At 39.4% G+C, this 72,089-nt stretch overlaps 1 long non-coding RNA gene across 2 annotated transcripts; it reads right to left on the bottom strand.

Annotated features, from left to right (window-relative positions):
- Nucleotides 1-21,979: 21,979 nt before the first annotated feature.
- LOC128097541 (uncharacterized) lies at nucleotides 21,980-54,951 on the bottom strand. 2 transcript variants are annotated; one of them, XR_008213893.1, is made up of 5 exons: nucleotides 54,578-54,947; nucleotides 27,142-27,226; nucleotides 25,437-25,541; nucleotides 23,713-23,933; nucleotides 21,980-22,701 (listed from the first exon to the last, which is right to left on the bottom strand). It is a non-coding gene; the product is annotated as an uncharacterized LOC128097541 (long non-coding RNA). The 2 variants fall into 2 exon arrangements; XR_008213892.1 differs by having other exon boundaries at nucleotides 23,713-25,541; nucleotides 54,578-54,951.
- Between the last annotated feature and the right edge of the window lie 17,138 nt (nucleotides 54,952-72,089).

The following is a 72,089-nucleotide window of genomic DNA, read 5'->3' as shown; positions in this document are numbered from 1 at the left end:
CCCTCTCATTGTATCTCTTTCATTGCATTCCACTTCCCTCCCTATTCCAGCTCAACCATCTCATTCCCTTATGCTCCCATCCCCTATTCTCTACTCTTCATTGCCCACCACTCATCCCCAGTTTACTCACAAAGATCTCATCTATTTCCCCTTCCTAGGGTTGTCCATGAATCACTCTTTGGGTCTTCCCTGTTAGTTAGCTTCTCTAGAGTTGTGGGTTGTTGACTTGATTACCCTTTGCTTTATATCTAGTATCCACTTATGAGTGGGTACATACCATGTTTAGTTTCAACTCAAAATTCTACCAGATTTTCAGAGAAGAGTTAATACCAATACTCTTCAAATTGTTCCACACAAAGAAACAGAAGGAACATTACCAAACTCCTTTTATGAGGTTACAATTACTCTGATTCCCAAGCCACACAGAGATGCAACAAAGAGAATTACAGACCAATTTCCCTCATGAACATTGATACAAATATACTCAATAAAATATTGGCAAACCAACTCCAAGAACATATTAAAAACATTATCCACCATGATCAAGTAGGCTTTATCCCAGAGATGCAAAGATGCTTCAGTGTATGAAAGTCTGTCAATGCAATACACCATATAAACAAACTGAAAGAAAAAAACACATGATCATTTCATTAGATGCTGAAAAGGCCTTTGACAAAATCCAGCACCCCTTCATGATAAAAGTCTTGGAGAGATCAGGAATACAGGGAACATACCTAAACATAATAAAGGCAATTTACAGCAAGCCAACAGCCAACATCAAATTAAATGGAGAGAAACTCAAAGTGATTCCACTAAAATCAGGAACAAGACAAGGCTGTCCACTCTCCCCATACTTATTCAACATAGTACTTGAAGTTCTAGCTAGAGCAATAAGACAGCAAAAGGAGATCAAGGGGATACAAATTGGAAAGGAAGAAATCAACCTTTCACTATTTGCAGATGATATGATAGTATATGTAAGTGACCCCAAAAATTCTACCAGGGAACTCCTACAGCTGATAAACATATTCAAGATTAACTTAAAAAAATCAGTAGCCCTCCTGTATACAAATGATAAATGGGCTGAGGAAGAAATCAGGAAAACATCACCCTTTACAATAGCCACACATAATATAAAATACATTGGGGTAACTCTAACTAAGCAAGTGAAAGACCTGTGTGATGAGAACTTTAAATCTCTGAAGAAAGAAATTGAAGAAGATGTTAGAAAATGGAAAGATCTCCCACGCTCATGGATAGGTAGGATTAACATAGTAAAAATGGCAATCTCACCAAAAGTAATCTACAGATTCAGTGCAATTCCCATCAAAATCCCAACACAATTTTTCACAGACCTGGAAAGAATAATACTCAACTTCATTTGGAAAAACAAAAAAACTCAGGATAGCTAAAAGAATCCTGTACAATAACACAACCTCTGGAGGCATCACGATCCCTGACATCAAGCTCTACTATAGAGCTATAGCAATAAAAACAGCTTGATATTGGCATAAAAACCAACATGTGGACCAATGGAATCGAATTGAAGACCCTGACATTAACACATATACCTATGAACACCTGGTTTTTGACAAAGAAGCCAAAACTGTACAATGGAAAAAATAAAGCATCTTCAACAAATGGTGCTGGCATAACTGGATGTCAACATGTAGAAGACTGCAAATAGATCTATATTTATCACCATGCACAAAACTCAAATCCAAGTGAATCAAAGACCTCAATATAAAACCAGTTACACAGAACCTGATAGAAGAGAAAGGTGGAAATAATCCTGAATACATTGGCACAGGAGACAACTTCCTAAATATAACATCAGTAGCACAGACACTGAGAATAACAATAAATGGGACCACTTGAAACTGAGAAGCTTCTGTAAGGCAAAGGACACAAGAAGTAAGACACATGACAGCTTACAGAATGGGAAAAGATTTTCACCAACCTACATCTGACAGAGGGCTGATCTCCAAAATACATAAAGAACTGAAGAAACTAGACATCAAAATAACAAACAATCCCATTAAAAAATGGGCTATAGAGCTAAACAGAGAATTCTCAAAGGAAGAATTTCAAATGGCTAAAAGACATTTAAAGATTTGCTCAGCATCCTTAATTATCAGGGATATGAAAATCAAAACGACTCTGAGATACCATCTTATACTTGTCAGAGTGGCTAAGATCAAAAGCACAGCAGACAGTTTATGTTGGAGAGGATGTTGGAACAAATGCAACACTCCTCCACTGTTGGTGGGAGCGCAAACTTGTACATCCAGTTTGGAAATCAGTATGGCAGTTTCTCAGAAAACTGGCAATCAATCCACTTCAAAACGCAGCTATACCACTCTTGGGCATATACCCAAGGAATACTCAATCATACCATAAGGACATATGCTCAACTATGGTCATAGCAGCCTGATTCATAATAGCCAGAACCTGGAAACAACCTAGATGCCCCTCAACTGAAGAATGGATTAAGAAAATGTACATAAACACAATGGAGTACTATTCCACAGAATAAAACAATGACACCATGAAATTTGCAGGAAAAAGGATGAAACTAGAAAATATCATCCTGTGTGAGGTAACCCAGACTCAGATGATTTTTATTAACATATCCAAAGTACACAAGGTATTAAATGGCAGAATTAAAAATTCAACTGACTATATCAAACAGTTTCTCCACTATTTTCTTTTGGGATCAAAATTTGAATGCTACTGTTCTCTATTTTTATTTATTTTCTGTGTACTATGTTCAGAACTCAAAACTAGAATTCAATCATGAAGTTTATACCAGAGAATAAGGCGGCTAGGCTGAAACAGGAGCTGGGAAATATGAAGACAGTATTTGAAGTTAGCAATTTTTTCTGGTAACTATAGACTAAGACTCCCCAATTCAGATCTCTTTTCTAATGGAATAAACTACTTTCCAGGAAGCTTCCATTTATGCTAAGGCACCATCCAAACAGCCAGGCTAATAGGACCAGCTGTTTTTGTCTTTATAGCAATTTCTCAACATTCTTCACTTGGGGATTTCTTCTGTCACATGATTTTTAATTGGGCATTCTTTCAAACATTCATTAAATAGCTGAGACTTCTCACTAGAAACCATCTCAATTAAATCATTAAGCTGATCAAGTCTAAGGACACTGAGTTTCGCAATGCAACTTGATATGGAACTTTAGTTGTACTGTCTGAACCAAGAGAGTTTGTCCTTTTGATAGAGTTTCCTCCTCATCATTCTTGTGTCTTCTTTTAGCTTTGTAAAACTAAAGGATTCAAAGCATTTAAGTTTATTAACTATAATGCAAGCAATTTATTTTACAGATGCACTGAAAATTAAGTGATTAGAGAGTTGGACTTATTTATTTCCAGCATCAACTGTTTTAGTTATTACTAAAGAAGGAGGTTACCTTCTTTCACTTAACAGTTCTAGCAAATGTAAAGAGTTAGTCTATGTTTGAATTGTGGTTGTATCGTATCTTCACAAAGTAATTTAGAACAGATTTCATATTCCAAATTTCAATTTGCTTACCTAGGCACTGAGGGTCATTCTCCACTACACCATAGGGCTACTATGAAGACAAAAGAAATTGTTCTCGGGAGACTCAGCAAAGATTTTAATTTACTTTATTAAATGGACACATGCAAGAATGAGAAACATAGCAAGCCTGGCATGAAGTTGGTTTAGTGGCCTGGAATTCTGGAGACCTCCTACAGCAGGAGATCTCATAATATGGTCTCAGACAGAATGGAAAACAGGGCAAGGAGGATCACTTCTCTAAAAGACACAGAATCAAAAGACTGTTTCTAGAATTTGTAATGGACAAAGGCCAAATATTGCTCATTTCTAATGAAGTAGGGACCTAGTGCCCTGAGAAGATCCTTCATGATGGAAAGTGAGATGTAACTCTGTTTCTAAACTTATGTACATGGTATCTTGAAAGTCCCTGAAAAGCCTAGCAGCTCAGGTTCCAATACATAAAATGGAAAGTAGCATCTTGGTAGAGTTCACTTTGACAAAATGAAGAAATGGATATCCAGAGAGAATGGATAATTTGTCCTAGGGTCAAAACAGCTTGTAATAATGAAGTCTGTTTGTCAAATATTCGATATGTACCTGTGACTATTTTAATTTAATTGCATAAATGGCCTTCTAATACAGCTCTTAGTAACATCATCAATTCACATACATTGAACAACTTGTACAATTGGAAGGGGCAGAATGTAAGTTGACCTGATTTCCAGGGCTGCCAGCTTTCTACCACACAATACCCTGCTGCAATGTTCTGGGCTTTTTTGCTGGGGGTTGTTAGAGTAGTAATGAGAGAATCATTTGGACAAGGTCAGCAACTCCCATACCATCTAGAAATTGAAGGTTTCAGAGGCAGAACATGTGATTTTCCTTGATTTCTATAGAAATGAAGATGGTCCCTCCTGTGACAGAGCTAAGTGATGAGTCTGAGTGTAAATGTGCTTTTTTGGCACAAATTGTCCTGTTCTAATAGTGCTGATTATAATTATAAAATAATGTGTTTCTGAAAAGCTGCAAGCAATTCTGGGAATGACAATAAGGATTTGCAAACAATGTGATATTTATGTAAGAAGTGTTTTGTTGAAAATTAAACCTGTGTTTAGGAGAAAGGATCATGTTGTTTGCGCCTAAGAAACTATCACACTGTGTAATTAAATCAAATCCAGTCAGTTGCCAATTTGAGTTTCTGTCTTACATGAAAAACATTATGTCACCTACAACAAACAAGATTTGACTGGCCAGAAGCAACCCAGCTCTTTAGCAAAACCTTATTCCTCTATCTTCTCAGGACCCAGAAAGGATATGGAATTGCATGGTCAGTTTTACCTCACCCTGAGAATTGGCTTTGTCTGTAGTGTAAAGCCTTTCTTCAAAGTCTTCCCAGATTGTCAGTAAGGAATACATTTTCTGTTCAAGGGATTTCATGAGAGACACTTTACAAAAATAAGGAAGGAATTCACCCTTGGAGAACTTACCTTGAGCTCCTTCCTTAGGAGTGAAAAAAGAAGTCCTTCTTCAAAGATTTGAAAAATCCTTGATGCTCTAAGACCTCAAAGGTAGAAGAAGATATGCAGTTTAATTTTTATGTATGTCTCTCTTAAAATAACAAAAATAACATCTATGATAACATCTTCTCTCATCCTTTATTTGTGTTTTATTTTTGCTAAGGACATCAGGAAGTTTAAGGCAGATCTTGCAATGGAATTCATAAAAATAAGAATATGCCAAGATGGTCAAGTTTACCAGGCTTAAAAATCACTTGATGATTTTTGGCTTTATTTAGTATTTAGTATGGCTGCTTATATGTATCTGCTTTTATCATCTTTCTCGCTAGAACTTTTCATTGAGACTCAGAGTTTAGGAATCTGTATTTTTAAAATATTCTACATGCAATTTTTAAGTATCTGGGAATGACTTTTAATGGGAAGTAAGATAATGTACCATGCTTAATATGGTCATGGGTTCTGTCCTTGAGATTTACTTCTAAGGTTCATGAAAGCCAAAGAAAGGTCAACAAAATGGAATATGTGATTATCTTTGTTAAGAAAAAGGAGGTGTCTTACCTGATTATTTCATTCTTTTACACTGTACAGTTGATTCTTCTCAATCCTAACAGATAAGACTCATGGGGGAGAATGTGTTCTGCATGATCTCATCTTCCTACACCCATTTAGAAGTTATATATAATCTGACAGTCATTTATTTCTCTTTGATTTACATAGTATGTTGCCTTTTTCATCCTCCTTGTTAGTTGAGACGCAGCATAGGCTTACATTTGAAAAATACCATTGCGTGTCATGAATTCGGAGGCATCTATTGATAGCTTTAATTTACTGGTTTATCAACCCCAATCATATCACATCAAACTTACCAGTCATTTGCAAACTGAGCATTCAACTTTTTACTCACTTATGAAGATTCAACAAATGGCTTTCTCTGGGAAATACCAGGCTTTCCTGTACAGACTGGCTGTATAATTGTCAGTCTTCACAGCAATCTCTTTCATTCTTATTGGGGTTAGGGATAAGGCAGTGAGCACTAATGGCTGAAATTCAGTCATTTGGGCTTTAAACTGGCTACCCTGAGTTTTCTGGAGGAGTCTGTGGCTCCCCAGTCGGAAATGCCTGCTAGAGAAACTTACTGCTTGAAAAGAGCACTTTTGAAATGCGTTGCAGGGATAAATCTCTGGTTAGTGCTGTGCTCATCACACTATAGGGTCCTGTTGAGTCTTCACCCTTTGTCATCTTCTGCAGTATTGGCTGTGGCCTGAGAGCCAGCACTGCTGAGTATAGGGATTACCCTATTCTGCATTTCACTGAATTAGGAGCTAGCAATTGTAGAGTTTAGGATGGATATTAACTACTGGGAGACTCCATCTGGCTTAAGTATCACACTTGAGTCAGAATCACTAGTGTGCAGGGTGTGGTTTGCTTGTAAATAAGATGGGTGAATTATCCTTAATGGTTATATGCTTGTTATTTCTAGTTATGATGATTTATGACTAGTAAACAATGACCTCTATAAAATACACGTGTGTTTATAATATGAGCTCATTAGAGGGAAGAAAAAAGTGCATCAGAGAGATATAGATGCTTAATGAATTTGAAGGTATCACTAGTGAAATTGCCAAAGGGAAAGAAGCAACATACTGTAAGATGATGGGCTGAAGTTCGGCTCATCCCCCTGATATTCTAGAGTGCTCACCTCTGCAAGACAATCCCCTTATCTGTAAAAATTCAAAAATGATTAAATGTTCATTTATACAATATTATTCTTCAATTAGAGGAGTAACTCTGTCATGGTACCCCTAACCTGTGTTCTAACATTTGGGAACAAAATGATAGTATACAAGGAATAGAAGAGTCTTTGAGAGGCTGAAGAGATGGCTCTGTGTTTAAGATCACTGGATGTTCTTCCATCGGACCTGCATTCAGTTTTTAGCACTCACATGGCAGCTTACAACTGTCTATAACTCCAGATGCAGGGGATCCAACACCCTCACATAAACATACATTCAGGCAAAATATCAATGCACATACAATTTTAAATGAATAAATAATTAAAGAAAAGAAAAGTCCTTCATTAAGTAGTGATATATTCAAGTACAAATAGTTTCCACTCTTTTCTCAGTTCCTGGAAAAGCTTTAGCTAAGATCAGTTGAGTGGTAGAAAACACACCATGGAAGCAGGAGTTACGGTTGCCTGGTGAACTAGTGCAAGCAATGGTAACTTGCTAACAAAGGCATGTTCCTGGACCTCATCACCATGTGTTCTGTTTCTTTGTCTACAAGGTAAGAGTACTTATATAGCATGTGTATGGCAGCTTTGAGAGTCAAGTAAAACTGAGGATTCAAGAAAATTCATCACAGTGCAATTGAACTGCCACAAAAGAAATGTATCTCTTTTGCCAAATTGTATAATCCTGAGAACATCTTCCATCATGCATATGCACTTAAAAAAACTTGTAAATTCATCATCTGCACCATTTTTTCAAGATTATCTTAAAGTTTAACAATTTTTATTCTCGGCCACTTTGAATAATCTTAAGGAGAGAAATACAGTTTGCCTAAATCTGAGCACGTCTTGGACTAATGCTTGCAATTATCCTTGTTTCCCACATTTGACATTTAAAGTGATATATCGCAGGCTCCTACTTTGCTAGCTATGGAGGCACCATCCGACCCCTGTGCCTCTCACCATCTGTGAATTCTTGTCAGCTCAGAGTAAACTCTGCATAAATTTCACCATTGGAGACTGATGATAGCAGAGGGCTCTGTTCCTTCTTTCTTCCTGCTTTATTTTTTAAAATGCCATCTATGATTGCCCAAGCTCTCAAAAGTGCACATAAAGCCTATCTCCCAGGCCTTACAGGAACTTCCCTTCCAAAGTCCTTCCTGAGCTATGGCATGTGCCCTCAGTCATTCTTCCTCTTGACCTGCTCAATGTTCCTGTTTCTGCCCTCCCCTCTGCCCTGGCAGCTCCTTCTTCCAACAACCAGAAGTTCAGTTATGTTCTCGGACCACATGCCATCATCATTTTTTCTTACATTTCCTTTCCCTTTTTATGTTTATTTAGTGTGTGTGTGTGTGTGTGTGTGTGTGTGTGTGTGTGTGTGTGTGTACACATGTGCTCATGTGCAGATCACAACCCACTTGGATAGACCAGATGATTTCTTACACCTTTATGAGAGTTAGTTTTCTCCTTCTTCCATATAGAGTGCAGGAATTGAATTCAGGTTTGTCAAACCTGGTAGTAATTACATTTACCTTTTGAGCCATGTAGCTGGCCCTCTTTACAATTTTTGAACACTAAGTTGGTTCTTTCTTGGTAATCGTTAATTGTCTCTGTCTCCCTAACTTTTCTTTCTCTTTTCCTCTCCCATTACCCTTAACCCCAAGCACAATAATTACAACTTCCCTATTTGCTGGTGTTTGTTCCCTCTGTGAGATTCTCCTTCTCTTTCTGTTTGTGAACTCCAGTAACCTTTGCTTCAAAGAATAACTAATATGCATTTTATTTCAGTGTGATGGAAAGCATATTTCCAGGTCTGGGAATCAAATAAGTCTGTGCTGATTTCATGTCTCACAGCTTCTGCCGAACAGGGATAATATCTGCCTTTCAGATTTGATAGCAGAGAAATTCACTGATATAAAGTTCTAACTTTCATTTTCCTCCTTGAAAGTGTTCATTGCTTTGCTTTTCCTACCATCTAACATTTATGAAGAAGCTGCTTTGCTGCTAGAACAACATAAGATATTTGTAGAGTTAGAGGTACACGTCAAAATTATGCTTCCAAAGTTTTATAGATTTTGGATCCTTTACACACACACATACACACACACATGTGTTGTGCTAACATGAAAGTTGTAGGGGAAATAATAAAAATCATAGAGGACATTGTGTTAGAGCTGAGCATACTATAATAATAGCTATGTAGATAGACCATGACAGAATAAGAAGGGGATTCCTCAACCTAAAGAATAGCATAAGTGAAAAGAGTAAACCTGAGAAAAAACAAGTTCAAATAGCATGGAACTAATAGAGAGTACAGTATAAATAGTCATGTAGCTGCCAAAAGTTCTTCGATGTCATCTGTCATTGACAAATCATTTATTAGTACCCTGTTTTCATTTGCTAACCCATCAGTTAAGTATAATATATTGAACACTTACTCAAATGCACAGTACCAGAAATAAGTAGTCAGTTACAAACACTAACACTTTTTTTATGTGCTAATGTTATGAAGTGTGGAAAACATAACATTGAAAAAAAAGTAGATTTAGCATTATGTCCACTCCTTTTGTGGCCCAAGATTGAGGAAGAGTGAGTTCTTATGTTGGTGTCAAAGAAACTGCTTGTGTGACACTGGGGAAATTCTAAATCAGACTTGAAGTAACATGAGTTATTTGTTTTGTTTTAAAGACTTTCTGGGAACTGAGTAACTCCACCCTTTCCAGAAATAGGCAAACATTCTGGCTTATTACAACATCAGAGTTGGAGAGTAACTGTTGTAAAGAGTGTTTCATTGCCTGTGATCTGACAGGCAGTTGTGTAACAGGGTGACACAATGTCTTCTTCCTCCATTTTTATGCCTCAGATTCAAAGAGTCATGACACAGCAGTTGTGCTTTCCTAGAGTAGATAGTGCGGTTAAACACAATACACCACTTGGAAATCATCTCCTAACATTCCAGAAAACAGACTTTTTTTTTTCATTTTTAAAGTAGTGCTCTAGATGGGAAAAGGTACAGAAAGATGAGACAATTATCCCCTGCCCCAGGGAGATGTGAGTTGTTCTTCAGGGACAGCGTAAAAACTCTAGAAAAGTAAATGTTCCCTAGCAACAGGTCCACTGGCAAAAGAGATTTGAGCTGGCCTCTCAGGTCTCTCTCAGCCAGCATTTTGTTCTTTCTCCTATCATGAGGATAGTGAGAGGCATGGTCTGGAATGAAGTCAGACTTCTCTATTCCTATGCCATGGTGCTGACTTTGGTAAAGGAGACACTGGGACAGTAATAATGTTGGTAGTAGCATCAGTGAAATGGTATCAACACCACAACTGCCAATGATAATAATAATAATAATAATAATAATAATAATAGTAATAATAATAATAAGGAAATGGGGAAATGGGGGAGATGAGTGTAAAGAGTAAATCATCTGGAAGAGTTCTGCTTTATCTGTTTTTATGTCATTCATGTGTTTAATGTCATGTTCAAGTCATGCCCAGTATTCATGATCATCACTAGTAAGCTATTTCAGAACATTAAACAGGGGTTTCTTCTCCAACCACAAAATATCAGAACTAATAACAAATATTATTAATTCTATTTATACTAAGTTTTCCGGTCTCCAAGCAGTTACCATGTGTCAAAGCACAGTGTTAAGTGTTTGATACATATTATTCTTTTTAACCCAATAGTCAAACCATGGACATGGGTGTTGTTAGTGTCCTCATTTGGTAAAGGAGAAAATCAAGGCTTAGGAAGGTGGGAGTCATTTGTCCAAATGACTTTGCTGGTAAATAATAGCCAGTAAGATGCAATATGGAAACCTATATGTGCCTTGTTTAGAGTTTATGCTGTCACACTTTAGCTAGCCTGGCTGTTTCACCCTTACCAAGATGCTTGATATTTCCTGGGAGGTGAGAAATGCTACATAAATGCACACAGAGGTTTCTTACACTGAGCTGCATGGGGAATGATTTTGATTGGATTCTGCATCATCTTTGTAGTATGTTGAGCTATGAAAATATGGTGTGCTTTCATAAAATGCAAGGACATACAAAATAAAATCATTATCATGTCCACATAAAACTTAAAATTCTAAAAGTATTGGAGCAAAACTTAGGGGAAATACTTTAAGATATTGGTATAGGGAGGCAAGTTTTTAATATAAGCATAGGATCCTATAAGCATAGGAAATAAAATCTTTTTTTTTTTGGTTTTTCGAGACAGGGTTTCTCTGTGTAGCTTTGTGCCTTTCCTGGATCTCGCTCTGTAGATCAGGCTAGACTTGAACTCACAAAGATCCGCCTGCCTCTGCCTCCCGAGTGCTGGGATTAAAGGCATGTGCCACCACCGCCCGGTGGAAATAAAATCTTAAAAATTATTTAAAAGGGTAACATCCAACTCAAAAGCTTTAGGACAGCAAACAATGAACAAATGAAGAGACACTGTAGGAACTGGAGAAAATATGTGCTAGTAATTCATGTTTCAAAGGGTTGATATGTAATAATATATTCATGGCAATAAAAAGAAATAATAATAAATCCAGGTCACACAATTAAAAATAGGCAAAAAGACTTTTGAGCTAAACTTTTCAAAATAAACACAGATGTTCAATAAAAAGACGAACATGTGTTTTATAACAGTAGGCAACAGAGAATGAAAACTAGGTTGAGATTGCATTTCATTCTTGTGAGCATGGCTATTGTCAAAAAATAAAACTAAAGTAAAATAACAATACATAAAACAAAAACAAATATTCTATACAACCCAACCAAATCAAGCAACAAACAAATGAGGTGAGGATGTGAAGAGAAACATTTCAATCCTGTTGAGGAGAATGTCAGTTATATTTGAAATAACTGTGAGGGTTCCTCAAAAAAAAAAAAAAACAAAACTAAAATCAAACAATCAAGTGACATATTAAATCATTATTAGTAACCTATCTAAAAGAACGCAAGTCAGCATACCATAGAGACACCTGCATATCCATGTTTATTGTGACACTAACACAATAACGCAGATATAGAGCCATCTATATGACCATCAATGGATGAATGTGTGATGTGATATATTGTGCAGCCCAATAAAACTTATCTGGGCATCAGAGGACAGAGCCAGCCACTAGATTAGACACAGAGGCCAGATAATGATGGCACCTACCCTTAATCCTAACATTTGGAAGACAGAGATCCAAGATCCATCTGGATCTCTATGAATTCAAGACCACACTGGGAACAGAGCCAGGCAGGGTGGCACACACCTTGAGATCCCAACACTTGAGATCTCATGCTTTTCCTTGGAAGCACACACACCTTTAAAACCAGGAAGTAAGATGGCAGGGTAGAAATAGGTATATAAGGCTCAAGGAAACAGGAACTCACTCTTTTTTTTTTAGACTGAGGATTTCCTAGAGGGGAGAACTAGTGGCTGGCTTGTTCTGTTTCTCTGATCTTTCAACTTTCATCTCAATATCTAGCTCCAATTTTGTTTTGTATTTTATTAATAAGGCCTTTTAAGATTTGTGTTACATGAATGGATAAAGAAAACATGGTATATAAGCACAATGGAGCACTATTCAGTTATAAATAAGAATAAAATCTTGTCAAATGCAGTGGAATGCATAGACTGGAGGAAACCATGTTAAGAAAAATAAGCCAGGCACAGAAAGACAGTGTTTTTGCTTTTTCTCTTATAGATAGAAAGTGAAAATTCAATTAAAAATTTTATGTGAAAGTAGAAAAATTACTAAGAATAAAAAATATTTGGGGGTATGGAGTTTGTAAGAAGACACAGCCAGTTCATACGGTGCATTGCACACATAGAGAAACCACAGTAAATCACATTAATCTTTATAACAAAGAAACTAATTAATTTTTGCTTAGTTTGTTTATCTCTAATTTTATCCATTGTTCCACAAATAATGAAGATGCATCTTTGTGACTGGAAGAAAATTCCTTTGTGTAGATGTTTCACATTATTTTTCTCCATTGTTCTGATATTGGGCATTGTAGAGGCATTTCATGTAATTTTCTCACATGTAGTAACTCTTACATTTTATAGAGCTACAAAAAAAAAAACCACAACCCCATGTTTTTCTATATAACATAAAAGCAATAACAGTCTAAAAGAACAAAATAAATCAAGGGGTAGGAGAAAAATAAGGGACTTTTAGGGGCTATGGGTTAGGTATGCTCAACATAATATAGATATACATATCTATACTTAAATATAGACACATTATAATGCACATATGCATGCACACTTGTATCATGAAAATGTCCTTATATAGTACAGTAACAGGGACTGTAAAAAAACATTACAATTACATTCTCCAATGGAAGGTAAAGGATTCACACAGTAAATGAGAAATTTGTTTAAATTTAAATGAAAAGCAATAGATTTTTTTTATCTCTACTGCTGATAGTGCTGTAGAGGAGAGAATGAATAGAGGAAGACAGGGTTTGAGAGGCCAGTCAATAAAACATTGATACTGTAACTTCAACAGCTCTTTTGGTTGTCACAGAAATTTCTGGTCTTATGACAGAAGAAACTTAGAGTAAGAGAAACTAAAATCTTAGCTCTGTCTTATAAAGGATAGAGAAAGACCTTCAGGGCCAAAAATGCTATCAGTTCTCTTCTGGGGAGAAGGTAGCAACTAAGATGTCTCCTGTGGCCTGACCCAACAACTTGGGCTCTACTCATTTATCTCAGTAGCTGGAGCCCTGGATATTTATAGAAAGAGCTGTGATGACAACAGACAGAAGGTAAATTAATTTGAGCAAAGGCCCCCAGTGGCTGAGACACGAGGCCTTCCTGACTGGGTTGTCTAATGTATGCAACTTTTTCTTTTTTTTTTTTTGATTCTCTAACAAAGGCTCAGTCTTGTCACGTCTCTGGTAGCATTTAACTGAACACCAGGGGAAAAAGAAACACAATCTAGGCCAACCATCATGTGGAGGGAAAAGCCCTTTCCTGAAAAAAAGAAATGCAATAAAACAAAAACTTGTCTCAGTTCACTGGAAGGTTCAAAGAGGACAGTGGGATTATTAGTAATTCTCATATTTTCTACTTTCTGTGAACTGAAACGTCCTCCTTTCTTGGATCCCCTGAAGTCCCTGTAGAATATGTCAGCCAGTAGGCAGTTGGGCAGGCTCGCGGAGATTGCACAGCATGTGTAAATATGTTCTTTCTCTCTCATCTTTTCTATCTGTGTACTTCCCTGGTTTCTTCTGCAAGGGGCAGGTATGGAATCATTTTGTCTGTGTGTTCACCTGAAATTTAACCCCATATCTCAAAGTTTCTGAGATATACAGACAAGTTTGCGTGAGTCCTAATCCTGATTGTAATTACCTCTTGCAGAGTTAGCTTGAGAAAGTCAAATAGCCTTTCTTAACCTTAGTGGATTGTAGATGAATTTCTAAACAGTCTTATTAAATAAGAAACACAGAGCCAAACACAGGGATGAAAACCATAGGGATCAGAGAAATAGTGAGAGCCACCAGCTAACCTTAGCTTCCCCAAAGAGATAGAGAGCTGCTTCCTGTCTAACCCATGCCTTTATTGCCTTGCTGTTCTGCCTTCTCATTAGCTCTTAGCCCAGCCACCTCACTTTCTCGTCATTGCCTGTCTATACAGACCTTCAGGTCTCTATAGTTGGTACCAGGATTAAAAGTACCATGCTTGGCTGTGTCCTTGAACACACAGAAATTCTACCTGCCATGTGATGGAATTAAGGGCATGTGCTACCACTGCCTGACTTTTGTTTCTGGCTGGGTATGTCCTCTGATCTCCAGGCAAACTTTTATTTATTAACATACAAACAAAATATCGTCACATTTCAGCACAAATAAAATATCACCACAGTGGATTCACACATTGTCCTTAGAGTATGAAATGTTCCATAGTGGTTCATGTCTTTAAACGGTTAGTCCTTGCATGCTCTTGTTCCTTGGAACAAGCCTTTATCTGGGGCTTAGCTCAAGGAAATGAGTCACTGGACCAAGTCTTGAGGTTGCTTAGGTCAGTACCACTTCCTGTTCTCTCTGTTTTATGACTGTAGATACCTTGTGACCAGTTGCCTCACATTCTTGCTATAATGCCTTCCTCATCATTGTGGATTACATCTGTTCTTAAATTGTAAATCAAATAAATTCTTCTAGGATCTATTGTTCACTTGATCCCCATCATACCTCTGTTGATCTTTTCACCACTGCAGTTTTTTTTTTCTCTCCTGTTGAGGGTTCAGGAAAGACAGAACAGAGATTATCGAAGCTTACAAGGATGAGGCTTTGAAAAGACTTTAGGGAGAAATTGCCCCTTTTGACAATGATAGTTTGGGCCCTGTATCATCAAAGCTAGATTTAAAACATGAGATGATAACCATTAGTTGTTAGTCTAGAAGACTAGACAAGCCTCAGTTACCTGGAGTCCATGATGAAATGGTGTCTCCTTTTCTACTAGCATGCTATTTCTTTAGCTCTAGGTCCCACCCCTTTTTCCACTGTTGGTATTCAAAGTTTATTCTTCTTTCAAAACAACAACAATAACAACAAAAATCTAAGACACCACATTCTCTTTTTGATTTTTTTTCCAAATAAAAGTCATGGATGCTTCCTCTAACATTTGATAACCTCTTTTCTGACTTTCTTGAGCTATTTGTCACATTTTGCTTTTATTTAAGTAATTTATAATCACTTCTTATCTTTTCCTTTAATGAATCTACTCAAATGCAGATTCCTGGCCATACTTATGCTCTCCCTGACTAGCCTATTTCCTGGCAAATAGCAGATACTCAATTAATGTTTGACAAACCAGTGGATGATTGATCATTTTGGCTGAATAATTTAGGATAATACCTTCCACTTTCCAGGCCTTGGTATCCTTTGAGACTCTGAGACTTTGAAACTTCTTTTTTGTTTGTTTATTTATTTGTTTGTGTTTGGTGAAATGATCATTTGTATCTCATCTCTGCCACCAATTTGCTTAACTTTGCAAATGACTTATGCACTAAATCTCCATTTTATAATATACAAATCATATCATCATTCTTATAAAGAGGCTTGGAGGTTTAATGTTAATGTCTATAAAGTGTTCCATGGTCCACACTGAACATAAGGAAGTACCTAAATTCTGTTGTTAGTTTGGAAAGGAAATGATAATAATAGAAACAGTCTTTCTTCCTTTAAGTTTCTTTGTGTCAGCTATTTGGTCTCAGCAATAAGAAAAGTAACAAATACAACCTGTAAACTGTGGCTAAACTTGCTTACCTTCTCAGAACAGGGTAGAGTTAGATTATAGAAGTAGAACACTGACATGTAAGAGAACTTTAAGAAGGCTAGGTCTCCATAGCCAAGCACTTGGCCAAGCTCCTGGAGTTCTGTTGAGGAGAGGGAGGAGGGGCTATAAAAGCAAGGGGGGACAAGATCATGATGGGAAAAACCACAGAGACAGCTGACCCGAGCTAGTGGGAGCCCATGGACTCTGGGTTGACAGCTGGGGAGCCAGCATGGGACCAACTACACTAAGCCCCTTGAATGAGGGTGACAGATGTGTGGTTTGATCTATTTGTGAGTCCCCTGGCCACAGGACCAGGACTCATCCCTAGTACATGAACTGGCTTTTTTAGAGCCCATTCCCTATAGTGCCATGCCTTACTCAGTCTTGATGCGGTGAGGGGAGAGGCCTGGGCCTGCCCCAACTTGGTGTGCCAGCCTGTGTTGACTACCTAAGGGAGGCCTTACCCCTATGAGGAGTGGGTGGGTGAGATGGGGGGAGGTGAGGGGGAAAGTTGGAGAAGGGGAGGGAGAGGGAACAGTAGGCAGTATGTAAAATCCAAAAAAAAAAAAAAAACCCAAAAAAACCTTTAAACAAGTAAACCTTTAAAAAAAGAAGAAGACTAGGTCTCTTCCCAGTGACTGAACTATGATCACAGGCTCTGTCACCCTACCATTTCCAGTGGCTTCTGGCTCCTTTAACCCATCAGCTATGCCATCACATGAGGGACAGATCAACTAATTTCTCCTTTCCTAGAGTCAGAGGATTGATGATTTCATCCCTTCCTAGAGCAAAGGGTGTTATTATTTCCTTCCAACTCAATTTCTGTCTTTTCAAATCATTCCCATATTTTAAACTTTTAGGGACTAGCCAAAACTTCACCACTTCTCAGACCAAAGCAGTTGGGATATTGTGCTCCAGTTGGATTTGTGGTCTACTGAGCTCTACTGCAGGTATTCTAAGCATTTTCAAGATGCCAAGTCATGTGCTGACTTATATATGAAGTAGACACTTCATGATGCTGACTTAGAGAAAACAGGGATAGATGAACATTACAGTCGAATGTCCAGGAGTGGTTTCAACATAAAGTTATCATGAGAACTATACCTGACCAAAGTTGGAAAGAATCTCCCTAGAAGGCAATAATCCCAAACTGTGCTCAGCCTTAATTGTCAGTGAGGCCCCCAAATGTTTTAAAGGTTGTTCCTACACGATGATATAAGGACTCATGTGGGGCTGGCCTGAACTTAGGTGCAAAATATTGCAAGATTTGGTTTATAAATTCAAGCCAGAGAGTTAGTTCAGTGGCCACCAATCCCAGCTGATCATCAAAATCTAGTAGAGAAGGTTTGAAAAATCCTCTTTGAAAAGGAAGATATTTGTAGTTCCCAGTTCTTCAGAAGGACTTCAAGATACCTTCTAATTTAAGGACAGGAAACATGTTTTCATTTACAGCTACCAGGTGATTTTAAGACTAGGCAGATTGAAGAAGCACAAAGCCCATCTACCTTATACCACAGGGGAAACATATATATCTCCACAATGTATTTTCAGGCCTCTTCTATCCTAACAGGAGCTCTAATACCCCATATATACCATGCTCTATTAATTTAGCATTTGAAAGTTTTGTTTCAATTAATACCCTGGGATAATTAGATAGAGGCATTGTTTTCTCTAATACTTTCTATCTCTATTCTTGCTTCACATACATAGTATCAATTCCCTAGGTCCAGTTTCTAGCTAGTTGTTCTTCTACAAGCCAACATGTAGAAAATAATCTTTATGTCACCGGAACTGTGCAATTCATTTGACCTGCATTGATTCACTGGGTCCTATGGACTTCCTCTGAGAAGAACTGTTATTACCCTCATTTCATAGACAAAATTGCAGCAGATAAGTTAATTGATTTTCCTAAGTTCCTCGCAAATGGCAAAATCAGGATTGATTGTTCACAAGCTTACTCTAGGAACTGTTCTCTGCAATGTGCTACCATGCTTTAGAGATTTTTTTTTTTTTTTGGTTTTATGAGACAGGTTTTCTCTGTGTAGCTTTGTGACTTTCCTGGATCTCGCTCTCTAGACCAGGCTGGCCTTGAACTCACAGAGATCCACCTACCTCTGCCTCCCAGTGCTGGGATTAAAGGCATGCACCACCACCCGGCATGCTTTAGGGATTTAATATTAGTGTGTCTGAATGTCTTTCTGTCCAATTCCAAGTTCATATATGTAGGTCATACATAGTCACCTTCAACATCTTCATTTTCCATAAAATAGTTAAGACATTTTTCCAAATAAATCCATTTTACTCTTGCAATAAAGTGATCTTATTTCTACAAGTATGGCTTTTTATATATGTTTGGGAGATATCAAAATTCATTTTAAAACACCCCATTTGCCCTTTCTTTTAATGTAACTAAAGTCCTGTGTTTTCCTAAACAGATGTGGGCAAAGTCATTAGTGTTTAGTCACCAGCTCTCTTGACATGAGAAATGGAGAGTAGAAGGCCATAGTGGTATTTATCAATTTTTTGCTAAATACTCATTATGGCTAATTTCAAAATATCCACTGACACTGGTTGGAATGGGGAAAGACATATATGATTTTTTTTGTTAATAAGAAAGTGGAGTATCTCTTCCATTGTCTTTTGAAATTTCTTGTCTTTAAAATATTTATTTTTAGCATGCATATTTAGTTATGTGTTTATGTGTATGTGGGGTTATATCCATGTGAGTGTAGGTATTCATGGAGTTCAGACCATTAGGTCCCCTGGAACCAGAATTATAGATAGGTGTCAGTAGTCCAACATATAGTGAGGGAAGTGATCTTGGGTCTGTTGCATGAGCAGTGCATGCTTTTCACCACTAAGCCAGACCTCCAGCCCCCAAAATCTTTCTTCTTGCTCACATATGTTGCATTACTTTTCTAGATCCAATTTCTAGGTAAATGTAGTCATGAAAACCAAGGTTTATGGAATGATCTCTATGTTCCAGAGACTATAAAAGTAATTATATATTCTTTAACCCTAGCATTTTTGTATTTTAATATTCAAGAGGAAGTGTGGTGTTTCATCTTGACCATCAGTTGACTGGATTGAGAAGCACCTAGAAGATTACTTAAGTTCACCTATGTACACTTCTACAGAAGTTCTTCCAAAAAGAATTAACTAAGAAGGAAGATGATCCTGAATAGGCATAGCATAAACTCACAGATTGGGGACCCAAATGGAATAAAAAGGGGGAAGGAGAAAGCCTGCAACATAGGGCTTCTTTCTCTTTGTGTCCTATCAGCCTTGTGAGCTGTTCTACTCACTGCCCTCTTCCCAGGGGTTTTCCTTAGCTATTTTATGTGATGAATACAAGCTGCTACTGGAATTCCCTAATGCTAATTGCCCTACTCTAGTCACTGGCATATAATACAACAATCCTGATGGCTGCAGGAGACAAAAGTGAAAAGGTGAGTCTGGGCTTAAGCACACTCTAGTCAGACATCATCAAAATTTCCAGCACAAATACCTGCAGGACCTTAATGGACACATTCTCTCATGCATCTGTAACATATGTCAAAGCATACTTGACAATTAGAAGGATGGACAAAGAGACTTTATGTAAAATATAGGGCACTTTACAAATGATCTGCAACATTAGGTATCAGCCCCAAGATCCTTCCTAAATCATTTGTTTTCTCAGTCCACATTCCTTCCTTCTGCTGGGGCTGTTGCGACTTACTCCTTCAGAGGCCACATCTCTTGTTTTCTATTAGTATTATATGCTTCCTGCTGTGGCTTGTGATTCCTCTGTCTGTGAGATTCTGTTTCCATCCTTCAAGGCTTCTTTGCTAAGCCTCTTGGCTTTCCTACTTTATCCTTCTACTTTTTTCTCCTCACGTTGTAACTTCCTCAGTCATGCACTGTTCTTTTTGGGATGTTTTCTCCATCACCAATGGGACTTCCAGTCTCAACTCTATGCTTTTGCCTCTATTAATTTTGTACAATACCGTTCCCTTTTCTCCTCTGTGGATTTCAGACAAAGCAGCCTTTGTCGGTGTATGTTTTATTTGCCTCTATAACAGAGGCTGTCACTGTCCTCTTTATTTCCAGCATACATACATCCCATGTTTCTGCCTACCCTCTCTCTCAACTCCCTAGTGCTTCCTCTGCTTCAACCTAAAACCCACTACTTTTATCTTCCTGTTTCCTCCCTAAAGATTTTCCCATCATTCTTCCATCAGCTCACTATTTTTGTTTCCCTTTCATTTTTTCCTGAAACTTTTCTGGCTAAGTGTATTTTCCCTTTCATGATGCAAAAACTGAGAGGCAGTTTGTATTGATATATCTATTCACACCAGAAGGGTAACATTCTTTTTTGAGGCTGTATACTCAGTTCTTGTCACCGACTTCTGGGAAAACAGAACAAAACAAAACAAAGGAAAACACGTCTGTCTTCACACTGAAGTCTCTTTAATGAGCTTCTGCACAAAATAACAGGGAAAGAGCCCGGAAGTGCTCAAGATTCAGAGCCAAAGGTCAAAAATCAATGATTATTCAACAAAGAAATTCACTTCCAGGTCACAGTTTCTGCATCGAGAAAATGAATGGGCAGCAGAGTGGAGCATCTGAGAATGGAGATTTAGTGATGGTCAGGTCAATGTTTATTTAGTAGTTCGTCTTACTTCCTAGCTCATGGACTTGGAGTTCTTCTTTGGAATAAGAAAAACTAAGTGCCAAAGGAATCATTCAATAGGACTGAGAATGTAAAATGTTTAACACATTGCCAAGCTAATAATAAGTACTCAATATTCCTACTTATTGCTGTGATACTCTTGAGATGACATGGCTTCTCATATGTGTCTTACTTTGTTCATGGTGTTCAGCTCCATCTGTAATTTCTTTTACTCCAGGCGTATTCCTGAAGTGTCTTCTATGACTCCTTTTATCACATATTTTGCAAATCCTTCTCCAATCACCCCATTGTTGCAAACAGAATCAGTTGTTCCCCTGTGTATCTCGGAGGAGTGTATCAGGCTGTGCCTAGGTCTAATGTCGAATTTTGTATATTTAAGTTCATTTATGGGTATGATCTTCGCACCTCAACCTATATGTACTCCTAGGAATGCAAAATCTGTCTTTGTTCTCTGTTTCTAATTACTAGACAAAGTGGTCAACATACAGTAGATGCTATAAATACATTTGTTACTAAATGAAGAAAGAGACAATAATGATTTTTAGTCATCTTGTAACTAATGAATAAATGAAGACAAAGACCGAATTCCTACAATGAAGCTTTGGCCTTGTGGGCAGCAACCTGGTAGGACCATGTCAGACAAACACCTCTAGCTTCCAGCCTGGCTATCTTGGTTTCAACTGCCACATTTCAACAAATAGGATATGAAACTTATTTACAAGTGTAGAGTTGGTTGGAGTGCCAGGCCAGAATGTAGAGCAATGCAGGTTGGGCGACCAATCAGTAGAGTAATCTACTTTATGTGTTTCTCTCCTAGCACAAATTCCTGGAAGATTTGGAATCTTGATTCAGTCTTATCTTTTATTTCCTTAATTTTATTATTATTTTCTCATATTTAGGAGAATGACCCAGGGGGAAAATCAAGTATAATGGGATTTCCTTTAGGTAAATTGTAATTCCCAACTGTGTACAATCCCTCCCCCCTTTTTTTTTATCTAATGCCTTTGCTTTTTTATTTGTTAGTAAATTTGGGGCCAATAAGATGGTCCAGCAGATAAATGCACTTGCTGCCAAACGTAATGACCTGAGTTAAGACCCCAGAACCCACATGTTATAAAGACACAAATGACTTCCCCAAGTTGTTCTCTAACCTCCATGCATGTACACACACACTAAATTAAATGAGGTTAAATATTTTTATTTTCTTTAATTTTTTATTTATTATTTGGAAATCTAATCATGTGCCCCAATCACACTCACCTCCCAGTCTTCCCATGTCCACCCCCTCCCCTGTGATGTCCCCCAACCAAAGAAAAAGAAAAAAAACAAGTCCATTTTGTGTTATCTATACATTCACTGGAGCATGGTCAAATTCCTAGTGACCAGCCCTGCCCCAGGAAAGATGAGTCTTTTTCTGCCTGCATCCATTTGCCAGAAGCCATCAGCTAAGGAGGGCCCTGTGGTGGATGGAGCCCAGCTCTTCAGTGCCCAAGGCTTCAGGCAGCAGCCTCGACCATGGGTGTGGGTGGTATCATGGGTGGCAGACATTAACATGGCTCTTGGTTATATCAGGACCACTGACCCTCACATGGCCTTCACCAGTTACATGGACCAGGATACCTAACATGGTCTCAGGTGGTTAAACAAGCCGCTCACATCAGCATGGCTCCCCAAGGCAGAAAAGCCCAAGGACATCATCAAGGCATCAGGCAGCTAGGTATGTCCAAATGGATCCCAGGTTTCTTCATGGCCTGGGGAAGCAGCGCGGACCACCAACACCAACGTGGCCTCTCATTGCATTGAGGACCATGGTGGTCCTTCGGGAGGTCCAATCTAAAAAGTGAAACTTTCCTCATCTCTGGCCTTCCTTTTTCCACAGAGCTGAGAGATGCTACAGCTGAGCCACAGGTTCAGGAGATGAGTCTGCACCTGCTTAAGCTCCGGGATGTTGTACACCATCCTGCAAAACCTACTGGGAGACAACAGCATGGAGAGGTCAGCCCCCTGTCTCACCTGTCACTACCATCACATCTCCACTTCCACCTCTCTTTCTAGCCCATGCAGCACTGCTTTGCTCTTTCTCACCTCTGGGTCACTTATTTGTTCCTAGTAGTGGTGCCTGCCTGCCCTGGGACTGCAGGGACCCAGGCAGCACTTTGGTGTCTTCATCTCTCTGCACTTGACAATCCCCATTGCTTCCTGATACTTTTGAGGATAATATCAACTTCTATCTAAGATATATCAGGGATTTATCACATGCTGTTCTGTTTCTAGGAAGATAAATTTATATTCCTTTTCAATTTTTTTATTGAAACTAGTTTTTATGCAATGTATTTTGATTATACATTCCCTTCTCCCAAATCCTCCCAGATCCTCCCCGTTTCCCAACCTACCCAAATCCATACCCTTTCTCTGTCATTAGAATACACACAGGCATCTAAAAATTCTAAAAATAAACTAAAATAAAAACAAACAAACCAAAATAGAGCAAAACAAACAAACAAACAAACAAACAGAAGACAGAGTCAAAGAAAATCTCTCTCACCTGCCAGTCCCACAGCCACTCAGACCCGACCAAGTAAACACAGAGACTTATATTGGTTACAAACTGTATGGCCGTGGCAGGCTTTTTGCTAACTGTTCTTACAGTTTAAATTAATCCATTTTTATTAATCTATACCTTGCCACGTGGCTTGTGGCTTACCGGTACTTTACATCTTTTTTGTCCTGATGGCGGCTGGCAGTGTCTCCCACACCCAGCTTCCTGTTCTCTCAATTCTCCTCTCTGTTAGTCCCGCCTGTACTTCCTGCCTGGCCATTGACCAATCAGTGATTTATTCATTGACCAATCAGCAACACATTTGACATACAGACCATCCCACAGAACTTCCCCTTTTCTTTTCTTAAAAAGGAAGGTTTTAACCTTTACATATCTCTAAAGTTAGCTTGGTATATTTGGGAATTTGGGCGTAGCTTCTCTTACCACTTCCTGCTGGAGGGGGGCGCTGTATCTTATGGGGACATAAAGAATATTTTAGGGTTATGGAGTAGTCCATGAGGGTGTATCGTCTGAGCCAGTTGCCTTGAAATGGTTCTGGATGTTGGATCATCTGGGCCATGGTGTCATTGGAGACCTTTCAGGTGGTCTTGGCTGGTCAAACTTGATGTATCTTAATCTGGAACAAATCCATAGCCTCTGGCTTTCTGTGGAAACAAAAGCAGAGTCTCCTTTCCAAAGTAACACATCCTTACATGCAAATTTTGAAGTCAAGGTACCTTTAAAATATACATTTTGGCATAACTCAACAGCTTTTACAATCAAATTTTTTTTGTAGTTACGAATTTCAAAGAGAACATAATCCAGATTCTTTGTGTGGTAGCCATCTTTATGTGGCTTACTTTTTTATATTAGCTTGAGCCTATTGCTTTGAACTGCAGCCTTCTAAGCCTGAAACAGCACTGGTGCTGCTGACTCCGCCCACTTTAGCTTTCCAACATGGCAGTGATAAGTTTTCTGCCAGCTCTGGGAGCCATCAACTTTCAGAAATAGTGGGTCTATGCTTCTATCAAAGCAGCGTGTAGCCCAGAAACCTCTTTTTTTTGTTGTTGTTTTGTACTAGCAAAGGCTAAATCCACCACACAGCTTAATGTGTCACTTGCAGAGGCCTCATTCCCACCATACTGCAGGTCGAGCATGCACGCTAGGAACCCACCAGTAGCTCAAACCGGCAGGCTGCTGCTAACTTGAAAGAGACAACTAGGAACTGTTTTTAGCTCCGTTTTAGAATCTTTTTTCTCAGGTTTTAGGTGGAAACTCTTGCCCCACGTTGGGTGCCATAGATGCGGTAGATTCAGAGACAAGCATGTTTGAACACATAGAAATCCCACAGAAACACAAAACGGGGAACCATGAAGTATATGCAAAGGATCTATAAGGTACAAAACAAAATAAAGCAAACAAACAACAATAACAACAAACAGAAGAAAAACCCTGACAAAGCATTCTAAGATTATGAACCTTCAAAAATGCCATTGAGTTTGTTGTGTTGGCTATCTACTGCTGGGCATGGGGCCTGCCCTTAAGAGTGGTTTGTCCATGCAATGAGGCTAGGTTGGAGAAAACTAATTTTTCATTTGCAAGTGGTTATCAGTTAGATTAGAGATGAGGGCTTGTGTCCACTTCCTCTCTCATCATTGGGGCCCCATCTGGCTCAAACTTGTGCAGGCCCTGTGCATGATGCCACAGTCTCTGTGAATTTATATATGCATCTGCCCTGCTATATTTAGCAGGCTTAGTGTCCTTGGGGTCCTCAATCCTCTCTGGCTCTTAACAAACTTTCTGCCTCCTCTTCCACAGTGTTCTCTGAGCCCTGAAGGGGGCATTTATTGGATACATTTCTTCTAGGACTGAATGTTCCAAGGTTACTCATTGCATATTTTCTAGTTGTGGTTCTCTGTATTTGTTCTCATCTACTGCAGGAGAATGCTTCTCTGATGATGGCTGAACAAAAACTGATTTAGGAGTGTAGCAGAATGTCCTTAGAAGTCATTGTATTGCTACATTCCTCTAGCCGAACAGTAGGATTATTTGTTTTTTCCCTAGGTTCCTGGCCTATCTTCTCTCGGGTTCTCACAGATCCAAGCAGTGTCAGGTACTGGTTTCTCTTCATGGAGTGGGCCTTAAATCCAATTAGATGGGTTACTTACACAAGCTTGTACCATAGTGCTTCTTACAGGCAGGTCACCATTGTAGATCAAAGGATTGTAGCTGGGGTCCTATTTACCTTTCTCCTTTGGTAGCATGCATAGTACCTTTCAGTACAAAGAACATCGGTAGGTTAGGAGTAAACGCTCTCTGTAGACACCAGCTCAACTTGTCTGTGTTCAGTGAGTTGTGTAAATGCTGTCCTCAGTCAGATGGCCTTACCATCAGCTTGTGAAGAACAACCAATAGGTTTGGCAATGGCGTGGGTTGTTTAAGGGTTTCTATGAGGTTCCTTTTACCAAAAACTGGATTAGATAGAACCCATTTCTGGAACTGGAGGTTTCATTTGGTGACTTATCTAGTTGAAATTTGCCTCCTCTGTTATTTGGTGATTCAATTTAGATTTCTTTCATATATGTATATAATTTAGGAAACTTCTACAATATTAAGTTTCTCTGTGACCCATTAAAAAGCTATTAATTTTAACTGTCCTTCCCTTTGCCCTACTCTTCATCCCCATTTTATGTCCCTGTTCCTTCCCCTTACCCTCACATATCCATAACTACCGACTTCCCTTTCCTAGGGAGATTCATCTCCCACTCCACCCCTCCCAGTCCCTTACATTTTACCTAGGCTCTGTGGTTATGTGAATTGTAGCCTGATTATTGAATACTTAACATTTAACATCTACATACAAGCAGATACATACCATATTTGTCTTTTTGTGTTTGTATCATAGGTTTTTTTTGTTTTGTTTTTTTAACTTCACTCAGGATGATTTTTTTCTAACTCTATCCATCTACTTGGAAAGTTCATGATTTCATTTTTAATGAATATTAAAAGTATTCATTAAAAAAATCATTGTGTAAATGTACATCGTTTTGTTTATTCATTTATACTTTGATATACATCTAGTCTGTATCTAATCTCTGACTATTATGAGTAGAACAGCAATAAACATGGATGAGCAAGTGTCCCTGTAGTAGAATGTAGTGTCCATTAGGTATATGCCCAGAAGTGATATAGTTGGATCTTGATGTAGATCTATTTCCAGCTTCCTGATGAACTGTCACACTAATTTCCATACTGACTGTACAAGTTTGCACTCCTACCAGCAATGGATAAGTGTTTCCCTTACTCCACATCCTCATCAGCATGAACTGTCATATTTTTTATTGATCTTAGTTATTTGGATTGGTGTAGGATTGAGACTCAAAGTAATTTTGATTTGCATTTTCCTGATAACTAGGGATGTTGAACATTTCTTTAAGTATTTTTCAGGCATTTAAGTTTCCTCTTTTGAGAACTCTCTGTTTAGATCTGTACCCAATTTTTAATTTGTTTCTTTTCTTCATGTCCAGTTTTTTGTTCTTTATATATTATGTATATGAATCCTCTATCTATAGATGTGCTGGGTAAAAATCTTTCCCCATTCTATAGCTTGTTGCTATAGAATGACTGTGTTCTTTGCCATACAGTAACTTTTCAGTTTCATGAGGTCTTATTTATTAATTGTTGTTCTTAGTGCCTACAATAATGGTGTTCTGTTCACTAAGAGATTTATTAAAATACTCATTTAATAAGCATTTTAATGCAAACTTTCTATAGGTTGCCATGTGGCATACTGAGAATAATACATAGTGATGGCTTGAAGGACAGTCCTGAAAGAGAAGTGAAGGGCTCAGAATTCTGTTTTGTGACTCTTACCTTTTATTAACTCTGTCACAAGTCATGTGGATCCCCAGCCTCCATTCTTGCATATCAGAAATAGGTGTGATAAGAATGCCTTTCTCTGTTATTCACAAAGGTAATACAAAGGTTAAGGAAGATGCTGTGTTAAAGAGCTCCAAAAGCTGTAAAGTTTTGCAGAATTACAAAGTAGCGAATGAGAAATTTTGGCTTATTTTTCATCCAATTTCATTCTCTCCATTTGAGGAAGCTGTTATAACCCAAATGTGAGACTCAATAATGAAATCTTCACAGTGGTCCCTAAGAGGCTCCTCAAATTTCCACCTCTGGGATAGATCCTGCAGTGCATACTTCTACCTGGAGTTGGACAAGAGACCAAAAGATAATGAATTCAAAGCCAGTCCAGGCTAGTCCAGGCTACATAAGAAGTTTGACAATAGTCTGAGTTGCATAGTAGGGCCCTGTATCAAAATCATCAAAATAAAAAATTAAAAATACTGTATTTTTAGTATAAAGAGTAATACAATATGATACAGCATCAATCATAAATTATTCTTTAACATAAAAACATATACATGTTATGGCTCTTTGAAGGTATCGTGGCACTTTGTCTACTACACTGGATGCATAGGTTTTCCTGCTTGTGTATCCTAAAAATGGTGGTGCATTTTACTAAGAGAACATGATACTAGCACCCAAAGGAAGTCTGATTTTCTGTTTGAACTAGAAACTCAAGTTCAGCACAGTTGACATTTTCACTGGTGTTACCCTGTGCTGTGAAGGGCTGTTCTGCTCACTGTAAGGTATTCAAGGGAGTTCCTACATCCTGTTCACTAGAGCCTAGCAACACACCAGCCCCACTTTTAATAGCCAAAATACCTTTGTACATTTCCAAGTACCCCACTGAAAAAGAAAAATCATACCTGATTGAGTCACTGTTCTGGAATAGTCTTTCTAGATAAAAACATATAATTTTTTGAGAGTCATGACAAAGGCTCCACATATGACTCTTGCTGAAGTTGTCATACGGATCTACAGAGCTCTTTCTGGTTTCATATTAACTTCATTTTCTCCTGTTATTCCTATTGCCTATGTATTCCAGTGTCTCTATCCTCCTACTGGGCCTGTGGGACTCTTCCTTCTCTGTGGAACACACTCCCTTGGATTACCCATTTATTTAACTCTAGTATCTGCTTCCCTTTTCTATTTAATCATTTATCTATTTAATAGTCTATCCTCACCAGACTTTAAAAAAATATAACAACCCAGACCCTTAGCATTTTTCTTCCCAATGTTTTTTTGTTTTTTTGTTTTTTTTTTTTGTTGTTGTTGTTGTTTTTTTGTTTTTTTTTAGTTTTTCAAGACAGGGTATTTCTGTGTAGTTTTGGTGCCTGTCCTGGAACTCACTCGGTAGCCCAGGCTGGCCTCGAACTCACAGAGTTCCGCCTGCCACTGCCTCCTGAGTGCTGGGATTAAAGGTGTGTGCCACCACCGCCCGGCCGTTTCATCCTTTTGTTTGATTCTGCATTTTCTCTCCTCCTCTCTCCCTGTCTTTCTCACTTCATTCTCCTTTGTTGTCCTGTAGATTTTCAACATGTAACTTTCCCACAGATTATAATGAATGTTTCTGTACTACACCATGTGATTTATGCTATTTAAGAATTTACTATGTTTATGATTTATAGCTTACTTCTGCTAGAAAATAAACTTCACAAGGACAGGGATCTTTGTCATGCTGGTTTTTCTTGAGTATATTCCCTAACTTTTGCATAGCAGATGCTGTTTCCCCATGTGTTAGGTGGAATTGAGGCAGAATTGAGGTCAGGGCTTGAGCATCTTCTTCCCTCTTCTGCCTCTGAAACTGTGGGCTGTAATACATACACACCATGTGCTTTTTAACCATGTCTGCTATGGGGAGGATTTGATGCTTTGTCCTTATGCACTGCCATTCTGCTTGACCATGTTTGTCTTTGTAACTGCCTCTGCCTCTTTGCCCCTGGGCTGCCTGGAGCAGCATAAGGAAAACTCGAACACTCAAGATCTGAAACAGCTGATTCTGCAATTCCTAGAGTCTTTCTATCTGTGAAGAGGAAGGATTCAAAAGAGGCTTGAAACAGCCTGCCCTTGCTTGCTGTGAACTAAATGAGTGATAGGGGAGGATAAAAGAACTCCTTTCAGATCTTCATGTAGGGCATTATTTACCATCAGAGTTGCTAAATAGAAAGGCCAAGGTGTGGGTTGCCACGCCATCCTCTCTATACTGTCTGGGAAGAGGCAGAGAAGTTATCTTTGCAGTCAGCACTGGTGTGTGGGAACACCGGGAATCCACACCTTGCCTGAGAGACAGCCCTTGCTGACCCAGTTTCAGCACTACAATGCCTGACACAGCACTGCAATCCGCAACTTTAATAACTTGGTGACATACAAAGCAGTCTTGATGCAAAGCAGAGCTGACAGAGCAGCAGAGGACAGGCTCTGCCTCTTGCTGAGCTGTGTGGGGAATCCACTCAAGGTGACTGCAACCTTCCCAGCCCAGTGACAGTCTGAGTTTGCGCTAGTGATGAAAGACGGCTGGCCTGTTTTCCAGGAGGGCATACGTAGGGGTGGCACACAGCTACAGTGAAGGGAACATGCTTGGAAGGACAGGCTGATACAACCTGTTTTTCTGCTTTGATATCATGCCCTTGGTATTCCCACCCTGACCCTTTTCATTCCTTTGCCCTTGACATCATTCAGGCCTGTTTCCGGTTATCCCGACAGCTACATAGTGTATTTCAGGCCTGAAACTCCTCCCGTTCTTTTTTATTCAGAGCCCAAAGAGTCATCTTCCAAGAGTGTATCAATGGTCATGTTACTTTCTACCTTAAGTCCTTTCCCTGCCATCCATTCGTGAAGAGATATTATTTTTGCAAAACACAGTTATCTGACGCGCGTTCTCTAAGCTATGTTCTAGCTTCTCTAACTCACACCTATTTATTCCTGGTCACCTCTAGCTTCTACTATCTCCATCAAATCAAACCATAGTTTCCTCATTGCAATTTGTTAAATAGACACCATGCATTTCATTCCCTGATGTCCTTAGGTCATGAGCATGCCATGATGATCTAAATGCTCTCTGTGCTGGGAGATTCAGTATTCCACACAATAGTCTTTTCTAATTTCGAGCAGCTCTCAATCTCTGTATGATTTTGTGTATGAAACCCAGACCACTCTGTAACTTTCATATGTCACTATTCCTGCACTTGCCTCATTGCAAAGGCTCTGTAGGATGAGTCTCTTCTAAGAAGTGAATTTAATGGAACTTTATTTAACCAATTTTTCCTGTGCCGGAGTGCCAGGTTCTTTGAACTATTTTTCCTAAGATAAGGTTTTTACAATTCCAGCCCCCTTTCTCTTTCTTTTCTCCACCTATCTTATATTTTTCAGTTTCTTAGAATATACAGGGGAGAATTGTACCTTGTATATGTGAAGATAATCTTAATAATTAGAAGCTATAATAATAACATCTACCTTGGTCCATGGAAATGGGTGTTTTGACCTAAGTTATATGATTTGAATGACTTATTCTCATATTTATTCAGTAGCAGTAAGGGTACACAAAGTAAAATACAGTTCGTGTCTGTCTGTAGATATTGGAGAGGGGTGAAGTGTGGTGTAAGCTTCAATCACAACTCAGTGTGATGAGACATAGGATGGACTATTTGACTACCGAGGAGACATCCCTCACCGGACATGAGACATAAAATGCTTGAGAAAATATTATATATGAATTGCTATCTACATAAAGACTTGAGACCTCAGAGGAGTTCCCCAGGCCAAGGGAGCAAGCACAGTAATGGTGGTATACACGGCAAGAAGAAAGGGATAAGATAGCATGCAGTATTCAACTGCCTCAGAGGACCGGGCATTTCCTTACCAGGGAAGTGTTTATTAAGAGCTCAAATCCTGTGTCCAGACAGCAATTCAAATAGAGTTCTAGAATGCAGAGATTAGTGGGGATTCTAATTGTCAGGACAATTTCTCTGGAAGGAAGAGTCCTTAGGTGGATCTGGAAGGAAGAATGCTATGGAGAGCACAGAGGAGGGGAGATGGATATCTATATGCAAATATGTCCACACATGTACGTCTACTTCATATGCATTTAAACCTTAAATTGACTTTCACTTGCCTTCTACTTTGGTTTCCATAGTAACCCTGGCCACTTATTTTTCTTTTAACCTCCTTTTCATTGTTTCAGGATGAGGTGGGCTGCATGAGGGTTAACCAGTCAGGGGAAGACAAGAGATTTTAAAGCAATTATTTGGACTTTTTCTTTTTCTTTTTCTTTTTTTTTTTTTAAGAAAATTGCTAACTTTGCAATTTAATGCAAACTGTCTCTGGTATATTTGCCCTGAAGGATGCTGTAGGGAGAAACAGGAGCCTTTTCGTTCCCTCCTCCCTGACTTCTATTATTACCGTGCACTTACTGCTAATACAGCATCTAAACTTGCAATCTCTGTAACTATGGCAATAAAATGGGTGAGATTCCTTTCCATTATGACTAGAATTGTTAGGACTTTGCAAACAGCACGTGCGTTTGCACAAGGGAAACGAAAGATACACTCTGGGGAAAATAGTTATTTCAATTCCCTGTAGTGCCTTGGATATCCTGGTCTATCAGTCCACAGCCACATGGAGAATTATCACCACACCACCACCTCATGCCAGAAGATATAGATGCAATGCTTGGTGGATGTTATGTACATCTAAAGATGGGAGAGCACAGCTGTGCACTGTGTGTGAGGTCAGAATTCTAGGTCTGTGACGGCAGTTGGTAGGCCAGAGAGCAGGTTCTATTCCAGGAGCCAGCAAACCTTGTCTCTGAAGGACAAAACAATATGTCTTGAGGCTCTGAGGGTTGTAAGGTTTCTTTTGCCACTACTCTCTCAGTTCCTGCCTTAAAAAAAAAAAGCCACTACAGATAAAACAAGAAGGAATACGCAGCCTGTGTTCCAATACAGATTTACTCATGGACATTGACATCTGAATTAGAATGTTTTATGCTTGTCATTGGGAGAAACACTGATATCATTTCACAGTGAAAATACAGGAGACTCAGAATAGTGAAAGCATGACAGACTTATTCTGCAGATGCTGGACATCCACCTGGACAAAAGGCATAAATGATTGGTTTTCCAGTTGCAGGATCAAAATTCACATCTTCTAAGAAACTTCCTGTAGCAATTAATGTGATGATCCAGAACCAAAATAATTTGTTGGTAAGAACTACTATGGTAGTTCCCAAGTCTTTCCAAAACTCTTCTTGGTCCTAGTCTCTGACTTGACATTTATTTTAGACTAAGCAACATATTCATATCCAACTGGCTTGCCTTGGTGCTGACAGTTTAGCCCCATGGACCACAAATTTCCTGTCATTAGCTGCTATTCTCAGCCCTCCTACTTTTCTTTTCCATCTCCCCCAGGTCCATTGGGAAGGAGTCTTGGGAACTCTGGGCTTAGTCAGGAGAGAACACCCTAGGGCTGCAGAGAGTGGATTGCTGTCTTAATCTCCAAGGAGGCAAGATATGTTAATTATTCAGGACAGTTACAGAAAGGATAATGAGAACTATGAATGAAATTTAAAAAGTGGTCAATTTACCTCTTACAGAGCTTATTCTAGATGACTAAATACATCTTCTTCCACATATGGCTGTCATGCTGGAGAGAGAGCAGATTCCTAGAATTTTCCATTCAGAGCCTGAGTTGCTTTATTTTAAATACTTGGGAACAACTTTTCTGAACAAGGTTGTGGGTGACTCTGTGGAGTACAGAGTTTGACCTCACCTGCCCTTGAGTTTTGGATGAGTAGTGTGACCTTGGAGAAAGCAGCAGCCCTTTCTCGGCATTGCTGTTTCTGTTGGCACTATGTGAATGGATGTGTTCTCCACCTTCAGAGATTAGCCATTACTGTCCCTCCCACATTGTTCCTAAGGAGCACACACATCTGTTTTCTGGATCCATTACTTTGCAAGCCTTGAGGAGACTTTTTCTCTTTTTCTCTCTCTCTCCAGTCCCTAGGAAATCACTGCAGGTCTTTCTTTGGAAAGAACATTAGCTGGCCCTGTGCTAAGCAAATGCATTCAGCTTCTCCCTATCTGATTTCTCCCTTTCTCATTTGTCAGCAAAGGAGAAACCTCCTAGCTATTAATCAAACTCCTGGCTGTGGATAGCTTTAATTGCAGAAACCATGGCTAGATGAGGAATGCTCAACTTTTCCAAAGAGAGCTGGCTGCCTAGCACAGAAGAAAAACAATTAATTACCTGCTTTTCCTGTCCACAACAGAAATGCAGATGAACTAACAATGTTCTGGCTGGCACCAAAATTTCCCTTTCCAAGGTAGAAGGGAATGTCCAAGATGACATTTATGAAGTGGATACCCAAATGCGAGTTCATGTATCAGACTCAGGTTGGGCCCACACATCTGTCTCTGTCGAGCATCTTTGTTTTAATATAGATGCTGGCTTGCTCCATCCATTTTTAAGGAAAATGGCTGAGGTGTTCTCTAAAGAGGGTGTAGCATAATAAATATGATCCATTTGAAGGTGAAATATTTAAAGTGGAGGGAAGGGTATAATTTTAAAAGATTGAAATTGAAAAAGATCAGACTTATCCCTGTTTCCCAACTGACAGAATACTTTTGGATAGTATTCACATTTTCATATAAGAAGAAATATCTGGAGGAAGTCTCTGTTCGTTGTACCTTCTTTTGACCTCTTTACCATCTTTTTGTTTTGTCTAGTTCTGATAGGTTATTTTTTGTTGTCATACTGTATCATAGCACCATATCATATCATTATCCCTTAGAAGCCTGTTTGTTTACTGAGAGACGGAATGGGGAGGTATCTGGATGGGAGGGTACATGGGGAGGAACTGGGACAAATAGTGGGGGGAGGACTGGTAATCAGGGTGTATTCGTGAGAATGAAATCCATTTTCAATAAAAGGAAAAAATGAAATGTAAAAAAGAAAGAAGAACGATCTGAGAGGTGGATCTGTGGCATTGTGTAATATGGGAGTCCCTCTATGAAGTGACACATATGTCAAGGCACATTCAAGATATTCTATGTAAATTTATACTGGACAAGTGGATTATTAAAACATCTTCTCATAGTAATTTTCCTTTTATAGTGTCTTTGCTTAACTGAGAGCTTTGCCTTACTTTCAGATTTTCAGCTGATAGTCAATATAGAGACAGTGGTTCAAAGAGGAATAATTTGGGTCCAAGTTTGTAAATTTTCTGTCTGTTCACATTACATCTCTTACTTCAAAGATTTTATAAGAGACAGTTTATTCTATGCCTGATATTAGTGACCGTAGACCAGGAACATCGGTGAGTTGTCCTGAAATATTATGTCTCACTCTGAGAGTAATTTGTGTGGACTTTTTGTAGGCACAGAAAAAAAGATAGTCATGGATCATTTACTAAATGCATTGGTGGAGTCACAAGGGTTAGATTACATAGCACTGATGTCTCTGCTATACTCTCAGCTATAATCTGATGACATTCATAGCTTCTAGGTTGGTAGAAGCTAGTGATCTGCTAATAAGTATTAATATATTCCAAAAGTTCTGATAGTCACAAGGATGCTAGGGGCAGATAACAGGACAGGTGATAAATAACTGTTAAGGTAACTAAAGGCAGTGGAAGATAATTTTGGTGGGCCATTTGCAATATTCCAATTCTCTACAATCACAGAACTTCTAATCAATGACACTGGAGGTGACACTGTGCAGATGTATAGAGACAATGAGCCTGAATGGACTGACCGGAGTCTTTGTTTACTAGATGAATGGATTCTAGCAGGCCATATAAACTTTCTTTGACACGGTTTCTTTATGACACCTTCAGAGGACTGAGTGAGAAACGCCAAATGATCACAGTGAGAATATAAAGAACGAAGATTTTACTCATTACTCAAAAATGTGGTAATAAATGCATTTTCATTTAATTTTACCTGCACAATAATGTTAAAGATGTATTTTTTTTAATTTTCTGTCTATGTGTGTGATTATGTGCACAGGTGTACAAGTGCCCACAGAGGATAGAAACATTGGATCGTTTAGAATTGGAGTTACAGAAAGATATGAACCACCTAATGCAAATGTTGAGAATTGAACTCTGCTTCTCTGATAAAGAGACATACTTGCTTTTAACTGCTGAGCTATCTCCCCAACTTTACTTTCATTGTTGAATGTGGTTCTGATAAGCTCAAGGGTTGCACAATGAGAAAGTGGTAGCACCAGCCTGTCAAACGGTGACATTCGTCACTGTTCATTCCTCTTTGGTAAATACTGGGTTTCATTTGCATGGCATTATGATTTTAGCTTTTCTACAACTACTGACTGCCTTCCAGTCTTCCCTCTCCTTTTTGTCTCTGCCACACGGGTGACTATTCACACTGTCTACTATACTCTGGATTCCTGGAAACCTGGGATCCACCTTCTCCTATTCCTTAGAACATTTTTCAAAAGGCATTGCATGCTCTCTGTATTTGAAAAATGCCATTCCTGTGTTGTGTGGATAAATAGGTAGTGACCTTGTTTTATTTACTAGAGTAATGCTATTTGCATAGTGGTCTGTGGATCTTTGTTGAGGCTCCCATCTTTTACAGTCCTAGATTAAAACCTGACTTGGTCAGCTTCCCTTTTTTCCTTTGTTCATTTCACCTGTCAATCTACTTAAGGTTATACAGGCAATTGGCATGTTTTAAAACACACATGTTGTCTTTAAAGCTAATCTCCAGCAATAGAAGCTGTGCTGGCTTGAGTATGTCTATGTCATCTGGCCTCTTTGGAAGTTGGTTTTCCCATCTGTGAAATCAAATACAATCTATTTGGTAGATTCCTTAGTGAAGTTGGGGGAGGAGCATGTTCAGGAGGGCCTTCTTGGGGTTGGGTAAATGTCACACTTACTTGACAACTTTCAAGACTCCTGAAGAGTTGTGATTTCCTCTGAGAAGCTGCCACAGTTCTTGTCTGTCACTAGCTTCTTATTTCCCTGGTTTGTTTTACCACAGCTCCTGGAAAGCCCAGGATATCCATCTCTCTTGGAATTAGCTCTTGCTGTAGTCAGACTGTCGTTAGAACATACTGAGCAAGGTATGGAGGTAGAGGACCTCTCAGTTCTGAGGTTTTTAGTTTTATTTACTTTACCCTTGAAAGGTTTGGGGTTTTGTTTGCTTGTTTGTTTGTTTTTTCTATTCTTTCTTCTTCTCCCAATCCGCTGGCTCTGGTGTTTTGTGTTTTGTTTTGTTTTTCTTCCCTTTCATGGATCAGGCAAGCACAAGGGCTTCAGATGGACAACTCTGAAGAGTGCTGGGACGTCCTGTGGCCACCCATGGCCACTGGAGTCTGCACTGGGGTGGTGGTTCCTGAGCTTCCCAGGGCCACGTCCCATTGCCAGGCCTGATACTGTACTCCTCTGCGCAGGGACCCTGCTCTACTGGAGCCCACAGGGCAGCCTGTTCGCTCACAGACCCTTCTGAGCTGCCTTTTAAGTTCTTGACAGCTTTCAAAATGGGACTTTGAAGGGGCGGATCTCCTGACTCTCCTGAGCTAGGATGCAACTCAGCTTTGCAGGCAGGATTCTCTAGTGCCCCTCCTCCAGGGCCTGACTGTCTGCCTATGCTCAGGAGACAATAAAAGATGGGAAACAGACTGGCGGATGAGCTGGCTGTTGGCCTTATTTACCACAGGCGCTGGACTCCCAGAGTTTGCCAGGTCATTGGGATGAATGAGCTGTTTGATGTAAAAGCATTGAATGGTTTTCTTTGGGATATATATTCTTTTTTCTTTGTTTCACCTCACCTTCAAAGCCCGTGACGCCATCTTACTTAGGGATCAGATACAGCAGGGGATGAACACTCGGATACAGAGAACATAAACGAAATGATTCAAACCCTCTTGGAGGTTGAGGCACCTGATTTCTGTTAGGAGGGAGGAGTCCCTGCTGTTCTTGGCCTGCTCCCTTCTGCAGGTCTCTTGTCTCCTGACTGAATGAAGGGGCAGTATTCCAAAGCTTCAGAAAAGGAGGTAGCTACAGTCATTGGGGACAAAATGGATTGTACAACCAGGCAGATGTTCTTGAAGATTCTGCAAACCAGTTAACGTGGTGAAGGTGTGGAGAACATGGTAGCCTCTTACCTATCTTCTCACCACACCACTAGAAGGCCAGCCTTGGCATGTGTGTATTTATTTATACTTCCTCTGGTTCCTACACATGCCTTAGTTCACTGAGATATAACTGAAAAGTCGTACAAACTTAAGTTTAGAGATAAAGCCATCACTACTTTGGAGTCCAGGAACCTCTCCATCATATCCCAAAATGTCTTCTTTACATCTACAACTATTATTGCTGTTTTTCATTATTATTATAATTTTTATTTTATTGGTTTTTCTGAGTCAGAGTCTCCTGTAGCCCAGGCTAGCCTTGCACTTGCTATAATCTGAGGATGGTCTTGAACTTCTCATCCTCCTGTCTCCAAGTGCTGGAATCATAGATATGCATGCACTACTTACTAGCTATAGCTCTTATTACTATTGTCATGTTGTAAGAACACAGAATTATATCGCTTTCTTGGTCAGTTTCTACTATGTGATATGCTAACTTCACCTAGGAATTTTGCTATTTTCAACACATGGGGCCTGGAGGGCATTAGGCTAAGTGCACTAAGTCTTTCATGCCTGCTGCCCCAAGGTCAAGTATATAACAGCTTGCAGATCTCCAGTGTTCTTTTCCCCATGGCTCCTTTATGTTGTTCCCCCTGCTTTTTTTCAGCAAAATCATCTATTTTTTAATCTGTATTCCTTAAGCCTAACTGGTTCTTCGGCACCCTGCCCTTCAGGACACAGGAACTTCTGTTTCAGAGGCACAGTTCTACCTGTGGTGCAGCCAAAGTCATTCAGCAACCCATACTGAGGTAGAAAGTAAATGCAAGAGTTCTGCTTGAGTGGATAGATGGTGATGCACTCAGGTTTCTGTGGGAAAGTTATCAGTGCATCACTAGGAGCCTGGGAAAATAGATTGGGGTAAAATTTCTCAGAAAGGGAATATAGTCTTTGTAGCAGTCTTTAAGGGATGTCATGTCTTCTGATTCTTACCAAAAAAAAAATTTGAGACCTTTTGTGGAGTTCAAAGGCAACCCAGAAAGTGACAGATTCAGAACACAACAAAATATAGGTTTTCTTACTTTAAGTGGACATTCTTTTCACTACAGCACAGGGTAAATTGCTACCCTCCTTCTTCTCCTCCTTTTCATCTCTCTTCCTGGTTTGAACATTATCTCTTAATTCCTTTCCTCATACATTTGTGTCTTGAAGCCTTATCAGGCTGTGACAGGCAGTCTTGGGCAGACAGCCCATGCTACACACTGTGAATACCACAGTTTCCATTCTCGCATGAAGGCCGTGTTATAAACCAAAACCATTCCTCCTTTAGCAGGAGAGAACTGTTAATTATGAGACGCTCAAGGGAGGTATGTTCCAAAAGACCCAGTGCCTGTCTTTGTGTCTAGCCCAGCCCAGCAGAGAAAGGTTAAATTGTGTTTGCAAGCCTTACAAGCAAAACTTTAATTGAGGCATAAAAGCATGTGCCTTGATCTTCCTGGGACTCATGGTTCTCTCATCACCTGTATCCTAGTCCTGACAATACAGTTTGGAGCTGAGCCTGTAGCTAGTCCTGTGCCAAATGCACCTCAAAGGATGCAAGGTGGAAATTTTGCTGTGTATAATTTATCTGTCAAACACGTACACTGCAACCCAGCTGTGATCTCTCCACTCCTCTTCCCATCCTGCAATGCACAGACCTGTGTCCTCAGTCTTCAAATATTTCAGTGAAACTCCTCCCCTTCTCTTTAGAAATATCCACACCTGTTGATTCTTTCCAGCCAGTGGTCCACCCTGGTCTCAACTGTTGCTTCACTGATGCAGCTGTATCCCAGTGTTTTTCTGTTGTGCCACCTGAACTCCTCCACTCACTCATTCCCTTAATTTCTCCTTCACACAATTACCCATGCAGTTTTAAATTCAGCCACTTATTTGTTCCATTATTAGTTTGTGATTGAACAAAAGAGACTATCTGAATAATAAGAGAAAAAAATAAGGTTGGAAACCCCTGAAACAATGGTGTAAAATCTGTCCAAACTCTGAGAAGCAGAAGGAAAGGAAACAGGAGTCATGTAACTGTCTAGGGCTATATATAGGCTATGCAGTCTTGAGTAGTGGATGATAAGTTAGGCTGGAGAGTTAAAGAAAGATGTGAATTTCAATCTCAACAATGTTCCTCATCAATGTGGTAAGTTTGGGCGAGATCAATAGTTGCTGAGAGCTCTGTTTTCAAAAAATAAATAAAAGAGAAGTACTTGTTTTAGGTGATACCTCTATTTGTAAAGCGCTTGTGATACACAAAGAAAAAATGGGAATTTGGTTCCCAAAACTCATGTAAAAATTGCCAGGTATAGTGGGAAGCTTCTCATCCTAGCAATGGGAAAGTAGAGACAGATAGATCACTCCTGTTCTCTGGCCAGCCAACTTAGACTGCTCTGCAAGTTCCAATGAGAGACTCTGTCTCAAACAACAAGGTAAATGGCTCCCAAGGGACAGCATTCAAGATTGTCCCATGGTGCATGCACACTACACACACCACCACCACCACCACCACCACCACCACCTCCACTACTACCACCACCACCAAAGGAGAAGTCTGTCTTTCAGATTCATCATGGAAATACAGAAAATGTGTGTCAGTTTGTAAGTTCTGGCCTGATATGGTGCAGTGGTCCCACTAGTATTCCAGGTGCTGCTGCTCATTCCTAAAGGGAATGGTGAGTTTGGCCCAACCAGACACTATCTCTAACAAGTGTCATGCCTTGTAGTGAATTAGAGACCTGAATACTCTCATGAGATAAAATCTGGAAAATGGGGCTTCATTGAAGAACCCTTCAGTGCAAAATGAAACTGCTGGTGATTTGGACTTCTGCCACTTGACTGTCACATGGAAGGAAATAATGAGCCATTGTCTATAAGGTATCAGTAGAAACATGTGGTAAAGGAGATAAAAACATGTGGAGGCACAGATGAATGCAGGATCCTTATTTAGATCAACAATATCTCACCTCAATGCCTCTCCACCCTGTTTTAATGCATCCATCTACCCATCCATTCATCCCTTCTCCCCTTCCCTCCATCCCTCCCTTCCTCTCTTTCTTCCTTCTTTCCTTCATCCCAGACTTCTGTTTGATGCATTCCCAGCTCTTCAAAAGGGCCATCTTCCCTTCCTTTTAGGCTTATTGTTCCTATAAATTCAGTACACTGGTATGAAGCATGAATGCCCTCTAAGACCATCAGATGGATCTGAGAGATGAACAGCAATCTCTTCTCTAGACATAAATGGAAAGGAGACTCTAGGCACTCTATCATCTCCACCATACTAATCAGGAAGCTGACCAAATCAGAGCCCACGGTGGCCACCAGAAAAGCTTCCAGAAGAGGGAAGCTTTTTTTTTTTCCAGCTCCATTTTGAAGTCTGGCAAAATGGACTCTTTAGAGATATTTTCTCTATTTTTTCATTTGCCACCTACTTTTTAAGTGAGAAAAAAGTCTCTGCAGAAGGAGGGAGTAATAATGGTTTCCTGTACTGAACAAGAAGGGCAACTAGTCCATCCAATGGGTGTAAGCATACACTATGAGTCATGTGTCTTTTCATTTGGATTTGGAAATAAAAGGATACTATTAAAGTAAAAAAAAAATCTCTTAGTATGGGATTGCTTCTTACAAACTGAGTAGCTGCTTACAGGAAAAAGAAAGGTTTTGGTGTATTCCCTGAATGTGATACTAATCACCCCCTTTATACAGAGAGAAACCATATCCAAGTATATGTGCAAAGTCTCAGAGTTCCTGATTCCAGTGTATCAATATCGATCCATTATACTAATCATTGCTTTTATTTGTATTTTTCTTTTGCAGCACTTGCAGATTGATCCCAGAGCCTACCACATGCTAGACAAGTGATTCTATCTAAAGACCAAGCCCCTATTGCCTAGTTGTGTGAGTCTGTTATATCTACAATAACGGCATACACATTTGCAAAAACTGGAGTTTGGAGGTCAAGTTCCTTACAAATGATTTTAGCGAAATTTTAATGGTGCATTCCCTATAGCATGTTGGAAGGAGTGAGATAATCTTTCAAACTTCCAAAGGTCTTTCTGTAAGTCAGGCTGAGAAAATGACATGTGTTTTGGTTTGTTAGCTTGTTTACTTGCTTGCTTGCTTGTTTTTCTTTGGTTGGTTTTCTTTTTAATAATATAGTTCCAAATACACAGAAAAATCTTAAAGTCTGAGAAAAACCAAACAGTAGTCAAGCTTTCTGGGGCATGATTTCCTAAGAGAACAGTCATCTGAAGGTGTGGATGAATGTGTGGGTGGATTGAGGACAGAGGAAAGGTTGGCAAGAAGTGGAAAGCAGTTTCAGATGGTGATGATGGGGACTCAGCAGACTACAGTCCTGTTTTCCTTGACTTTTTCAGGACAGATTCTGTAAGTGAGGTACTGATGAGCTCTCTAGGAACAAAGCCTTCCACTTCTCTGCTGAACAAAATCAAATCAGCAGCAGACTGGTCACATGGGACAGGCTGTATGGCCATAAGGTGCCTGTAGGATAGAGTCGAATCATTTAGCAAAGAACTTAAGGCTCTTAACATCATGACCCTAATTAACCTTTCTGTCTTTATCTTTTGGAACCTCCAATCTTCTCCAGAAAAAACTACTTTCCCTTTTTAAAATCCTGCGTTTCTATGGTTTTACCGCTTTATTTATCCAGTCATGTCCACCCCCACAAAGGTGAAGCCCTAGCCTATTCTTCTTCTTCTTCTTCTTCTTCTTCTTCTTCTTCTTCTTCTTCTTCTTCTTCTTCTTCTTCTTATTATTATTATTATTATTATTACTTTATTAATTATTATTATTATTTCGCCTGTTCTCTTCACATATCTGGGTCTACATCTACAGCGGATGCTTGCCCCTTATCACCTAGTGATTCTGGCTCTTCCATTTCCTCTTCTTCATTTAGGGCCCTAGATGTCATCTGTGGTTGTTTCATTGAAAATGTCCCCTTTGGGCTCTTACATTTGACCACTTTGTCCACAGTTTGTGGCATTGTTTGTGGGAGATAATGGAGAGGTACTTCCTTGCTGGGGGAAATACACCCTGGAATGGGGCTTTGAAAGTCCATAGCCTCATCCTACTTCCAATTTACTCTGTTTGACGTTTAGCATTGAGGATGTGATCTCCCTGCTTTCTGCTTACTGCCATGCTTCCCCAACATTATGGGTGGTTATCCCTCTGGAACTCTAAGCCCAGCTAAGTCTTTGTTTCCATAAGTTGACTTGGTTGTGGTGATATATCACAGTAATAGAAAAGAAGGTATATTAACCAAAGACTAAACTTCCTGCTTGTGTTACTGTTGGAAAAACTGATCCTCATGTGGTGTCTTGTAGTATGCATTGCCTATTCAACAGGTGTATTCTTTATCTGGAATATATTTCAGATTAGTTTAATCATAATTACCTACTAGGTCACACTATAGTGACATATTGAGTACCTTGGAGCTCTTTTCAAATGACTAAGCAGATTCTACTTTCATTATTGCCTTACAGAGTTTTATCATTTGTGCTTTCCTACCACTTCTTGGCTGTTAATTAATTCTACTTTGAATGTTCCAACCTCTTCACTGGGACATTAGCTCATTATTATCATCACTCCAAATAGCATCTCTTCTAAGAATTCTTCTATGGTCTCAATTCCAAATGATTATCTTTCCAAATCACTTCCTTGCCAGAACTGCTTCCCTTAACACAATCACCTACATGGTGAGCTAGTGGAGGAAATAAGTGTTTTGTATGGTTTTCACCAATTCTTTTTGGTGCAAATATTTCCACTCTAGCTGATTTCAAGCTGCTACCCTGATTGGAATATACACACAAACAGTTCTTAACAACAGGCATGAGCTGTCACCAGGACAATCTGGGTATGTGCGTCCAATCTTCATCTTCATTTCTGTCTCTGAATGTGTTAAAACTAACTATTAGACCTTTTATTATTACACATGATATGCTCTTACACACCTATTATATTTATAAATGCTCTTATATGAAGCTGGGCATTTGTAAATCTTTTCCTCTACCAGTAACATTCCTTCTCCAATATCCCAAATCCTTTCCACTTATCTGTCTAAATAATGTCCATTCATATATATCTTGCCAGTGGTTTAAATATCACTTTCACCAGAAAATGATCCCATCTCCTGCTAGATTAAGATTGGCAATCTCATTGTTTTACTATTCCTTTGCACAGATGAAACTTTTATACTTAAAAAAAAAAAGCTTGCCTTCTCACCGGAAAACAAGCACTGTTTACTTCTCTACTATTTTATTGTTCCTAGTTCTGTGACTAGCACATGACCAATTCTTAAAGTTTTCCTATTGACTATACTGTTGCCCTTGATGTGATGATGTGCTTTAGATTTCTCTGAGAAATTTAGATACATTTTCTTTATAAGTACTGTTCACCAAGCAACCAATTATCTTTTCCTTTTCCCTTCATCAGACAGGATGCTCAAAGTTGATTTAGCAGGTTGGATATAATAGTTTTTATATCTAGACTCCATATGCCTTGGTTCTGGGATTTTTTAGACTTTGCCCTGAATCTTCTCTGTCATGTACAATTATGTATTTATTAATTTTAAATTTTGTTTATTACTGTATATGGGCATGATTTGGGGGAGGGGGCAAGGTCTGAGCCACAAAATGGACGTGGCAGTCAGAGAACAATATTGTGTAGTTGGTTCTCTCCTGTCACCTTTACCTGTGCTCATGGGATTGAACTCAGCTGACACCAGTCTGTGAAGCAAGTATTTTACCTACTGAGCCATCTTGCTTATCCACAACTTTATACACACACACACACACACACACACACACACACACACACACACACACGCACACACACACACACATATATATATATACACACATACATATGTACTGAAGGTATTTTGAAGCTGTGTCAATATTTTAGGCCTTCAAAGTAGGATATAGGGAGACATGATTCCTCACTATTGTCTGTTCTTCTCATCATTGAATGCATGATCTCTCCCTGCCACAAAGTAGCTCATGTGAGCCCTCATCATACCAGGAAATAATGTGTAGGGATTAGTACCTAGGCTTTGGGAAAGTGTAGTTTGCCATCAATTTGTAGTGTGATGCCAGGCAAGTTAACTAGCCTCCGATTTATGATTTCTTTTATATGATAGTGTTAATGGGCTCCACTCAAAATAGTTTTAGGGGCTGAATTAGATAATGCATGCAAAATACTTAGCATAGTTTCTAACACTTGGAAAATGTTCAATTCCTGGCAGTTCTTATCATAAATAACAGATAGTGAAGAAGACATGAGTCACGATAGAGTCCCGAGAACCAGAGAGATTCGGCACAAGTCAGATTTGCAGCAAGACCAGATGTCTTCTTTGTCCACTTAGTAAGTAATACTCCTTCCATACCCATCTCCAAATAAAATACACACACACACACACACACACACACACACACACACACACACTACCACAAACTAATAGCTGCCTGGCTAAGAGAACATTAACAATACCCTAGGGAATCATGCTTATTGGACCCCCTCCCTCCCAGGATTTCATTTAATGAAAGAGAAGCTTTAATCCAGAAAATGAAATTTATACCATTTCATCAATTTACTGCTCTCTATACATTCTCAATTTGTACAGGGATGGGCAGGCAAAGACATAGAGAGAAGGCTTTTGCATGTTAAATACACAGAATGCAGGGCTCTTTGCTGGCCATTTTGTAGCTCCAGTTTATCTGCTCATTGCTTGGGATACATAACTTCCACTTGTTAAGCTAAACCTCTGGGTCTGCCTCATGGGGCTGTAAGGAATGGTGCAAACTAAGTTCATTGTTTTGTGACTTTCCCAAATGAGAATCGTGAGTTATGACTCTTACTACATCATTTCTATGTATGTTTATTCTCAACATAATAAGGATGTGGTCTGTGGAATATGCTGCCTTTGACAACTTCTCACCAATTACTGGTACATATCAATCTCCTATTGCAAAAACCTAGACCTTCCCCAGAACTTTAAAGCGCTTTAGCTCACTAGTAAACTTGCCTTGGCTTGTAAGGTATCTCAAATTGCCTCCCATATTTCTCCCAGACCCAAATCAAGAGTTATCATTTCAGTTAATTGAGCAACCAATTAGAAACTGCCATTTGTTTATTCCTCCCATTAGTGGTTGTTTATTAAACATTTGCTATGTTTCCAGGCACAGTGCTTCCTGTTATACATACAAATATCTCTGAAATGATGTGCTTGCTGGCAGCAAGGAGCACATGTTTTGCTAGGTGAACTAACAATAACTAAAGAGGAAGAGGTAATAGTATTTACCAGTTAGAAGACATCTACTATATGTCAGAACCATTGTAAGTTCCTTATGTTTGTAACCTTGAAAGAAGTTTGAGAAAGAGATAAGATCATTATTTTAAAATTTTAATGCTTATTTTATTTTTTTATGTGTATTTGGATGTTCTGCCTGCATGCATCTCTGTGTACCACATGCGTACCATACACAGAAATGTCAGAAGATGGTGTTGAATTCTTTGGAATTGGAATCACATACAGTTGTGGACTACTCTGTGGATGCTAAGAATTGAAAATGGGTCCTCTGAAAGACCAACCAATATTCTAAACCACTGAGCCATATCTGTAGCTCCCAGATTATTATTTTATAGACAGAAAGTGGATTTAAAAAATAGTTTGCTAAATGTTTTTCAGTTGCAATGCTAAGGAGAATTAGAGATGAGAACTACATACCCTTAATGTTTATCACTTCCCACCCAACTATGTTCCTTTATAGTGTGTGTGTGTGTGTGTGTGTGTGTGTGTGTGTGTGTGTGTGTGTGAGAGAGAGAGAGAGAGAGAGAGAGAGAGAGAGAGAGAGAGAGAGAGAGAGAGAGAGAGACTCATGTGGCACTTTAGGATGTCTTTCTGAGCAGTTAGGGTTCTCATATATCATAGTCATTCTAATGGTGGCTGAAAACTATAGTTTGTAAAAAGCATGGATGCAAGGCAATCATTCACTAGTGTAAGGAGAACCAGCCTAAGGTATGGCATATGACAAACACTAGTAGAAGCCAGGCAAGGGTGAAACACAGCACCGAGAACCTGCCAGACATCTAATTTAATGATGGGCATCAATCAGGGAGTTTGGAACTGGCAATCCCAGTATAGGCTGTGTGGATAATTGTCTTAGCCATAGGAACTTCTTTAAAGTTCTGTGAACTATCTGCCCGTTATCATCCTATGTCCCAACCACATCTTTCTAGGTCTTCTCTGGTTTGCTAGGTGCCACTCTACACTCTTAAGCCTTCCTCAAACCAACATCAATACTGCTGGAGCAATCTCTTGAGCAGGTAAATTCAATACATTTTGATTCCATTATTTCACTTTCCTAATTTAACACTGGGTACACATGAATATAAAGTATTTTAAGTAGCAAAATAGTGACTCCTAACAGCAGTTGGCTTGCAGGGAGCACAATGAGGGCTGAAGGATTAGAGACTACTTTTCTGTATACACACACAAACACACACGCATTCACACACATACATATATGTGTATATATAATAAATATGTATCTGTATGTACATTTATATGCATATATACATGTGTATGCTTCATGATATACATATACATACATACAAATATATATGCACCATATTTAGCCAACTGCAAATATGCCATTTATATTCAAATACATACATACACACAAACACACAAATACATGCATATATATAGTCTACATGTATGTAAATTGCACTTTAACATAGCATATATTAGACAATGTCTATAGTGATGACTATTACTGGAATACTTTGCTTCCACACTAGGTAGGTGTTTTTTCCAAGCTAAAGGATGCAATCTTAGTCATCTGTGCGACTCTGGATTCTAACAACATGTCATACATAGTAAATACTAAACAAATGTTTGTTAAATTGCTTACCTTACTTCAGAATAAAATATTAAATTAAACAAAGCTCTTCGTAGGAAGAACTATAAAGGTGAAGAATCTGTATGTTAAAAGCACACTCTAGCTGGAATTCCAAGGCAATGTTTGTGTATCTCAGACTGTCTGCCTTTTTGGTGTAAGATTTTAGAATATGTGATCTAGGAGGACAGAGGAAGTGTCAGAGACATTCATCAGGAAAGATCAGCTAGAATTCTGGAAGGAAACTATTTTCGCCATGTCTTCTGACCTTTGCTGTGAGTCACAGGTTGAAGGCATAATAGCCAGAGACCAAAGCACAGCTCAGGGATGTTTATACTTTCCAAAGAACGCAAACTGTGAGTTGGAAGAGTCCAGGGAGATCTCTCAGCAAGTCTTCACTTTGGGTGTCATGCATGAGCTAGTTCTGTAGGGGATGGCATCCTTCTAGGAGCAAGGCTATATTGTCTTCCAGGCCTCTTCCATGTGACATCTGCTCTAGCAGCCAGGAGCTAGGTCACAGGCTCCCTTTTTGCCTTGCTTCTGTGCAGGGTGGTCCGGAGGCAATGAGCAAGAGGAAAGACGGGGAGAATATTGCATGTGGGGAGTTTAAGTGATGTCTTCGGGGCTTGGGAAAATGTAATTTTGTTTGAGCAGTTTGCTGGCAGTTCTGCAACTCATCCCCCTGAATTAGGGGCCGAATGAAGTCATTAGGCCCTAATCAAAAGCAGCTAATCAGGAATCAGTGGGAGCTCTACCAATTATTCGCTGCTGGAACCCAACGAGCTGAGTTACCAAAGGCTGGATGAATAAAAGTAATGAAATTATCAGTGCTGTGTAACGCTGCCTAACCTCAAGGAGGCTTGTGATTGCCCAGTCCTTCCTACCCTGTGAGAAACAGAGGCCCAGTGCCAAAAGAACTGGATGATCTGGGTAGCAGCTTGTGAGCTCACTCTGTGTTTCTTGGGATTTGAGATGTTTGTAAGGCAGGGTTTGAAAGTGGATGCAGGTTGAGTTTCTTTAGTGGAATAACAGTGGATGAGTCTCTGATCCTGTACTTAGCACAACAACTGGCAAAAGTTAGCTGCTATGTTGATAATTATAAATTCCTTTCCATTCAAGCAAAACAGAGACTTGAACTATGTTTTTTTTTAATGTCTAAATTTTCTATACCTTTCCTATGGCATTTAAGAAGAAGGATATAGTGCCTGTATTTATTCAAAATACTAGTTTTAACCTGCTTATTCCTTCTGTTTCTAGTCATTCACATACACTAGATTACAGCTTTGGAAACTTTATAAAGGAGACTGACAAGCCAAACCTCTAAATTTGCAGCTAGGAAAATCGGCACCAGAGAGTGATGGAATTTTCCATGGTATTCCTTTCCTGCAAATCTGTGGCAGAGTTTGGACGAGAGCTGAGGTCATGATTCTGGGTCCATCATTCCCCTGGCATGGACCTTTTGCTGTCTTTGTTAGCAGTTGTTCATTCTTAAGTGTTATTGCTTGATCCATTGGGATTTCCAGAATTATTGATGTGTACAGATTGGGACCAATAAAAGAATTATAGAAGTATTTCTGGAATCTACACTTGTGGCTAAGATGATGAGTTTGGGCTAAAAGGCAGGCTGAGGCCATCTGAGTAAGAGAGTTATCTGATCAAGTAGGTTTATGTTTATAAAGAGAAGGATCATGTGTTTTTAGGGGGATTCTTGAAGTGATATTGATCTGAGCTCAAACTAGGTTTGAAATGAAAGAAAGGAAGTGGTGGTGAGAGAACAGATCTTAGGTAATGTCTGTGATGTATGTGTGTGATATTATATGTAGATATTTTTATTCATTTTTATTTCATTTTGTGCTAAAACTGAGATATTTATTTAACATCTAAAGACAGCAGGTATTGTATCTGAGATATGTATATTGTGTAGTTATGTGTGTATGTGCATGCAAATATATGAGCATGTACCTGTGTGGATGTATCAGTGTATGTGTGTGTGTGTGTGTATGCACACGTGTGTGTGTGTGTGTGTTTGTGTGTGTGTGTGTGTGTAGTTCATCCAAGGTTAAGCATTCTGTGTGCTTATGATATTTGTTCAGAGAATCCTTGGGAGTTTGAGGGAGTGTGCTAGTGTATATATTTTCTTCTCCTTTCCTTTGTATGTGGTATATGTATGAATGCAGCATAAATGTGCATGTGTAGTTGTGCAGGTGTATCAGTGCCCAAGCATCTGGCTAGAGCAGAATGTAAGGTTTCTTTCTCTATCACTCTCAGCTTTATTGCTTTGGGATAGGGGCTTTCCAGAACCTTGTCTCATAGTCTAGTGTGGCAGACAAGCAAATTCTCCAAATCAGTTTGTGAAAGGCATTAGCTTTACATGGGTCCTGGGGATTTGAACTCAGGTACTCATGCTTGCAGAACAAGTGTTCTTACCTACTGAGCCATCATCCCAGACCCTTCTTTTGTATTTGTGCATAATTTTTTGGCATTTCTATTTTTCATGTAAGGGATCTGAAGATATGCTGATCTTCATGAAAGTATATTTGTGTTGTCAATCTGGGACTGATGATTTAAACAAAGATTTGAAAATAAACATTTATGAATTGAGGGAATCTCTGTGTTTTGGGAAGTATGTTTATTTTGCACAGAATTGTTGAATAATTTTAAATACATTTTTAGAGGGAAGATTCTGTGTATTTATATATATTTGTGTACATGCCAATGAATGATACAGATGCAAAATATACATTCATACTGAAAATTAAAGGGATTGTATAGTGTATTAGCAAAATGAAACAAGGTTAACAATGAGGTGTGTTTAACTGTGTCAGTGAAAATGTGTCTATGAATGGGCATTTATGTATATTTAATTTTGTATAATGTTGATGGTATCAGGAATTAAAATAAAATAATGAAAGACAAGAGAAAACAATATTTAGTCCTTTCTTAGGTTATAGGAATATAAAAGAAACATTAAGAGAATTATCAAGTGAAAAGAGGTCAACTATAAAGCATTGAATTTTTTTTTGTCTTTAACCAGATCAGTGAACCAAAGGAGGTGTGGGGGGAGGGAAGACCATATACATTTGTGGTGACAATAACTCACATGGGTGAAAAAAGAAAGAAAGGAAGAAAGGGAGGAAGGGAGGAAGGAAGGAAAGAAGGAAGGAAGAGAAAATGAGCAGTCAGAAAAGAAAGCAATGTGAACTGTATTCTGTTGGACATTGTCTTTTCATGTATAGCACCTGCTTTACTCTTACATCCTCTTTAGCACCCTCCCTTGCACCCCATGAATAACTATGACTCATGATGGCCAAAGCAGCTAAGAACTTTCATCCTCTTATCTTCACAGTTTAGAAAAAAGTGACTTAGCATGACCTCTCTGGTAAGGGACAGAATGACAGGAGGAAGTCAGAGCCTCATTTCAGGTGTGTCAGAAAAAAAGTCCCGGGGTGCTCCTGGCTCTTCCAGCACCTTTTCACAGTGAGCTCCTGATGTCCTGATTTATACACATGGCACCTGGAGTTGGGAAATCATTTGCTTTATTCTGTCTGGCTTTGAAAGTACAATGGAGAGATGAGACTGTGGGTGTTCCTACCCTGCCACATCAGTGACAGTTTCTCAATGGCTTATCTCTCAGTCAGCTTTTCGTGTATTCTTTCTATGATTATTGCAGTGGAATGTACGCTACTGTTGCTTCCAAGTGTCATTGTGGTACTAGGAGAACCACTAGTAATATTTTTATAAAGACAGATGTAAAAATTTTATGCCTTGCAATTGAAAGACTGGATCTACCCACATCCTTTTGAATATGTGCTGAACACTGTGAGTTATTTGACCAAAATACTGTGTCAGAACTTACTTTCTGCAACTGCAGAGGGGTATCTCAAAAGAAGCCTGTGCCTTTTACACAGGGCTCTTTGTCCTCTGAAAAACAAGCCCTTACTATGAAAGAGTCCACACTGCATAGAAGGTTGCACTGGGTGGTCTGGGAAGCGCTCTGCTCAGTTGCCGGAGCCTAGGCATCTGAATGACAGGGAGCATCCGTCGTTCCCCTACACAAGTGACATCCAAGTTCAAGCAGGAGATGAGTGAAGAGCTGATCTTGGAATTGGATGCTTGAGTTAATGCTCCACAGGTCAAAAACACACCTCCTACTTACCTCTTCTTTTATCTGGACAAAAATGTTCGCTAACTGTTCTATTCCTGGAGCAGTTGGTTTCATATCAACAGTCAATGGAATAGCAAGAACTACCCACTGAACACTGAGCTACAGCTACTAGTCACAGAATGCTCTTGGGGCTGTTATTTATTTATTTTTATTTATATCTTTACCTACATATCTATATTTATGTATTTGTCTCTCTGTAAATTTTGGATCTTTAAGTCAACCTGAGAGCCTTTGTCTTTCACTGTTTTCATTGCGAACATCCAGAAACTGAGTCAGACAGCTGGAATCACACAACTAGAGATTGATCAAGATTCTGCAGGACTATGACTACTTCTTACCTCTTACCCTTCTGCAAAGCTCTGCGCTTTTTAATAATTAGGCACACATTCCTTGTTTTGCTTGGAATAACCTCCTTCCCATTTGCTTCAGTTTTATTTTATTCTTTTTAATCTTTCATGGCCCAGGTCTACAGTTGTAACCATTTCATATTGGCTGAATGTAGAAATCAGTCAAAAAGTATCACTCTGCCTTCTACTAGTTACATAAAAACAATCGAATTATCTGCCTCTCTCATGCTCAATTTTCTTTTCCACAGAATTAGTTAAAATGATTGCCTTAGTGGTGTGCAATAAAGATGCACTGGGGTGACAGACACTAAAATGAATATCATGACAGAAGGTCCTGAGGCATGGCATGCAATATCACATGAAAGCCAACAGCACAGCTGAGATCCAGGACTGAAAATGGGTCCCATTGTTTATCATCTTGTGCTGGCTGTGTCTTTGGGCATACAGTCACTTAAGACCTCAATTCATAGCCCAATGGGACAGAAGACAAGGATCCAGTATGTAAGTGAGGTCCAGGCAAGTGGAAGGGAGCACAGAATCTTTGAGCCTCACAATGACCCTTTAATCCTTTTGAGAATGATATGCCATAATAATTTTCATGGATATGAGATGATCCCTAAAGAATAAGGAAGCAAATGTTATTGAACAAAGCAAAACTAGATATTTTATGCAAGGACGAACAAAGAGGTGCAGCGGGTGGAAAGCATGATTTTCCAAGGATCCTGAGAGAGGTGGTCTAGAGTCAAAAAAAACAAGAAGCTTTTAGATTGAACTTTAAATCCAAGTTGGAGTTGTCATCCAAGGTCAGTAGGTTAGTGTGAAAGGGTTAAAATTAGTTTTTGTGGATGATCTGTATAGTAGAGTCATTGCTTTGAGGCCTCTGGAAGGATCTGGAATGGAAATGAGGATATAGAAGACTTTTTGATATTCTAGAATATAGCCATGATGGCATAGCCTTGAGCACTGGAATGATGTCCAAGCATAAGAAGGACGGAAACAGATAACAGACTGGCAGAAATGCATACAAGTTGGCAGAGTATGAATTTGTACCTCTCCTGACTTAAGTGACAGGTCATATTGGTGCTTCACATGAATAAGCAGGACAATGGAGAAGAAGAGTCATATCGGCATCTGTAATGGAGACTGAACTCTATTGGTGGTGAACCCTATCTGGCATAATTAGACTGGTTTTTACATAAAGCACTGCTAGAGTGAAGTTGTCAGAAGAGCAGGAAGCGGGGGAGGTACTCTGTGAGACTCCAAAAAGCGAAGATTGAAGCCATTTTTTTTTTTTATTTTTGTGCCTGGAAATGAGTCAACTGTCAGTAATGCCAAGGTGCTGTCAGCTCCTCAAGAGAGATGACGGGACACCCTGGGAGGAGGGCTGGTGAAAGTGTCAACTTGCAGTCACCAGGGGCCATGTGTGGGGTAAGAAGTGTCAGTCACATCACATCCCTGTCCTGACCTGGGTTAGAGGGAAACCAGGGTCACAGCACAGTGTTAGTTTAGCCTTGTAACCATGGAACCTTGTTACCTGCTTCTGTCAGGAGAGAACTGACATGCTCAACATTCTCACAGAGAGTTCAGAGCTTTAATTTCTCAGGGGAGTTTCAGTTTAAAAGAACAATGAGAGGGCAATACTTAGGAAAAAGAGTCTCAGAGGTAAGAGTTGCTTGGTGGTATAGGACGAGCTATTTTGGATCAAGGACTTCCCTAAGGTCACTGGGAAAGACCACTGAGGTGAATATCTCTTCATTATCTACTTGGTAAGTCCAGCAGCTCTCTTTGAGTCCGAAACACTTGGAAGTGATTCCAGAAAACGTCGACTGTCCATAGATATGGGGTCTCTGCTGTTTAAGTCGCTGCTCTGCCTTCTACTCTAGTGCAGCCTTTTGAATGCTTATTTGGACTCTGGCAGTGGACTCCTGCCTGTTTCCATAGCCTCTGCTCCAGTGCTCACTGCATCCACTGGGAACATTTTTGACTGGAGCTTGCCCTGTGCTCCATGATTTCCCAGGCTTCATTTGGTTTCTATCAACCTATAGAAATTCAATCTCAAACCATAACGTAAGAGCCAAGCCACTGCTGCGCCACAAAGCATAGCTTGCCTGGTAGGTCATTATTGTACCTCCTAGGACTCAGAGCTGGGCAAAATTGTGGGTGATTTTCTTCCCCCGGCATGCTGTGTAGCAACTCCTGGTCTTATGAAGGCTAGCCAGGAGGAAGGAAAATTCCCACTCAGCTCTATCTCGATCTCCCTATATCCTGCAGCCGATGTGTTCAGTGTGTTCAGCAACCAAGTCCTGGTGTCAAACTAGACAACTTTTCCTTTGTCCTTGCTCTCTCACTGCATTTGTTCCTTTTAGTTCCTTTTAGCACAGTGAGATTTGTCTCTGTCATTCTTCTTGGTTAATGCTCATTCAGTTCATCCTTCAGTCTAGGCTAAATATCACTTCTTCAGACAGGTGGTCCCTGATGCTTGTTTAGCTGAAACTCCCTGACACACATATATTGTTGTGTCCCAGAATATTGTTTTGTAATTCTTACAACAAAGTTTTATTAGGTTGTTGATATTACCACCTCTAGTGTTTTTAACTACATTCAGCCCAGGATATTTATCTATGGTTTGTTCTAACCATTGTATATGCATTCTCCAAAAATGCCTAATATAAGTGATGCACAAGTATTTGTAGAATGAATAAATATATGGTCATCTGGATGAACAAATGAATAATAAGCACTACTTCAACTACTTTGGTAATAAAAAAGCTGGGACTTCAAGCACCAGACATCACAGAAGTACCAACTGACTTGTTTAAAAGAAAATCAAACACACTTACCAACAACTTTCCAGAGATTTTCGGCGCTGCTTCCTCTTCATGCCTTCTGCTCCAGTTAGCTTTGAGAGGTGGAAGTTACAGAATACTTTGCACTAGACCACTGGTTCTCATATCTCCAAAGGAGCTTGTTGAAATACAGATCATCGAAGACCCCGCCTCCAGTGCTTCTAATTTGGAAGGTTCACAGTGGGTTTTGAGAATTTACATATCTGGGGGGTTGGGGAGATGGCTCAGCAGGTAAAGTGCTTGCTTTGCAAGCATGAGAATTTGAGTTTGGGTCTTAGCACCCACATCAATATCTAGACTTTAGGCATGCCTTTATCCACAATACTAAGGTGGGAGACAGAGGTAGTTTCCTCCAAGGAGCTTGGGGGTCAACCAGTCTAGCCAAAATGGTGAGCTCCAGGTTCATTCAGAGATCCTTCCTCGAACAGTAAGATGTGTGACACAATATTTAAATGAAACTAGATAACTTTCATGTTCCACCCATTGTCCCAAAGGAACATTACCTTTATTTATTTCTTTGGTCTAGTCTTAGCTCTGAGAATAGTTGATAGGGTCCTTCAAATTAGGGTGATAATGCGTGATGGCAGGTCAACATATTATATGTCTACAGAAAACATTGTATTCTATTAATAACATCTGATTCAAATGTAATGTCCAGAGAACAATGGTAAGTAATAGTGTTCAATCTTTGTAGTCTACCTTCTGATTGGAATATGCCTTCACATATTGTTATTATGTGTCATTTAACAAGTATGGGATATTCTGTGACATTATAGCTTAATAGAAATACTTTTCCATACTTTGAAAATAACCACATGTATGGATTAATGAGTGTATTGATTATAATTGTTTCTTATCTACTGTAGTGGTTATTTTTATTTTTTTAAGTTTAGTAATTTAATTACTTTATGTATATGAGTATTTTGCTGGTATGTATGTACATGTATGCACATATGGTCCCTGTGGAGTCAGGAGAAGGTGTCAGTCCCCTAGGATTGCAGTTACAGATAATTGTGAGCCACCATATGAGTGGTAGAAATGGAATAAGGGTCCAAGAGAAACAAGTGATCTTAACTGCTGAACCAACTTTTCAGCTCCTGTAGTGGTGAATCTCCACTGTCAATTTGATTGGATCTTGAATTAACCACAAAACATGCTTCTGGGAGGGTTGGTGAAGCATGTTTAGGAAGGATTATCTGAGGGAAGAACGTTTTCTTTCAAAGTAGACACACCCTTCCAGGTCCAAGGAAAAATCAGCCTTGCTTGCTTGTCTGGTTTTACTTCTGACCAGTGAGTGCGTCTACCTCACTGGCATTGTTTCTGCTTCTACTGCTGGTACTGCTATCACTCAGCTGCTATAGCTTGCCTATGTGGACCGTGGACCAGCAGCTCTATAGGATTCTTTGGGAATTTTAATGCAGATTGGGACTTTGGAGGCATCCAGCCCTGTGGACTGAGCAGTTACTGGATTCTTAGCCTCTCCATCATGTAGACAGACATTACTGGTTTACCCAGTTTGGATCATGTAAGTCAGTCTTTTACAATCACTTTGGTAATATATTATCATTCTATCACCTCTGTTCTTCCAGAGACTCCTAACTATTATCACATCTATTATACAAAGATCTCTTTGTTAAAAAGTATTTTTGAGACAGTGGATATATTTGCTACTGGCATGTGGAAAAATGAATGCATTTACATATGTACACACATATATAGATATAAGTACAGACTTAGAGAAGATGTATTTGTATTTATGTATTTATATGTGTGTGTATGTATGTGTGTGCATGTGTATACATTTATATGTATATATATGTATATATATATATATCACACATAGATATAGATGTAACAAAGAAATGTGTGTTTATATATGTCATACACACACCCATATATATATGCAGACATAGGTGAAGATGTCTCAAAGATGTGTGTATATGTGTATATATATATATATGTATATATATATATATATATAAAATCTAAACTCTAAATTTTCATACTGTATTGTGTCTATGTAAAGGATATTATGTATGTTCTGGGAAATAGGACATATTAAAAGGGATTATATCTGTTCATATACATATAAAATATGTGTTTTATATAATTAAATGTTGGCATATGCCTTACTCTCATTAAATAAGCTATAGTAAAAGTTTAAAGGACTGACTTCTGAAAAATGAAACTGAAAACTACTAAGACCTTGAGTGATTTTTTTTCCTTTGTGATGAAGGCATCACAAGCCTTGAGCAATTCACTAGGTTGATTTAATTTGGAGTCACTCCCAGGCTTTTCTGAATATCTATCCTAAATCTCTAACTGTACCCTGTTAGAAATTGATGAAATGTTCTACCGTGTGTCACATACACACAGAGTTCAATTTCAGCACGAAACTCCCATTGATAGTCTGCATCCTACTTAAGGGAAATCCAATGTTTTCTTTTCTCTTGATCTGTACACTTGCTTCTGCCAGACAGAAATGAGGAGGACTAATACCCAGAGACATGTTAGTCTAGGTATCCCAACCCTAGGCTAAAGATACCATTATTATTTGCAGGCAGATTAAAAGACAGAAAAATAAAAGAAGGAAAATATCTAGAAGTAGTTACATGCTGAAGTTTTAATCTTAGAAATGGCAGAGAATGAATTGTGATCTAAGTCTGTCACTGGCAACCACAGTGTATGGTAGAGTGAGGTCAGCATCTGCTGTGGGACCACTTGCAGTGGATAGAAATCACACACCTCCACAACCCAAGGCATCAGAAATAGTTTTTGAATTATGTGTGTTTGCTTAACTCCAAGGAACTCTATGAAGTCTCTTTGTCTGATATATTTCAGGATAATGGTTTTATACTTCTAAACTATTGCTTTGAGAAATCCTTCACCATCTCTCCTCTTCTCCATGAGTCTTCTCTGATTCTACTTCGGGACATACCTTCCTTAACTCCAATTCTTCAGAATCTTGTGCTGTTGGTCTAGAATTCATCCATCTGCAACTTGATTTACACCTGTTTCCTGTTCAGGAATTTCAGTCTTGACAGAACTAGTGGGTAAAATGTAAGAGGTTGCAGTTTTAGATATGAGGATGACATTAGTTTGCTCAATCCAGGATTTGCTTCTCAAGAAAAGAAAGCAAGGGGGAAGAAAGGAGGAAGGACAAAGGAGGAAGAGAGAGAAATTGAAATTCCTTTTTGTTACTTAATTGATTTTAGCTCTTTACATTCCAAATTCTCTGTGGCAATAATGTAATAATAGTAATAAAGATCTGTAGTATAATTAATATAATATGACATGTAATTATAATATATGAAGTTATAACATAAAGGGTTAATAAAGGAGTGTGTTTGAAAAATTGAAAGCATTGGAACATACATAAATGATTATCTTTAGTATTAGTGTTAAGAGAACAACAAAAACAGTAACTAAAATCCATGAACCTTGAAGTCAATAAAACAAACAAAAACTGCCCTTCAAGTGAAAACTCTTAGAAAGCTGATTACACTGATCACACACACCGTTATGTTTGTTTATTTCTGAATTCTTTATAATTTCTAATGTACTTACACAATGTAGTGTGTTTGAATCAGAACAACTTTTTAATTAAAAAATAGATATTCTAGGTAGCAAAGATTAAAAGCAAAGTTACAAGCAGGAATAGGGAAAATCCAGTTTAAACTGTTCAAAAAATGAAATTGTTCAAGAGTTCATAAATGCTATTTAGCTAAATCCAATTGCTTGCCAAGAATACATAAATCATTATTATTTATATTCAGATCTTCATATCTCAATAAATCTGCATGTACTAAAATGGAATTTATAAATGAACATAGTATAAATCACAATGTAGGGGATTTAAAAGTATTTATAACATTAGGAAATTGGTCTAGATAAGGGTAAAGAATGATAAGTTGTTCAGTATTACCTAAGTCCTTGTACATTGCAGACATTGCTAGTGGATTTCAGCATTTTCCTACAGAGAGAGGAAGTAGTGGTAAGATCCTTCTCACTGTTCCCAGCAGTTGAATCAGTCATTCTGATCTTAGCTATGACAGGATCTCTTAAATTTGAATGTTTAACTTTTAACATTTCAAAGTATATAAATGGAATGATTTGCTTAATTCTTAAGCACAGCTCATTAAAAAAAAATAAAAGTAACTACCCCATGCCCCTACAAACAATACTTTTCTATCCTTTGGAAGACACACATTCCAAATTCAAGTTGGTATTTTTTCAATCAGCTGCCTGTCTTCTTGACTCCCCATTCTGGGAATGGTACTGGTGTCTCTCAGTAGGAGATGCCAAGTAAATGAAGCTTGCCCAGCAGGAAACTCTGTTTGGCAATTCTAACAAGGCTTGAAAAATTGGTTTTCTCATTAAAAACAAGAGAAGCTGCCTATCTGGTGCGTTTACAATTTCTGGGCCCCGATTTGATGGGCTGCTCTACTTGAACAAAATATTGAAGCATAAGGAATACAAATGAAAATCAAATACTTGGTAATGATGGCATTACACATTCACTTTGACTATAGGAGATAAAAATCCCATTTCCTTGCAATGCATTGCCTGGGTTGACAGGCTTTATTCCCAGGAGCTGGAAGGCTTTGTCTCCTGGATGAGACTCAGCATTCACTAGCTCCCACTAGTTGTCTGTATCCTTCATGTCTCATTTCTCTTTGATCGTGGTAATAACTGCTAAATTCTGTTCAACCTTCCCCATATGCCAGCACCTTCCTTGAATTAACTCACTTAAACTCTGCCAGAAATCTAGAGAAGGTAGCACTGACATCTTTAAACAAACAAACAGAGACAAAAAGAGGTTAGGTTGTTTTTCTCAAACCCACACTGTAGTAAGTGGCTCATTGTTCACTTTAATACTTGTAATCTGTGTCTAGGAAATAAGATTATGGTCACCAGATCCTTCACCCTGCTCTACATTCCTCTTCTCTTTCTGTTTCCTACTTCTCTCCTGCATTCCCTCATCCACCTCTCTCCTTCTTTCCCTTTCTCTCCTATTTTTGCCTCTCTGCTTTACTTTGCTGCCTCACAGTATTCTGAAGACTGCTTTTCAGTTCTAAATAGAATTCTGCTCCTTGAGTAGAGTTTAAAAAAATGAAAAAAAAATTGCAATCCTTAGTTTATTTTAATTCTGTTCTAGCATTTAACATTTTGGCAATAAGTTATTATTATGTTCATGCCAGCTACATTCACCCAGGCACCAATTTTCTGCAATTAAATTTTTGCCTTTAATCTGCTTTTCCACCTTATGTGTGTATGTATGTGTATTTATGTGCTTGCATACACACTCAAGATATATACATACATGTGACATGCACATGGTCATTACTAGCTCACATTTTGAAGGTTTGGGGGTTGTTGGATTTTGTTTCTCAATCATAAACAATATTTCCAATTCTACCATCATCCTCTAGAGAAGACCAATAAAATTTGACTCATGAAGAGAGAGAAGGGGAAAAAATCCAGGAGGCAAAAGTAATATGGGGAGAAAATGAAAGAGATTTAGTGCAGCTATCAGCAGACCGTTGTGCTGTCTTTAAGAGTCTGTTGAAACAACATAATAAAAGGTAATAAAGATTGGATTTATAGCTTACCTGGTGGAAATAGCTTCCTGTTTGTATCCTACTCATTTGCAGTCTGTCTTTGTCTTGGGCCTGGGGTCTTTTGTTTCAGAATCCCACTGCCCCATGCCCTTTCTTTGGACTTAGGAGACATCAGTGAACATTGAAATAAAGTTGGCAGGTAAGGTCAGCTTCCTTTTGCTCCTTCTCTTCCTTTCTTTGTTCTGTTATTTAATGACACAATGTTTCTTTTGAAAGTTCTGTTTGGATCAGACATTGGCTACTACAACAGAGAACAGAAACTGAGTCCTTAACATAGTCATGCCAGCTCCAAGAGGGCTTGCTGTTTCAACTTCATGTTCAAATCTATCTCTGTAACATCCTCAATCATTGCCCATCAAGCTTTTGTGAGGCAGATTGCACCCATGCCACAGAGGAGTGGCTAAGTCAAGTATCGGAAGACCAAGGGATAATGTTTACCCACAAATGTTCTAGACCATGCTTTGAAAGGAGGCCAGGACAGAACTTAGACTCCTAAATGTAGAGCTGACTCTTAATCTAGTCTAACTACTTGGTTGAGTAAAAAATGAATTAATCAAGTAGAGGACTAGGGGAAAGAGAAATTTGAAGATCTAAGTTCATAATCTGGTTATCTTCCAGTGAGAGACATATAACCTTTTAGTCTCTTTGGATCTCAGTTTCCTATTGTATGTGTGAGGGGCACAAGAAAGAAATTGCTGACATGACTGCTCTATTATTCTGGGGAAGGGGTGTGTGTGTGTGTGTGTGTGTGTGTGTGTGTGTGTGTGTGTGTGTGTGTGTATGTGTGTGTGTGTGTGTGTGTGTGTGTGTGAAGAAAGGGAAAATATCCAGGGGCATCTGAAAGAGTCCAGAGCAGAGGAAAAGAAAAGCAGACCAGACCTGTCCAGGGCTATTTGCAAGAGAGGCCAGAAAGCACAAGGGGATGTGAGAGGGCACAACAGGGGAGAACAGTGGAGACAGTGAGACAGCAAGAGGCAGAGAATAGAGCATAGCAAGACAGAGAGAGAATAGGAAGAGTAGCTGGCTTATAAGAAGGATGACTGCCTGGGGGAGTAGAAGTCCATGAGATTGAAGGAGTTTGGGGTATAGGAGGAGATGAGAAAGACTAGGATACTAGCATGGACTTTGAAATGTATAACAAGTCCTTGTGAGTAGCGACTGAGGGAGCCTGGAGACAAGCTTGGGCTTTGACATGCTGGTAGGTGCCACAGATACATGTCAATTGGAGAGCCATAAGTCCCTTCTGCCAGAGGTGAGGGAAATAACTCCTTTTGGGGTAAACATGTTTCACCAGTTCATAAGGTGTGCTGGCTTTTATCTAACTGACAGAAATCCTGCTATAGTCGAGTTGGACTTTATTTCTGATTATGTGGAATTCCTGTGAGACCTAACATTGCAATCTTTTGTTGGTGACAAAGGCAATGTAATCTCTGACTAGTGCATAGCTAAAATTCCTGGGTCTACGAAAGCTGGAAAGCCAGGCGGCTAATATTGCAGGAAGAGAGAAGGAGATTTGGGAAATTTCATCAGAAGCATCTGTTTTGCTGACTAAACCTGAAGACGCAACAAACAAACACATTATTATAAGGAGGATAGAGACCAGTGGTCTGAGGAGATGAAGGAGCCAAGGACCCAAGGGAGACCAAAGGATAGCCTTGGCATTGGTCTCTGGAGACTACAGTTTCCAAGTCAGTTCTCCTTCTTTTAGCCAGACTGGTTTGACACCAGATATATGTGAGGGGCACAATAAAGATACTGCCAACATGACCATTCCATCATTTGGGGGGAGGTTTTAATTGTAAATAAGAGAAAAGAAAATATCCAGAGGCATCTGGAAGAGTACAGAACAGGGAGAAAGAGAAACAGACTGAACATGGCCAGAGATATCAATGACAGAGGTGGGAGCACATGAGAAATCATAGCAGGCAAGAAAAGCACAGCTAGAGAGAGAGCAAAAGGCAGAAAAGAGAGCACTGTGAAAGTGTGGGGGCTGGACAAATCATGTGGATTACAAGGAGGGTAATTAGATGGGGGAGGAGTCTAGTATGGACTTGGAAATTCAAAACAGCTACATGTGATGAAGGACCCTGGAGGCCACCATGGGTTTTGATATGCTGATAGCTGCCACAGGTATACGCCAATGGAGAGCCATATATCTCCCCCCACTTTTTGCCATAGGCAAGAGAAATGACTCCCCCTGGGGATGGAAAATCCCAATTCCCAAGTTCCTCAGGAATGCTGGCTTTTATCTAACTGAAAGAAATCTTTCTACAAACCTTCCTAAGCTCATTCCTGGACATATGGACTACCTAAGACTTAACTCACATACACACTGAGACTTTGTTTGTAGTTTCCCTTCTTTCTCTGATATTCTAGACGTCATTATGAAAAATGGCAAAATACCATATACTTTTTGGATCAAGGTTTTTGATATCAGGTCCATGACTCACATCTCTCCCTTAGAAAATAACCCTCATTTTCTTCTATATATATATATGTATATATATATATATATATATATATGTATATATATATATATATACAGCTTATTTCTAGAATTGACCCACACAAATAATTGTGCCTAGGAAGATTCAGAAGGTATGTAAGCTACAATTTATAGTGGTTACTCCTTTTTCTCTTGCCTATGAATAGTGGTTAAAGCAAAAAAGGAAGCTAGGATCTTCTGGTGGGAAAGTAGAATTATTTTCACAAAGTTTTAATAACAAAGAGAGAGCATTACAGCAGAAAACTGATAAGGTCTTGAAGAGAGACTCCATTATCAGAATATGAATCATGACAATAGACTGACTGAAAACCTGAGGTAAGGATAGATGTTTTTGCAGAATTCTACTGATGCCATCAACACGAAGGAACATGCCTGCCAAGGTTGTGCTTTCAGAACAGATCAGTCTGAAGAACATGAAATGAGGGTTTTGGTCTTGAGAGTGGTAAGTGTCAGACTTTTCTAAGAATAAGGGCACTTCTTCCCCACTGGCTAGAAATCTTCACATGGGAAGTCAGGCCAATGCAAGGATAGAGGAGCCAATGCTCTCATGAAATTGTCCACAACTGGAATTTGGGGACAGTTAGTGATGTCAGGACCTGAAGTTACTATGGGGATTTTGAGATCTTTGTTGTGGGAATTTCATCATTTCCTTTCCTATTTTATTTTCCATCTTCTCTGTTTCCAGCTGTCCTTTTTTTTCCCTATTTCTTTTTCTCTTTTCTTATCTCTGGATGTCACTTATTCATCTCTGTGGGAGCCCACAGAGGTTTCCTAACGAGATCTGAGCTTGTTTTATTCAGCAGGACTGCATAAGAGGATGATGGAATGATGGGCCTGGGTACCAGGTGTTTGGAAGGGTCTACCCTTGGTTGTATCTAGCAAGGCAGGGAGTCCTTTTGTCTCACCCCATGACATTGTTATAAAAAAAAAAACATTTTGAATAAAGTTCTGGACTGATGAGTGTTGATTCAGGTCCTCCTGAAGCTATCCTTTCTGTCTTTCTTCTTCCTCTCGGCTAGTCCTATTATTCTACCTAATATTTCTCTTCATAGAAACCCTGTAAAAGGTGGGAGCTCGTCCCCCACAGTTGGCACCAGAACTAGGGACTTGGATGCAGAGGAAGTTACTTGAGAGTAGAAAAGTACCCCAAGAGAATCAGTTGGGCATGTCCGGTTTTGTAGTAAAAGTGAAGGCAGGGGGTATTCTATTCTTGAAGAGTAAAAATTTAAATACAAAGTAGAGTAGTTCAAATTAAGCTAAATAAGAAAGTAGTTAAAGTTAGACTGTAACAAGTATTTCTGTTTCTGTTTCTCTTTTTTGTTCTCTCTCAATCTCTAGTAAAATTAGGTTTAAAAATGGTAGTATAAGTCAGCCACAGAAATGTAGGCTTAGGTATTAGAATGTAGTCTTTAGGTCTAGGGGCATGGTGAAGGTTGAACAGAGGGTTTAATTTAGAGCAGAGTAGTCCCCCCTCCCCACACCGAGTATGAACCTGGGACACAGACAGTAGCATCCATAGCAGACTGCAAACTTGGCAGTCTGAGCAGCTCCAAAAACTCCAGAAGCCCTAAGCAATGGCAGACTCCAGAACCAGCACAAGTGACAGCAGTCGGGTGTTGGCGCTGAGACCCATGGAGTATCATAGTTTCTCAAGCAGCAGATGCCAAGAGTTAGTGAAAGCAGAGACAGCATGAACAGTGAGGTTTTGTATGCTTTCTGCTGTGAGGAACCTCGGTATGGAGAACACAGTCCATTAAGGTGCTTGTGAACGCCTGACTGACATAGCTTGAGGCAACACTCCACCTTGACAAGCCAAGCAGCAGAAATGACATGCTGCAAGAGAGGCAAACAGCAGGCAGTGGCTTGGAGAGCAGCAACAGAGACTTTGGAATCTAGAGGCCAGAGCACTTGGAGCCAGAGTCCCTGGTGGCCAGAGCCCAGTGGAGACATTGAGGAAGTAGCAGCTAGATGGGCAGCTGAGATGTACATGGAATGGCAGCAAGAAATGCTGAGGTGATATGGAGCCATTTTTCTGGCTGAGCTGCAGAGACACTGGAACTCAGATAAACTGAGCTCCCAGTGGCAGGGTATGGCTGGGAGCATGGAGCTTCCCTGGGGTGACACTCAGCTGTGTAAGCAGGGCAGCCCATGGAGGTTTCTGGGACCCGGCGTGCTGAGTGCTTGGCTGCCAGTGAAGCAGGTAATGGGATCCAAGGAAGCTGCAGCTCATAGCAGCTAGGTTTTCTCTGGGACCCTGGGTGCTGAGAGCAGCAGCTCATAGCAGGAGTGACCTCTTGAGCCCATGTGGTGGGAGGCAATTGAAAGCCTTTGGGCGTCAGGACTGGGACTGTAAAAGTCTAAATGGAGTTAGCAGCTAAAACCACACAGTTTCTGTTTGCTGGTTGCTCAGAGAGCTTTTCTGAAGAGCTCATAGCAGATCAGTTACTATGGCAGTTACTTCACTCTGAGACAAGGTTCCTAGGGAAAGACTGCAATAAAATGCTGCTGTAACTGAAAGTTTCAGAGATGTTTGTTTGAACTAGAATTGTTAACTGCAATAAGTTTTTGGTTATGGGTTTCTTAATATTTGCAAGACTGGCCATACAGTTTATAAGTAATATAAGTCTCTATGTGTTTACTTGGGGGACACTAGTGTGAGAGATTTGTCCTGACCGTGGGCCAGGCAGGACCAGGAAAACGTCAGGTACACCTCCTTCCTTCCTTCCTTCCTTCCTTCCTTCCTTCCTTCCTTCCTTCCTTCCTTCTTTCCTTTCTTATTTATTTATTTGCAGATATCCGACTGAGAATATGTTATGTAGACTTCTGTGAAAGGATATTGGAAATTGATAGAACTTCAGTCTCATAAAATATAACCTTTTTATTGCTACTTTTTTCCTCAATCATAAAATATGTATGCAAAAATTATAGCATTTTTTTTTGCTTTTCAATTTACGAGTTCATTTCTTTTTTTTTTTTTTTTTTGGTTTTTCGAGACAGGGTTTCTCTGTGTAGCTTTGCGCCTTTTCCTGGAACTCACTTGGTAGCCCAGGCTGGCCTCGAACTCACAGAGATCCGCCTGGCTCTGCCTCCCGAGTGCTGGGATTAAAGGCGTGCGCCACCATCGCCCGGCTACGAGTTCATTTCTTTATTTCTTTTTTTCTTAAGAGATTTTCTATTCATTTTACATAGCAACCACAAATTCCCCTGTCCTCCTTCATCCCACCCCACTGCCTTCCCCCGCAACCCACCCCTCATTCCTACCTCCTCCAAGGCAAGGTCTCCCATGGGGAGTCAGCAGAGACTGGTACATTCAGTTGAGGCAGGTCCAAGCTCCTCCTCTGTGCACCAAGGCTGTGCATAGTGGCTGGCTCACTATAGGCACTAGGCTCTAAAAAGCCAGCTCATGGAATAGGGACAGGTCCTGATCCCACTGTCTGGGGGCCTCCTAAACAGTTCAAACTAAACAACTGTCTTGCTTATCCAGAGGGCCTATTCCATTACCATGGGGGCTCCTCAGCTTTTGGTCCACAGTTCATGCGTTTCCAATAGTTTGGCTATTTGTCTCTGTACTTTTTCCAATCATGGTCTTGATATATTGCTCATAGAATCCCTCCTCTCTCTCTTCGATTGGACTCCTGGAGCTTGGCCTGGGACCCGGTTGTGGATCTCTGCATCTGCTTCCATAAGTCACTGGATGAAGTTTCTATTACACTTAGGGTATTTAGCCATCCCATCATCAGAGTAGGCCAGCTCAGGCACCCTCTCAACTATTGCCAATAGTCTATGGTGGAGTCATTCTTGTGGATTCCTATAACCTTCTTAAAAGACATTAGCTCTAGGTTCCAAATATTCAATGAAAAATTACTTTATCTGGAATAGTATTACATGGAGTGTTAGGGAGTGCCAGTTCTGTGGTTTCACTGGGTGTGCAGGTAATCCCTGTGGAGTTTCCTAGCACTACAATTTAAGATTGAAACTTTTTTTTTTTTTTAGTAATTCCCTTATATTGTCTATACTAGTGGACAATAAAGTCTCCAAAAAGTCCTCACTGTTCATATTTTCTAAGCTATCTTGGATTTCCTGAGCCCTAGAGAAGCCATCACTACAGGAAAATGCTTTCTGGATATCTTTTCAGTTTGCTTCTTCATGGTCGATTTTAATCCTCCCTGGGTCTCCCAAGTCAACAAATATGTCCATTTTTCTTCTGATAATAACTGACCTAGCAGTGTCTGAGCTGTGTCTTGCTTGAAGTTGCATGTAAAATGGGTGACAATGATCTAAAGATCTTCTCATCTGCAAGCAAAGCCAACTTCTGGTTGTCAGAACTTCCCAGTGCTTCTAATACTCTGTATACCCCTGGAAGAGGATGAACACCCCTAGCCCTTTATAAATGTAAAATAAAAACAAATGAACAAAACAAAATAAGAAAAACAAACAAGCAAAAATCATAAGAGATAAGGATGTATATTGAGAGCTGCTTCGTAATTTTAATCATGCTTCATTGGAAATGTAGAATGTCCTTTGCATACTTATACAAATATCTCCATCCTAAAGCCCATCCCAAATGGGACCTCCTCCCTGGAGTTTCTTTGATAGAACAATTTTACACACACACACACACACACACACACACACACACACACGCACACACACACACACACACACACAAATCTACTGGAGCCCAAGTGTCCTGAAGTCATGACATTTTCCCAGCACGTACAAGCATAAAACTGAAACCTGTGCTCCCATGGCATTGTTTCTTCTGCAATGTGACCTTTCACTGTCTCATTATGAAGTGTTATCTAATATCTAAGTTAACCCATGCCTGCATTATAGATGCTTTAACATACACTAAGTATAGTGAAACTGAGATTATATGACTGCTGATATCGTATCAGAAGAACCCTGCTGACACTTGAAGACCAAGTCTTATAGGGAGGCCAAACAGAGGAACCTCTGATAGATAATATCAGTTGAGCCCAATCTTCAGTTCATCCAGCTGGGTTTTTGAAGAATTTTATGCGACAGTAGACAAATAAACTGAAACAGCATTTTAGTATTTAAAACGTTAAAAAAAATGATACTGTCAAGCTTTGGGTACAGCTATAAACTTAAATTAAATAACACAAAAAGTACCTGGCAGTGCCTGACATTTAGAAAGCATTTAATGAATACGATTCCTTCCTCTTCTTCTAGCTGTAGTAGTTTTAATGATCCATGTGTCTTATATTCTACTAGAATTATTGCTCGCTCACAGCAGGAGTTGAGTTGTATTCAAATTATGTCATGTTGGCTCACACACACACACACACACACACACACACACACACACACACACACTTATTCAATAAGTTGGCAAAATAAATAGAGGGATCATTGGACTCACACTTAGTAGGCCATCTGCTCTTAATTATTATTTTTTCTCTGTTGAGGAATAGTTTCTTTTATTTTAAATTGGGGAGGCTTAGAATAAAAGGAATGGTAGTCAACTGGGGAAGGCCTGTCAACTGTTTCCAAATTCTTAAAGAACCTTACAGGAAGGAAGAGCAGACTACCCACCTCTTCTGTCCATGGCCTGTACAGTCAGAGCTCTCAATAGAACTGAGCACCACAAAGACAATAAGGAATTACCTGGAGTCAGATTGTTCAAGGATGAGGGGAATGCTGTATGAGCTAGTGACTATTCTGGAGTTGATTGTGAAACTAAATGTCATCTTGCATCTGTGTTATAGAGGCAAAGTGACACTAAATAGGCAGATATTTTTACTCTTTACATTTTTTAGTTTTATTTGATTTTATGTTTATGAATGTTTTGCCTGCATGTATATAATTATACCACTTGCATCTCTTGTACAGAGGTCAGAAGAGTGCATTTGGGTCACCTAGAATTGTAGCTGTAAATGTTTGTGAACCACCATGATTACCGAAAGAGTAGAAAGTGTTGCCAGATGGCTTCTTCAAGTTCTAGCATTCTTCACATCAGCAGCAGGTCTTTGATCTTCAGTGTTCTTTTCTGCAACCACTCTGTAAGTGGGCTTTTGGTGTCTGGATGGAGGACTTGCAAGTCCAGTATCCTAGTGTGTACTGTGGGTAAAGTAAATACCCTGGTGGGCCACGTGAATATCCTCTCCTGTTTCCTCCAGTGGTGCAGAGAACAGGAGTAGGTCTGAGTTAGTGGAGGAAGAGGACTGATCAGGAGCTGAATTTTAAGTGCACTTTTAAAGCTGATTACTAGGCATGACGAACAGTCTAAAGGAGCTCGTAAGAGAATACAGGATATAGAGAATGGGAAAGGCTTCTGGAAAACATAGGCACAGAATGGGGAAGGCTATAGCAGCCAAAACGTAGGTTTGCAAATCTTCTATAAGAGCATTCACATTTACCAGGTGAGAAAAGGCCATGGTGAGTTCACAAACATTATTGGTAAAGTTTAGAATTAACACCTCAGAAGACTGTCACATGTGGAATTGATTCTTTCTTTAGGGCAGTGACACTTTCTTTAGTAGCAACACCTTATGAAGCTACAATAAGGGATGCAGGGAATATCCTTTGAGAGGGTTAAGGGGGCCCTACATATTTTCCAGTATCAGAGTCTTTATGTCCATCTTCTCCTATTACTTAACTGAGCAGAATTAGTGACACAGCCCTTCTAATTATAAGAAGAAATACAACCATTCCAGAAGTCTAATAGGAGACAAGGATGAGAAATGTGTGGCAATTGTCCTTACTGTAAAAGAAAGAGGATGATATAGGGAAGAAATCCAGTAAGCATGTGAAAGCTGTGAACAAAAAGAAAGTGAGAGATATCATTGTGTCTACTGCACTGAGGATGCCATGAAAGTTACAGAAGAAAAGGCATGTAGTGACTTTAAAGTCCTGCCTATGGCAAGATATTAAAAATAACTCTAGAAGAAGGCATTGGGTCCTCTCAAACTGGAGTGATGGATAGTCGTGAACTGCCACTTGGATTCTGAGAAACCCATCTGTGTCCTCTGGAAGAATAACTAGCGCTGAGTTATCTGTCCATCCAATGTTCTCTAATACTGTATTCTAATTGCTTGTTGTATCATGGATCAGTTACTTTTGCGCCATTTTGCTGAAAGTATGCATGAGCACAATTTGAAGGGGTAAGAATTCATATTGGTTCCTGGTTTCAGAAGTTTCACCCCATGGTTGACTGACCCTGTGTATTTAGGCAGAACATCACTAGAGTGAAAATGCACGGTAGGAGAGAGCTACTTACTTCACAGTGAGCAGGCAGGAGGGAAAGGTGGGGAGGAGTGAATCAGGTACACAACATCACCAAGGACGTACTTCCAGTGACTTACTGTCTGCACATCAATTCTACCTCTCATAGATTCCCAAGCTTCTGAAAATAACACCAGTAGCTGGGAACAAGCCTTCTAATAAACGAGGCTAGTTGTGTGTGTGTGTGTGTGTGTGTGTGTGTGTGTGTGTGTGTGTGTGTGTGTGTGTATTTAATATCCAAGGCATATTTGGTTGAAACAAAATGCTAGGCTTCCTGTAGTTTATAAGGCTAGTATAGCCTTTCCTTTGGCAGAAGAATTCCCATTACAATAGAAGATCCTATGACAAACTGAGTCAATTTGACTGGGAAGCTGCACAAACCCACAAATTGATTCAGAAGAATCAGCTCAGGTAGTTACTTACTTCTTCCAGATTTGGGTGATGGTGTGAAGCTTGCCTATGAAGCCATAAAGGGTATACTAGATTTAAATTAGCAGCATGGCTGGTTTTTGTTTGTTGTTGTTTTTGTTTTTATTCGCAACTGATTACAAAAAGTCTGACGCTGTTTTCGGGAAACTGCAAGCTAAAAACAGCCATGGTTTTTCCAGGCATATCGTTATTTTGATGTTGGTCTTTATGGGCTATCTATTTTTATTTTTTCTGCTGCATTCTTGTGGTTTTGTTTCCACCCTCCCTTTACTTTCTACTGCTGCAACATTGACAGATATATTATACACATTGACGTTTCATGGTTATATAAAATCACATATCCCTTATTTGCTTGTTTATTCATCCATTTATCTTTTCTTTCCAAAATGTTATCCAATTTTTATATTCAGAATGCTACATTTTTTAGCATGCTGTTCTTGTCTATGAGCACTCTTTTAAGTACCATGGGGTTCTTTGGGTAAACCTAGTGATGAGAATAACAACAGTAGCAAATTATGAAGTATGATGAGAAATGCATAGAAGCAAATATACAATCACACACACACACACACACACACACACACACACACACACACATACACACACACACACACACACACACACACACACACACACACACACACACACACATGCACATTCACCTCTGAGGAGCATTGTAGGAACACAGTTGGGAATCTTTACTAAGTTGAGAGTCTTTGGGATCTGGAAGTGGGAAGCAGATCAATTCCTTCTGAAACAATTGATGCAGTGGGTAAGATGAAAAGGACATGCTAAGGGAAAGGATCAATATATAGAAGCCAAGCATGGAACTGGCTAGTGTGGCATGCTTGCAGGCCTGCAGGTTCTCTAGGAGCCTTTTGATAAATGGGGCCCAATATTCCCTATTTAATCACCATCTCAGAAATTGATTGTAAGGATAATTTAAATAGTGTCTGACAAATTTCCTGGCACACAACAGGCACTAGACACACCTTGCTTTTCATCTTACATTTCCTTGATGCTGTGATTTTTTTCCATTTTCATCCCAAAGTACCTCACAGAAAGTATCTATTTGGCAAAATGACCTTGAATATAAGTAAGTCCTCTGCCATCAGACCAAGTGTTAGGTTTTATCTCCTATTGCAAACATCCTGAGGGACAGAAGCAAAGCAGCCACTTCCCCAGATCCCTGTGTTTGGGGAAACAGCTAGCAATGTCTCCTTCTCAGACTAAATGTCGTCTCATGGAAATCCTGCAATTAGAGGCTTCCACCCCCTCCATAGAGCTGGATCTGCCTTCCTAGATATGCACCCATTTGATTGTGAAGACATAATCATGGGGGCTGCCACAACCTACCACTTCATGATGATAGAAGTTCTGAATAAATTTATGGTTTCAAGAGCAGGAATCTCCCTCTCGTCTCATGCTGTTGCTTCCTGTCTGGCTGCACATTTGGGCTCTGCAGGCACAGAAACCTGGTATTTTTATAATTAGCAAACCCCCCACAAATTATGTAAGAAATAAAAATATATCCATGTTAATAGATGAAGAGTGAAAGGCTTGGAGAGATGAAGCATTTGACTGAGGTCATATAGGGATGACCAGCCTATGTCTTCAGCAGCCTTAGGATTTTATTGTTGCTTATTTTTATGACTTCTCTAGGGAAAAGCAATGGGGTGTATAACAGAAGCTTTTTTTCATG

Source organism: Peromyscus californicus, unplaced genomic scaffold, assembly GCF_007827085.1.
Source record: "Peromyscus californicus insignis strain IS unplaced genomic scaffold, ASM782708v3 Scaffold_5__1_contigs__length_169319896, whole genome shotgun sequence".
NCBI lineage: Eukaryota > Metazoa > Chordata > Mammalia > Rodentia > Cricetidae > Peromyscus > Peromyscus californicus.
The sequence above is the reverse complement of the archived record's forward strand: the minus strand, read 5'-3'. Positions and strand labels throughout refer to the sequence as shown.